The sequence below is a fragment of the Phacochoerus africanus genome, chromosome 2 (genome assembly GCF_016906955.1).
Source record: "Phacochoerus africanus isolate WHEZ1 chromosome 2, ROS_Pafr_v1, whole genome shotgun sequence".
NCBI lineage: Eukaryota > Metazoa > Chordata > Mammalia > Artiodactyla > Suidae > Phacochoerus > Phacochoerus africanus.
The window spans coordinates 242,554,530-242,612,655 of record NC_062545.1 but is presented as its reverse complement, the minus strand read 5'-3'; the positions used below and the strand labels follow the sequence as shown (position 1 = coordinate 242,612,655).

The window sequence follows — 58,126 nt, the reverse complement described above, 5'->3', positions numbered from 1 at the left end:
AGAATTTACCGTGGGTCATCTCTGTGTGTTCAGCCTGGGTCCCAGAACTAGTACACTTGGAGCTGACCTAGACCAAGAGCAACTGGTCTGAATCTGGAGCATTGCCCAGCTGAGCCTGGCCAGAATCAGCTTGGTAGACTGAGTTAGGGGATAGTTGTTACAGAGCACTGCTGTGGCAATAACTGACTAATACAGAAATGGGAAAGGCCTTCTGAGAAAGTTCTTTAATGAGAGACAGGCAGCTGGCAGCTCTTCTTCTCTTTACCCTTCTCCTTTAATAAAGCAGACTGAATGCTTGGAGGGTGGGCAGGCATCTTACAACTGTAGGGTGATAGGAACATGCTGAGCCTGGCTGTATGGAAAGACAGAAGGAGCCTCCATCCCTAGCAGCACCATGAAGTCATCATGTCAGCCCCCAAATGCCTTACTCTGGACATCTTATGTAAGAAAAATATAGCCTCACGATTCATTAAGCCACTGGTTTTCAGGTTTCTGATACTTGCAGCTGAATAGAGTTCCTAACTGACAGACACAGGTGACTATGGGCATTGAAGCCACACTTGCTTTTGAGATCTCCTGGGGAGAACATGAAGGATCACAAGAGATTCCCCTAGGGTCCCGGGGAATGTGGCTCCAGAATGTTGGAGAGGAAGCCTGCAGAAGTCTGGAGTGAGTGGAGAACTAAGAGATGCGGTGGTCAGGAGCCACAAGAGGAGAGAGCGCCAGGAGACACAGGTGGACCAGATCAAATGCGGTGCTAAGGTGCAGGAACATGAGGAAGAAAACTTATCAATGGATTTAGCAAACGAGAAGTCCCAGACCTTGGTAGGGGAGGTTCGGTGCAGAGTTGCAGACAGAAGCCAAACCACACAGTGCAAGAGAATCCCAGCCTTCCATGGCTCACTTGTGGGGGATGGACATGCAAGGGAGTATGATGCAATAGAAGGGGGCCTGCTCCTTGGGGAGGGCGAGCTGCAGCCTTGTCTACCTGCAAAAACCATTTCTCTTCCTCGCCTCCAGGATGATGTCAAAAGCCCTCAGCTTGGCACCAATGTCCCCCAAGATGCGGTCCCCATCAGGACCTGGCCACACCTCCCAGCCTCTCCTCTTCACATTCCAGTAACACCACCGCAGCCATTCATAGCCAGGCTGCTCTCCTTTGGACCGCCTTCCCCCCTACCTATCCACAGCCTGCTCAGCCTCTCAAGATGGCACAGATGTCACCCCTCTGTAAGGAAGATGAGCTCGTCCAACAGGCTCCTCCCATCCCTCTGTCCACCATGAATCATTATCTCCTGGGTCCAGGTAGGAACAGGGTCTATGCTGCCTGGCACCTGTTGGGAGCCAGTCGCCTTGGTGAGTTGTCAGGGGCCATGGAGTTCCCAGGTCAGGGAGACCCTGTGAGCATTTTCAGGTCTGCATCTGTCCCTCCCACTCCCACACAGCCCGCTTTTGAGAGCTCAGGAAGGAAGCGGAACAATTAGCAGGGAAGCATGAGGGTTTTCTTCCCTCTCCTGTCTGGAGCCTTCCCAGAGGACGGCTGCTTCCTCTCTCCCTTTTTAGAACAAGAAGACATGATTGTGACCAAATTTAGAAAACAACCAAAAATTAAAACAAAATTCAACCCATATTTTAAAATCCATTTCGACAGCTCCACCCTGCTAAAAGGAATGTCTCTTCTGAGGGAACAGCAGCAGAAGCAGCAGAAGCAGCAGCGAGGCAGGCTGCCATGTCAGGGGTTGAGAGGCGGGTGGGGGAAAGCAAGCAGGGGTGGGGTGATCTTCTCACCAAAGACACTGGGACCTGGCACACCAACCAATGGGTGGGATGACAAGACCGTTAAGGGAAGGGCAGCGCCAGGCGTGGGGCAGAGGTGCCCAAATTCAAGGGAGCATCTTCCTGGCTCCTTGTTTCTGCCAACAGCTGGAAAGGAAGGATGCTTCTGGAAGCCACCTCAGAGACCAACCACAGTGGCTGGGCCCCTCCTTAGCACGAAGCTACTTTGGGCACATTGTTCTGTGTTTTGTGGGAAACAAAGGGAAACCCAGGGAACCAAACAAACAGTGTCACCCACATTAAAATAATAGCAACCAGGTACTCTGTGCCAGGCACTGTGCTAGGAGGTTTTTTTTTTTTTTTTTTAATTGTTGCTAGGAATTCTATATGAGTCATGTTACATTAGAAAGATTATCACAAGAGGGGAAAAAAGATCTTTGTGGGCCAGAATGAAGGAGATGAATTTGTCAGGAACAAACAGAAAAGGTTGCTTTGCAAGTATGGCATTTGAGATGCAGTTTTAGTAAGGCTGCATTAATAAAGATAAAAAAGCCAGATTAAGGGAGGTGATAATCTCGCTGAACTCAATTCCCGTCAGCTCAAATGGGACCCATCCTCTCTGAGCCTCAGTTTCTTCCCCTTTAAATTGGAACTAGAAAAACACCTCTTTTGTAAGGTTGTTGTGAAGATTAAACAAGGTAGGTGTTCCCGTGTGGCTCAGTGGTTAACGAATCCGATTAGGAACCATGAGGTTGAAGGTTTGATCCCTGGCCTTGCTCAGTGGGTTAAAGATCCAGCATTGCTGTGAGCTGTGGTGTAGGTTGTAGACGCAGCTCGGATCCCACGTTGCTCAGGCTCTGGTGTAGGCCGGCAGCTACAGCTCCGATTCGACCCCTAGCCTGGGAACCTCCATATGCCAAGGGAGCAGCCTAAAAAATGGCAAAAAGACCAAAAAAAAAAAGAGATTAAACAAGGTAATCTAAGAAAATCAATTAATGCAGTGCCTGTTAAGTAGTGCACTCTTCATAAATGGCAATGATCCTAACTGTTAAAAAACCTTGGCATTTAAAATGGAGTTGTGGGAGTTTCCCTGTGGCCTAGCAGGATATGGATCCAGCTTGGGTCGCTGCTGTGGTGTGAGTTCAATCCCTGGCTGGGCAACTTCCACAAGCAGCCAAAAAGTTTTAATTAATTAATTTAATTAAACTAAATGGAGTTGTGGTTTTTCCCCCAGAAGAGGGAAGAATCTGGGGACGTATACTGTCTTCATGCATCTGAACCCCTGATGGGCAGAGGAAGGAGACTAGTTCTGCGTTTCTTCAATAGACAGGACCATGTTCATTTGCAAAAGCTCATGTTGAGCTAATTTCAGCCAAATATAAGGAATTGTAATGATGAAAAAAAAGACTAGAAGGAAATACTTTCAAATGGTGCTCTTTGGGTTGTGAGAACTTAAGCAATTTCTTTACGTCCTTGTGTAGTTTCCAGATTTTCAGCTAAGCATATATTTTTTAAAATAATCTTGAAAAAACTAAAATATTAAACAAAAGAAAAGATGATGCATGTCAGGAATGCTGTAGTAGGAGTGGGAGACCGGACTTGATCTGAGATTCCGCTAAACACGAATCTCATTTCCAAGCTTCACAAAACTGAAATCCCTTCCCAGTAGAAGGGCTGCCCTCACCTCAGAGGACAGAGGAAAGGCACCTGACAAAGCACCACCGAGTCCAGCTCCAGAAGCACTGGGACCAACTGCCCCAAAAGAAGGTGTCGCCCAGGGTCCTGAAGCCCATGAGGTGGGGGAGGGAGCTCCCCCCACCCCCCCAGCAGTAGGGTCGGCCCGGTCTCCTCTCTGGGGACATCATTATCAGAGTGTGGCAGAGTAATGCCGTCTCCCAAATTTAATTAGGAAACCAGCCTTGAGCTGGATTCTAAGCAGCAGGAGGGAGAGGCAGGGGCAGGTGATGAGACAGACACTGGAACCCACAGCAGCAGTTGTGGGTTCTTCCCCCAGCCTGGTCTCCCCTCGCTGTGTGATGCTGGGTACAGCCCTTCTCTCTCTGGGCCTCAGGGTCTCCATCTGTAGTTTCAAGAGGTTGAAGAGAATGAGTTCTAAGCTGTTCTCCAATTCGGAATCAGCAGCTGAGGCCACAGGCCCTTGGCCATACTTTCTTGAAGTTTCCATGGCCCAACAGACCGCAGAAGTCTTTCAAACCCATTGTTACACCCCTGCCTTTAATGAAGCCACATCTGGAGTGTATCTCCTCTGATCCCTGTTGTGTATAGTTTCTCACAGCTGGATCTCCATAAATCAATTTGTTTTGCAGACAAGTTCCCAGAACTATCCAGAATCCTACCCAGAAGAGTCAGTTTTATTTCCCTTCAGTTTCTGATTCCCTCCAGTTTCTGAGCCCAGTCCACCTGGGGACAAGCTCCCAGAGTCTTCAGAATCCCATGGCCAACCAGAGTGTTGCAGAGTGGCTAAGGCTCACACTCCCAGCCTCTACTTGCAGGCACAGAGGGTGAACTGGCCTGGACCCTCTTACTGGGCCCTCTCAAGAGCAGTGTCCCCACTCCAGGGTGAAAAGACTGGATGAAAGTGACCCCGGATACTCCCTGCAGCTCTTGGGTTCAAAGTTTTCCTGCAGATGAACTAGTTATGAGCAGCGAAGGGGTGAAGATTAATTTCCCTGCAGATGGAAAGGGAAGGAGAACTGGGAACTAGCAGGGGCGCTTGCTCATTAGTTCTGCCACAAAGCACCAAACAGGACAGAATCCAGGGCTTCTATGAAGAGCAAACATTCTACACGCAGGGGTTGGATATGTGCTGTTTCTGACAGCTGCTCTGGTCCTCAGGGTATCTCTGAGATCTAGCAATGAGGACACTTTGGTCAGGAAAAGGTCCCTGAGCCCCTACTCTGTTGAGTGCTCTGAGCCCACCTCATCTCATTCAATCCTCATAATCCCTGAGACTCAGGTCCTGGCACAGCCTCTATTTTACACTAAGGAATTGTGGCTCAGAGGTTAAGTAACTTGCCCAAAGTCACAAAACTGGCAAGCTCACCAACCGAATTTATAACCAAGTCTGTCTTTCTGCATATCCCAACCTCTTTTAAAGCTACTCTGCCAAATAAAGCCAAACCCCTGATCGTTTTCCTACCAACAAGAATCTGGGCTCAGACTCCATTTGGGAGAATTTTTAAAGATGATTTTCAACACATATACTTAGCTTAAGTACATGTACTTAGCTTAAAAGGCCTAAGAGCACTCAAGGTTTCTAATAAAACTGGCAGTCCCCTGTCCCACCCTCCCCCCACCACACGCAGATCTGGCTCTGCAGAGAGCCCCTCCTCTCCACATTTCCAGCGATTTCTTCCAGTATTTGCCTCCAAATTTCAAAGAACGCATTGGCCCTGCTTGCTCATGATTTCTCAGTTTGAGACCACTATTACTGACTTTCTATTATGGAAAATGAAGGATCTCTGACACCATTTTTCTCCCTCTTGCTGTCTCTCTCTCTCTCTCTCTCTCTCTCACACACACACACACACTGCTCCCCCCCCCTCCCCACCTATTCATGTCTTATTGCCCTCAGAGCATCTGGGGGAGCCTGAGCTAGACCAGACTTCTCTGCAGGGAAGGGGGATGGAGTTTTGACCTTTGGTTAAATGCAGCAGAGTTAATGCAAACATCTATCTTTACTCTCTCCCAGAACTCCAATGCAAAGCACCTCCCATAACGACGGTTTGAAGAGAGACACACATCCTCTCTCCTTGAATCTCTGAGGGGCAGAGGACAAACACACTGGGTGGCCTCCAAGCGGGGGTCCAGAGCAGTAAGGAAGTACAGGGAGACAGATTACAGCTTCATAAGAAGCTATCCAAGAATACAATGGACGGCCTGTGAAGGGGGAAGAGGTCCCCACCGGCAGGCAGTGCACAAGCTAGGGTCAGCTGGCCACTGCTGGGGACGAGGGGGGATTTCTGCTTGGGGGGAGCTGGACACGTGACTTCTAAAGTCCCTACAAATTCCATAACCCAGTAACTTGCTTCCTTTTATAACAGTTGGCAGTCAGAATCCAGTGGTGCTTTGCAATCACTCTTGAGTTAATAACCAGAGCTGCCCGGGAGACACACCCATTTGGCAATTTCTTTTTAGGACACTGAATTAACCATCTGAACAGCGATGAGCCATCGGTTCCCCTGACCTCTGCCTCATAAAAGAAGGTTCGAGATGATTCACAGAGCAATCATGACATGTCTGATGGGACAGAACCCTCAGTCCCACAGGTTTTAAGCCCTCTGAAGACAGGGAGGTGCTAGATGGGGCAACCGCAGTGGATCTGGCCGTGAACTTGGGCCTCCCTGGCTTTGCAGCAAAAGTCTCAAAGGAGAAACGGAAGAAACGCTCCCAAAACCTGCCTTCCCAGGCTTTTGTTTTAAGAGAAAGCGCACAGAGTGGGAAGGTGGGCAAAGTGGAGCCCTAACTGGACACCTGCACCTGGAGGAGCAGGTCTGCATCCCAGTGGTTCAGCACTGGTTCTGCCCCCGACCTGGCATTTTGAAGGGAACACGCTGCCCAGAAATGTGCCTCTGCCATGACCCCTGTACTCTCCAAGCAGAACAGATTCTCGTTAATTCCTGTGCCACGACTGGCAATGTGGTGTAACTGGACTAAGAATGAGGGGAGGGCCGTGGTCAGGGTGTATGAGCTGCCTGACCTGGGCAAGCTGCTTCCCCTCCCCTCCAGGATGCACCAGGTCACAGCAGTTACAACTGAGCTCTGGAGCAAGACTGTCTGGATTTAAATTCTAGCACTTTCACTGATTGGCTGTGTGACCTTAGACAAGTTCCCCACCTTCTCTGAGCCTTAGTGTCCTCACCTTTAAATTGAGGGTAGGGGGAGATGGGGGAGGGGAGGGTAGGACCAACACCTAACTCACTGGGTGTTTTCAGAATTAAGTTAGCTCATGTACATGAAGTGTTTAGAGGAGGACCCAACTCATGGTATTATTATCATCATTATCATCATCATTAATAGCTGCTGATAATACAAAGGAGACAGCAATCCTCAGTCAACCCTATAGCAGCCAACAAAATAATACTCTTGAAAACAAAACTCTGAAGCTGTGTGTAAGTGTGAGAAACTTGGTGTGTGGTGCATTAAATCTCACAAACATTAGGAGACTAAGAGGCCAGCATTTTCAACGCCACTTGCAAAATAAACATTGTGGCTCTGATACAACGAACCACGTGGCAAAGTCTTTGGAACTTTTTATCAAGATACGAAACCTTTTATACTTTATAACTTAATGCAATACAGCAAAGCCAATATTTGAAATAGGATTTTTTTTTTTTTTAAAAAGAGTACCAATGTAACACTTTAAGAAAAACATACCCAGGCCAAGTTTAGAACACTGATTACTACACAGAATGACAGGTATTGACAAAGAAAATGTGGTCCTTAACTTGCTGTGTGATCTTAGGCAAACCCTTTCACTCATGGGCCTCATTCCCCATCAGCTACCCTGGGCACCGAATGATTTCTGGGTGCCTTCCAGATCTGCAGCCCACAGATGTGAGTTTTGGAGGATTTTTTTTTAGACCAACAGACTTGGCCTCAACGAAAGCACTGTGGTATTTTCTGAGCTGACAACACCACCTAGTGTGTGTGTGAGTAGGCACCAGTGACCAGCCAACCAAGACCTGCCTTCTTATTTTCACTCAGATAAACTTCTACTCAAAATCTGGTCCGCAGACCAGCAGTGCTGGTACCATCTAGGTGCTTTCGAGAAAGGCAGAATCTCAAGGCCCATCCCAAACCTAAAGGATGGAACTTGAATCTTCCTTTGAACAAGACGCCAGCTGATTCCCATGCAAAAAAAATTGTGAAAAGTATTGTTTTAGTAGGAGGAGAAAAGGGAAGCTAGATAGTGCAAGAAACTTTTAACACACAGTTAGCCAGTGAGCCCATAAAGAAATCCAGAAACCCATGCAAATACATAAACCCCAAAAACAAATTTTTTCCCTACTCACATGGAGGGAGTCTGTCATGTAATGAAGGTTCAGGTTCTTAGGAGTTCTGACAAGTTTTCAAAAAGGAATCTTCTGGAATGGTAAGTAGGCATCTGATGAGATGGGCATGCCTGAACCAGAGTTCCAAAGGTACTGGTATTATCTACATTGTTATTAATGTAATAATCATATGGATGACCCTTTGTTTCCATAAATTCAACATGAACTTGGCCACTCTGAGCTCCCAGAGGCCACCTCAGGTTCTAGCTATGTGGCCCTTCACAAGATGGCAGTTGACTTCTTCAAAGCCAGCAGGAGATTCTCTACGCAGGCGACCTCTAGAGGCTGAGGTTCTCAATCCTACAGCCACAAGGACCTGAATTCTGCCAACAGTGGGCTTGGAAGAAGAGCCCAGGTCCCAAGTGAGACTGCAGCCCCTGCTGACACATTGATTTCAGCCAGTGAGACTGAGAACGGAGCAGAGAACCTACCTAAGCCTTGCCCAGACTTACGATCTATAAGAATGGGAAAACAATAAATGATGCTGTTTTAAGCCACTATGTGTCTGTGGCAATTTATTACACAGCAATAGAAAATTAACACAGATTTTGGTACCTGGAAGTGAGATGCCACCGTAACGAATACCCAAAATGTAGGATCAGCTTTAGAATTGGGCAGTAGGAAGAAGCTAGAGAAATTCTGCAAAACCTGATAGAGAACAGGTTTCCTTAAACAGACTCTTTAGTGGAAATATAAATGTTGAGGATGCTGCTGGTAAAGGTTTAGAAGGAAGTGAGGAATACGTTATTAGAAAGTGGAAAAAGGAGATCTTTATGATATAGCGACAGAAAGTTTAGCAAAATTGTCTCCTGAAGTTACAAAGAATTTATAAGGGATAAACCTGGTTATATAGCTAAGGAGATTTCCAAGCAGTGCTGAAGATGCTGCCTAGTTTCTCCTTGACGCCTATGGTAAAATGCAAGAGGAGAGAGATAAATGAAGGGAAAATTGTTACATAAAAATTAAGTAGGACTGAATTATTTCAAAATTTTCAGCCTCTCCAGATGGCAAAAGATGCTAAAAATCAGAACGACTGCTGAAAGCATGGCACAGGGAAAAGGCTGAGTGTACAACTGTACAGCCTTTTGCTAAAACCCAGAAAGATAAAGAGGTCAGAAGATTCAGTCACATAAAGGGTCCCTTTAGGAGTGTACATGTCATGGATCTTCTCAACTAAACCAGGGGCATCTAGGCAGCTGAAGGTCCTTATTACTCAGCCATCTAAACAGGAGGCCAAGAGAGAAAGGGGATTGTTTGAAAAAGATCTGTGGATGTGGCTTCGGTCTAGTGGAGTGAAAAGCAGGGAATTCATGCAAGACCCACAAAGTTCTTAAAAACGATCTCAGCAGAAATCCTTCTGGCTTCAACTGAAAGAGACAGAGAGAGAACAAAACAAAAAGAGGTGATCGGATCCCCCAAATTCTACTGGCAAGAAACAGATTCATAAAACTACTCAGCTGCAAACGTGTTACATTCATAAAATAGGAAGGATGACAAGAAGGTGGAACCACATGCCCAGAAGAAGAAGCCAAAAGCCCTGAGGATTATTCCCAGGTATGTAAAACTGAATCAAGAAAAGTTCAAACATTGACCTGATTTCAAGTCCATTATGGATCCGGGATTCCTTTTGACCTCCACTTCTCCCCTCTTGAGTCAGAACATCTATAAACAGTAACCTGTGCCTTCACTGCTTTGTGATGGAGTGTTCAGTATAACAAGTCTACGGGTGGAGAGCAAACGTGCCCCAGCAACTGCACCTGTTGAATGACATCCAGGAGCTGCATCTGCTGGACCTGATTAAGATTTTGGACTTTCAGCTGATGAGATTTAGATTTAGACGATGAAATTCTGGACTTTGGACTCATGCTGTAATGAGATGAGACCTTTGGGAACCTTGGGAGGGACTGAATGCATTTTGAATTACTGGGGACCAAGGAGGGATGGTGGTAGGCAGAATTCTAAGACGACCCCCCAGATTCCTGCCTCCCAAGCCCAGTATAATTCCCTCGCCTTGGGTGTGTGTAGGACCTGTGGATATGAGGGGATATCACTACAGAGAAGGAATTTTGTGGATGCAGTTAAGGTCACTACTCAGTTGACTTCTGAGTTAAGAGAAGGGAGACGATCCTGGGTCCACCTGACCTAATCAAGTGAAACCTTAAAAGAGATAAGAATCAGCAACAGTTTCCTGCTGGCCTTGAAGAAGAAAAATGTCATGTTGTGGAGAAGGCCATACGGCAGGGAATGGAAAGTGGCCTTTTGGAGCTGAGGTCCTCAGTTCTATTGCCTCAAGGAATTGAATTCAGCCAACAACCAGTGAGCTTGGAAGAGAACCCTGATTCCCATAAGAGATCACAACCATGACTGACACCTTGACTGCAGCCTTGAGAGACCTGAGCAGAGAATCCCACCAAGCCCTGCCAAAATTTTGGCCTACAGAAACTGTAAGGTAATATATATATTTTTTTCTTTTTTTTTTAGGGCCACAACCTTGGCATATGGAGGTTCCCAAGCTAGGGGTCAAATCGGAGCTGTAGCCGCTGGCCTGCGCCACAGCCACAGCAATGCCAGATCCAAGCCGTGTCTGTGACCTACATCACAGCTCATGGCAATGCTGGATCCTTAACCCACTGAGTGAGGCCAGGAATCGAACCTGCATCCTCATGGATGCTAGTCAGATTCATTTTTTCCACTGATCCATGATAGTAACTCCAATATATGTAATGTTTTAAGCTGCTAAGTTAAAAAGGCTTCAAAGCAGCCATGTAAAAATATGAAGGAAAACAGGCTAACAATGAATCAATACATAGAAAATATCAATAGAGAAACAGACACCACAAAAAAAGAACCAATTAGATATTTAGAGTTGAAAAATAACTGAAATAAAATGACTATGCAAGCTCAATAGCAGGTTTGAAATGGCAGGAGAAGTCAGTGAGTTTCAAAAGAAGTCATCAGAAATTATCCATTGAAGAATACAGGAAAAATCCTGAAAAAATGATGGCTAAAACTTTCCCAAATTTTAAAAACCTTAAATTATATTCCAAGCTCAATGAAACCCATGTACAGTAAACACAGACTATGTTTAGACATATCTTAAACTGCTGAAAGACAAAGAGAAAATTCTTAAAAGCAGCCAGAGAAAGATGACTCATCACATACAGGTAACAAAATGATTAATGGACAATCTTTCATTCAAAACAATGGTGACACTATGGTGTAATCCCAAATTCACAGTGCTGAAAGAAAAACTGATAAACTAGAATTCTGTATCTAGTTAAACTATCCTTCAAAAAAAATTGAAAGCAGAATAAAATCATTCCCAAATAAATAAAAACTGAAAGAACTTATTGCTAACAGACCTATCCTAGATGAAATATCAAAGAAAGGCCTTACACTGAAAGAAAATTACACCGGAGGGTTTTTCAGATTTATAGGAATTAATAAAGAGCATAGAAAATGGTACATATGTAGGTAAATATGAGACTGTGTTCATATTGTTTACATTCCTTTTCTTTTCTTCTCTTACTATTTTTTTTTTTTTTTGGTCTTTTTAGGGCCACACCCATAGCATATAGAGGTTCTCAGGCTGGGGGTCGAATCAGAGCTACAGCTGCCAGCCTACGACATAGCCACAGCAACGCAGGATCCAAGCCACATCTGTGACCTATACCACAGCTCACGGCAACACCAGATCCTTAACCCACTGAGCAAGGCCAGGGATTGAACCTGCATCCTCATGGGTACTAACTGGTTTTGTTAACCACTGAGACACATATGACCATAATAGCACAGAGGAAGAGACAGGAGTTATACTGATACAAATTTGCTAAATTTTATTGGAATTAACTGAATACTAAGAATGAAAAAAACTGCAGGAAGTTCAGGAAAGCATAATGTAACCCATAGAGCAACCACTCAAAAAGTAACTAAAAAATATGTTCGAGAACAGAGGACATTCTTAGCCCATTCTGCAGATGAGGAAATGAGTGCTAGCAGGTGAAACAACCTAACACAGTTGGGACTGGCCCCCAGGATTCCCGACTCCCCACATCAGGACTGGAGGCCAATCTATACCATCCAGTGGGGCAAGTGGAGACCTACCCAGGTGGACTCCTCATCGTTGAGTGAAGGGAAAAATATGGTAAATTGCCTCCAAGTCTGTGAAAATCTTTTCCTTGACAATCGGAATATTTTGCATGCGTTCTTCCACCCTAAAAATCACCACGTATAAGCTGCTGTTCAGAGTAAGACAGATGACTTCTCAAGCAAAGCTAATGAGCAGCAGTGCCCAGGGAACACCCACAAAGATGCTCTGTAGCCTCCCAGCACTCATGAATTTGATCGGCGATAATCCTGTCTGCTTGAACTGTCTTCCCTCACCCTTGCGAGGGGCTGACATGCCTCGGGTGGAGCTCAGGCTGACACTGTAGGAAGGGCGGGAGGAGGGGGCAGAGCAGGGCTTCTTACCTCTGTTACATGCCGAGGAGGAGGAGGAGGGCATCTCACCTGCTTTAAAAGTTACCACAATGGAGGAGGGAAGCCTTGACCCCACAGCACAATGTATTTATGGGAGAACTGAGCTGTGCTGGAAGGAGTTCATACTGTTTTCCTGCCTGCTGAGGAGCTATTTAATCCTGTAAAGATAAAACAACTGTATTAATTAATATTTATTTTTGAATAAACACCTGCTGAGGTTTATTGCACTTTACATTTTATAAAGTACATTTATGAACACAGAAATTTAATGAACCCATATTGTATGCCAGGGACGAAGCCGAATCCTCCCCAGCTCTGCGTTATTTAATCCTCACTACTACTCCACAGCCTTGGTTTCATTATACTCATTTCACAGATCAAGAAACTGAAGTTCAGAGTGGTTACGATGTATCCGATTGATCCCAGCCAGATCAACAGGATTTGCTTCTGATTAGTCCAGCTGGATCCCTTGGAGCAGAATGTGTAAAAAAAAAAAAAAGAGCCTGAGACAAAAGTTGATGTTTTTCAATCAGTTGCACATGTGTCTTCATCTCTCACATCTGATCCATTGCAAAAACAAAGATCGGCAATGTCCTTGCTTGCTTTTTTTTTTTTTTTTTTGAAAATCACTGACTTCATCAAGTTGACAAGATCTCAGAAGTCAATCTGGAATCATTCACAAATCAGAATTACCAAAAGAAACGGTAGCAGCTGCTGCAGCACAAAATCTAACGTGGATTTAAATGACCAAATCTTATTAATGAACAAATTTGAAAACTGAATTTCACAGAGCATTAAATCTCTCTCTGACACTGATGTCTGATAAAATTTTTAAATGATAACAGCATGTCTTAAAGTCTTCATGTTAATGACTAAAAGTAGCCTGCCATACCACAGCTAGGCATTGTCAGAAGTCCACGCTGTGTGGTGGAAGTTTATCTTAGTCCAGGACATCAAATTCCCTTGGAATTTCAGCTTTGGCTGGTCCTCTTTGGCTAACATAAACTTAACAGCAGTTTTGACTATGGCAGTAACACATAACCAAGGAGCATTCTTTATTAAATAAATCTAGATTATCTCAGAGTCCCTGTCATGGCTCAGTGGAAATAAATCTGACTAGCATCCATGAGGACACAGGTTCAAGTCCTGGCCTTGCTCAGTGGGTTAAGGATCCCGCATTGCCCTGAGCTGTGATGTAGGTCAAAGACGTGGCTTGGATCCAGCGTTGCTGTGGCTGTGGCACAGGCCAGTGGCTACAGATATGATTCAACCCTAGCCTGAGAACCTCTATATGCTATGGGTGCAGCCCCCCCCCCAAAAAAAAAATCTAGATTATTTCAGTGACCTGAAGGAATCGATATAATGTTGCCAGTGTCCACCTATCTACACTGAGAAAAATCTAACCCAGTGTTTGAGGTATTATCATTTTATGCAAAGCACATTACAGGGGTCTTAGCTTCCTTACATGCAAACATCCTCAGACCTGGAATCCTTGCAAATACCAAAATAAAATATTTACCCTTTTCCTAAGGGAAATAAAAACACAGGACAGTAGAATATACATCTTGATAGAAAAATAGTTAAAACTTTTAATTCTCTGAAAACCAAGAGTTAACATTTTATGGCTACCCTCTGAAAACTGGGTATTTGAGAACAACAATTTTAAACTTTTCCAAATCAGTACAAAGCTTATTCACATTTTTACTAAATCCAACACCACAAATCACAAAATGATTTCTTTACACGAGAAAAGCAGCCAAGTTTTTGGTGGGTCTGTCTCTATGCTTAGCTAAGTCGAGTCTCTGTTAAACAAAAAGTTCAGGCTCCACCACACTCCCCGCTCCTCCAGGCTCCTCCGATGGGCTCCGTGGTACAGTGACACTTCATACCATGTGCTCCTTGAAGAACCATTTCTGATTATCTGAGTGGGTGCAGTCACGCAAGAGTGGCTCAAAACTCTTGCCCAACTCTGCTCGCTCAGCCTGAACACACTTCTTGGACTGTACATGAAACAAAGAACCATCCTACGAAAGATAAAAGACACAGGATGTTCAAGAGAATGACAAGCAACGCCACAGAAAGTTATGTTTTCCTTAAAACGTCTTGCTAAATGCTCAGGGTGATTTTATCATTTCAGAAATGCTTATTGAGCAGTAAGTGTCTGCAGCTCATGACTCTCCTTGCATAGAGAGGGCCAGGCCGGTACAGACCTGTGTCACACTTGCCTTTTCTCAACTCCACTGACAGAGACCATAGCGCCACCTGCTGGCTGTTCTGAGGATCTGTCAGACTCTCTACCTCGCTGCTACTGATGTTCTTTCCCTTAAGGGAAATCAGGACTAAAAGGTCCTTTATTAATCTCTTCTACTTCAACTAATTTCATCCCTGGCAGTATCTTCTCCTGTGTATTTAAGTGCAGAATCAGGAAGCTTGGCTTTAGTCCCAGCTCAGCCACAGACCATCTGGGTGAGAGGGCAGGTCACCAGAGAGGAAGTGAGTGGGTTTGACAGACCATGCCAATTTCTAAACCTCAAAGGACAATGACCCTCTCTGATGCCTCCCTCATTTCGTCTTTTCCCCAATTATTGCTGAGTTAACTCAGCACGTCTCTCCCCAGGTTCTGGAGCTGATTTTTCTTCCCCTCCGCCTCTCTTTCTTCTATGCTGTACACTACACGCCCAAGGAACTTCATCTTGGCTGAGCAGCAGAAGGGAAGAACAAGTGGCACACTTGTTCCAGGGAAACAGAATCCTTAGAAATAAAATTAGATGAAGAATAATCTCAATATTATTAACCTGGAAAGCCCTTAAAAGTGCTCACAAGTTGCCCTTAGAATAATGTGATTAAATAAAGCATTCCTCCTCCCACCCTTCTAAAGAAATTTCCTTAAATGGTCAATGAATTTTAAGATTTTTAAGATAAAATTTTAATGACATTTCAAGCCAATGTCAGAATTTCTACCTTGCATTACTCCTCCTCGAGGGCTTACAATGGCTTTCAGTTGGAAGAAAGAAGGGAAGGGCGTACAAAGGATCACAAACTTGGGAGTTTACAGAAATATTTTTCCCTATTATTATAAATACTTATTTTGCTTTTTAGGGCTGTACCTATGGCATATGGAAGTTCCCAGGCTAGGGGATGAATTGGAGCTGCAGCTGCTGGCCTATGCCACAGCTTGTGGCAATGCTGGATCCTTAACCCACTGAGTGAGGCCAGGGACTAAACCCACATCTTCATGGATACTGGTCAGGTTCATAACCCTCTGAGCCACAACAACAGGAACTCCTATTTTTTTAATATCAAATAGATGGCACTATGGCTTGGTTTTTCCAGAGAGTCTGCAAATTTCATTGTTAATCATAAAACTTCCGACAGGAAAACACAGCCAGCCTCTACTCATCCTTAGAGTTAATCCATTTATAAGTAGTATAGATGAAGCTTTCTGTCACTGTAGCCAGAGTGGGGATGAAAGCTTCCATTCCCAGATAAAATGAACTAATTCTGTTTTTTCTTTTTCTTTTTATGGCTGTACCTGCAGCATATGGAAGTTTCCAGGCCAGGGGTTAAATTGGAGCTGCATCTGGGGCCTATGCCAAAGCCACGACAACACTCATTCTGCAGATCCAAGGGGCATCTGCCACCTATGCTTCAGCTTGGGGCAACACAGGATCCTTAACCCACTGCATGAGGCCTGGAATCAAACCTGTATCCTCACAGACACACCATCAGGTCCTTAACTCACTGAGCCACAACGGGAACTCCTAATTCTTTCTTTTGAATTATTTTCTTTGGATTTACTCCTTCAAGTGTTTTTTAGTGAGTCATTGGCTTACTGCAAGAGGTTTGGGCTAGTCAGTGGCTTTCCAGCCAGAAATAACACTCAGTTCCAAATCAACAGTGACTCTTCTGCTGGCGAACCAACTCCATCAGAGAGGTTTACTCAGTTATTGCACCACAAATGACAACGAATGTCTACAGAGCTTTACAGTTTCCCAAGACTATGGCCATCGATCTACTCTTCACTAGCGGAAGACAAGGCTGCGATTACTGTCCCCACTTTAGAGCTGGGGAAAATGAGGCTTAGACAACAGGAGTGGCTTATCTTTGGATTTGACCTCGAGGCCTTACACTTGGCCATTTGTTTGGCTCATTTGAACCCCGTGTGATCACTGAATGCACCAGGGACAGCTCCTCTTCCCACTCTAGCCAGTCGCAGCTCAAAGTGTGAGGGGGACAGGAGGACTCAAAGGGAGGAGACAGTGAGCCAAGAAGGAAAGTGCCATCCATGCTGGATGCTGTGAGACAAGCATGGGATAGGCCCATCCCCCGTCAGGTTCACTGTGAAGTTCCTGGTCCCCAAGGCACCTGAGACTCACTAGGGATGTGCTTCACATCCACACTCCCCTCTGCGGCCTGTGGGGCCAGGACCGACCGCAAGGAAGGCACAAGGTCGTTCACTCACCTCCTGCAAGATGAACTTCTGATCCTCTGGGGTGACTTCCTCACAGAGATGCATGATGAGTTTGTCCGTTCCTGCCTCCACGGCCACACAGCCCTCTGGCTGGTGGGTGTTATAGCGGATTTCATTCCGGGACGTGTACTCGAAAAACTAGAAATGGAGCAGCCAGCATGCGCCAGTTACCCTCTGATGTGTAAAGAGGGAAGGCTTCAGAAAGAGGAATGAGAACCTGGGGTCACCAGGCATGGGTGCTATGGTTCAGCCTGTTCCCCCACAGCACCTGGTGCCCCTCTGGTGGGGTGCTTAGCAAGTGCGCACAGAGGGTCCTTTCTTATGCCCTTTGCTAGATCGCGAGGGCAGCCCGGTGCCTGGGTCACGCTGCGCCGGCTGTGCCTAATTCTGGGCTGGTGCAGAACGGCAGGAAAGAAGATGGCCTGATCCCAGTGCCAGCACGTAGGGACTCTCCGTGACCCTGACCAGCCACTTCCACTCCTTTGCTTTAAGTCGTTTCCTCTTCCACCCCTCCCAGACATAATGGATGCAACCAGGCCTTGGAGACGCTCAGGAGCTGTGCGCAAGCTGGCAACAGGACTGCTAGTGGAAGGACTTGTTCTCCAGAGCAATAGTTTTCCTACCCTGGTGTGCCTGGGGAAAATGCTGATTCCAGGCCCAACTCCTAGAGAGGGAATGAGGATTTCTTCAGTCTGAGGTGGGGCTTAGGAAGCTGTACTTTTACACTTCTGACAAGACACGCAGGCACCCATCCACCCTACTCCACACCCTCTTGCTTCCAGGAGATTCTGACACAGGTGACTGGGTTTTTTTTTTTTTTTCTTTCTTTCTTTTTTTTTTTTTTGGTTTTTTTGTTTGTTTTTTACTTTTTCAAAATATTAAAGTACAGTTGATTTGCAGTGTTGTGCCAATTTCTGCTGTACAGCAAAGTGACCCCATCATACATATATATTCATTCTTTTTCCTCATAGTATCTTCTGTTCAATCACCAGAGACTGGATATAGCTCCCTGTGCTGGACAGTAGGACCTCACTGCTCATCCATTCTACATGTAATAGTTTGCATCTTCAAACCCCAAACTCTTCGTCCATCCCACCCTCTCCTTCCTCCCCCTTGGCAACCACAAGTCTGTTCTCCACGTGGGGCAGTGCTTTTCAAATGAATCTCCCTGAAAGCCAGTCAAGAAAGAGACGAGTCTTGGAGGGCTGGGGTGGGTCTAAGAATCTGCATTTCTAAGCTCTCAGGTGATGCTGATGGTATCTGAGAGTTGGGGACACCTTGAGGAGTGTTATTCTAACAGGGGAACCTGCAAAACGTTAGGTTGTATGGGTCCAAATTATGAAAGTTTACTGTTGGCCATAATGGGGCATAATATTCAAAGGGGATTGGGGTGACTCCAGGTTGGAGGAAAACCTGAATCTGCACCCCTCGTCTCCAGTGTCGGACAGCTCTTAGGACAGTAAGGCTTTGAAGATCCAGAACCAACGCTTCACTCTCTCCTGCATCCTGCATCCTCCATCAGCCCCACCCTGGTGGTTTATCTGTTTCCCTGGGTCAGGGTCCTATTCTGGTCCTCACACTCTCCAGGTCCCTGCTCTCCTGTCCACCCTGAAGTTCAGCACTTGACCCACATAGATCCACCTGGGCCCTGATGGAGGCAACTGCCCTAAATACCGCTTTGCAGTGTAGCACTACACATCAAATCCTTTAAGTCCATTTAAGAGTTAATTCTGGAGTTCCCGTCGTGGCACAGTGGTTAACGAATCCGACTAGGAACCATGAGGTTGCGGGTTCGGTCCCTACCCTTGCTCAGTGGGTTAACGATCTGGTGTTGCCATGAGCTGTGGTGTAGGTTGCAGACGCAGCTCGGATCCCGCGTTGCTGTGGCTCTGGCGTAGGCCGGTGGCTACAGCTCTGATTCGACCCCTAGCCTGGGAACCTCCATATGCCGTGGCAGCGGACCAAGAAATAAAAATAAATAAATAAATAAAAAAGTTTAAAAAAAAAAGTTAATTCTGAGAAAGTCACCCAAAATGCAGATCTGTTGAGGTTTTTTTTTTTTCTCTGACTGAAGGCATTAGTAGCAAGATTATTTGTTTTTGTTGTTTTTGTTTCAGGGTTTTTTGGCGTTTTTGGCTTTTTTGTTTTTGTTTTTGTTTTGGCTTTTTAGGGCCACACTCGTTGCATACAGAACCTCTGAGGTTAGGAGTCAAACCGGAGCTATAGCTGCAGGCTTACGCCACAGCAACATGGAATCTGAGCCACATCTGTGACCTATACCACAGCTCATGGCATCACCAGATCCTTTACTCACTGAGAGAGGCCAGGGACCAAACTCACATCCTCATGGATACTAGTTGGAATCATTTTCGCTGAGCCACAAGGGGAACTCTCGTGGCAGGACTGTTTGTCATCACAAAACAGGAGGGAATTCATTACCTCAACAGTAATTAATATAGCCACACAAAGGAATATTAAGAAGCCATTAAGGATAATATTCTAGGGATTTCCATTGTGGCTCAATGGTTAATGAGCCTGACTAGTGCCCAGGATACGAGTTTGATCCCTGGCCTTGCTCAGTCAGTAAAGGATCCAGTGTTGCCGTGAGCTGTGGTGTAGGTCACAGATGCAGCTCAGATCCCTTGCTGTAAGCCGCGGTGTAGGCTGGCAGCTACAGCTCCAATTCAACCCCTAGACTGGGAACCTCCATGTGCCTCTGGTGTGGCCCTAAAAAGATAGAAAACAAACAAACAAAAGAATAATATTCTCAAAGGACATCTATAACACAAGAACAGTATGACTAAATGATGAAAATAATGGAATATAAAACATATAGATATCAACTATTTATAAACCCATAGTCATGCATAAAAAACATGGGAAGTAAATACATCTTAATTATAACGGTGGTCACCCTGCATCCAGTCATTTACTACTTGCTTCTGCTTTTTATATTTCCCAAATGCTCTGTGATGAGTATATATTACTTTTATAACTTGATAAGGTCACATATTGGAGTTCCCACTGTGGCACAACAGGTTAAGAATCCAACTGCAGCTGTGGTATAGGCCTGCAACTGTGGCTCAAATTCAATTCCTGGCCCAGGAACCTCCATATGTCACAGGTATGGCCATTAAATTAATTAATTAATTAAAATTAAAAAGTCACATAATAAATGTTTTAAAAACCTCCTAAGTTTCCCCTCCTCTCCCTCTTTAGAGGCTGACACTGATGATCCCATGAACGCAGAACCTCCCACTGTCCACGGTCCCCCAGCCTGAAAATGTCAAGCTGTTAAAGAAGCAGCACCTACCTGGTTCTGACCCATCCCGTGACAGCGATACAGAATGACCTGGTGTCCCGTGACCTGGTGTTCACTGGGAGGGTTATAGTCAAAGCAGTAATCCTGTAGTCCTTTGTTCTGAAGCTAAACAAAACAAAGGTGGCATTTTGGTCCAGATTTACACACAACAACAGATTCCACCCAAGGCTGTGAGGGCAGCTAAATGGAGCCTCAAGAACTAGACTCAGTGCTAAGAGCTCCTTCCGTCTCTCATTCTAAAAGTGTCTTCCTGGAATTCCCATGGTGGTGGAGTGGTAACAAAATCAACTAGTAACCATGAAGATGTGGGTTTGATCCCTGGCCTTGCTCAGTGGGTTAAGTATCTGTGGTTGCTGTGAGGGGTGGTGTAGGTCACAGGCGCAGCTCGGATCCCAAGTTGCTGTGGCTGTGGCGTAAGCCAGCAGCTATAGCTCTGATTTGACCCTTAGCCTGGGAATTTCCATATGCCATGGGTGCAGCCCTAAAAAAGACAGAAAGGACGGAAGGTGGGGAGGGAGGGAGGGGAAGGGAAGGAGGGAGGGAGGAAAGAAGAAGAGTGATTTCCCATTCTACACCACAGGCAGGAATCATAACTCCAATTTTACAATGATAAACCTGAGGAGCAGAGACATGAATTCTTTATGGCCTGAGAGCTCATATCACTTCATGTTTCATTTGTGCAGCCTTACTGCTGCACTAGTCCAAAGGTAGCTGGGTTGTCACCTTGAGTACCAAGGAGCTCCTGCCGTTACACATCTGCAAGGGACACTCCAATTGAGAGATGGCATTCCTTAGGTCAGAAGTCTACCCTATAAATTATAGGAACTGCATAATACAGAGCCAATGATCTGCACACAAGGTCACACAATAGCTAAGTGGAGATACCTGAGCCTTGAATCCAGGACCTCTGACTCCGAGTTCAATGCTCTTTCCATCACTCAACATTGTCTAACCTAATGTCCTCTCTAAGGTACTTTTGGATCCAAATCCCTTTAATTATTCTAAGAGCGAAAAACCCTGGGAGGTTCCATCCTCTCTCCTTCCTCTCAGGAGCCTTCAGAGAAAGACTCAAGAATCTTCCAAATCCCTTTCTGGAGAGTTTAAAGAACGCTCAATAGCTCCTCCTGAACCCCCCTCCTGCCATGGCCCTTTCCACCTCTGATTAGCCTAGTTCTGAGGATAAGACTCAGCCACACCGAAAGAAGGAATCCACCATTCACTAGCTCATAAAACACAGACCTTCATGTTCTTGAGGCCCCTTTGCTTTGCAAAGGAACTTGAGGACCAGGAGATGTGAATAAACAGAGCATTTAGATTTAGAAGAACTTAAATGTCATGCAAAGTGGTCCCCACTTTTGACTACGAGAGGACCTCAACCTCAAATGAGCTCTCTATGTTCCAAAGATGTGGTCTATCAAAGAAACTGCAAGAATTCAAAAAAAAAAAAAAATGATAAGGTAGAAATCCCTAAAGATTAAATATGGAATTAAGCTAACTGTATCAAGTTGGTGACAGACATAGATAAAAGAATGATTTTGAATGACTTTCGAGTATGGTACGTTTGAGTACACGTCCTTTGTGAAATATATTTTATAAAAAATAGAGCTGCAAAGAAATCTTAAACCAGAGTTCCTGTCGTGGCTCAGTGGGAATGAACCCAAGTAGTACACATGATGACACGGGTTTGATCCCTAGCTTCAATCAGTGGGTTAAGGATCCAGCGTTGCCATGAGCTGTGGTGTAGGTCGCAGACGTGGCTCAGATCTGGCATTGTTGTGGCTGTGGTATAGGCTGGCAGCTGCAGCTCCAATTTGACCCTTAGCCTGGGAACTTCCATGTGCCGCTGATATTTCTTATTTGCTACTGAAAAAGTACAGAGCTGTGTGGTCCCAGACAGTAGCCCCTAAAATGGGACTATACCCAACCTGAGATTTCAGGACTTAGTATGAAACAAATAATGCAAAACATTTCAAAAAATAAATTTTTATATCAACTACTTGTTGAAATGATATTATATGAAATATATTGGGCTAAATAAAATACATTATTAACTTCACTTGTTTCTTTTTAAATGTGGATACTAAAATTTTTTAAATCATGTATGTGGCTAGCATATTATTTCTGTTGGACAGCATGATGCAGAGACAAAGATCACCACTGGTATCCAGATGGTGGACTCTGAACACATTTCCCACTAAAAGGACTGGGACTCCTGGGAGGAAGTGCATCCGATGAACACAGCCAGAATCAAGGAAGCTACCAAAGCCACTGTAATGGCCAAGATCACAGAAGCCAAAATAAAGAGATTCCTGCTAGTCAAAGATGGGACAATATGAACAATTAAAAAAAGAAAAAGACCAAATTGATGAAGGCACATTGGCAAGTTAAGAAACCACTGATATATAATGATACTCAAGAAAAGAGGAGGACAGGAGTTCCCATCGTGGCTCAGTGGTTAATGAACCCAACTAGCATTCATGAGGATGTGGGTTTGATTCCTGGCCTTACTCAGTGGGTTAGAGATCCGGCGTTGCCATGAGCTGTGGTGTAGGTCGCAGATGTGGCTTGGATCTTGCATTGCATAGCTCTGGTGTAGGCCGGCAGCTGCAGCTCCTATTCAACCCTCTAGGGAACCTCCATATGCCTTGAGGGTGGCTCTAAAAAGACAAAAAGATCACCCCCCCCCCCAAAAAAAAGAAAAAGAAAAAAAAGAAAAGAGGAAGACAAAAAGTGGAGTTCCTGTTGGGACTCAGAGGGTTAAAAACTCCACATAGTCTCTGTGAGGATATGGGTTAGATCCCCGGCCTTGCTCAGTTGGTTGAGGATCCAGGTTGCCCCAAAGTGTGGCATACGTAACAGATGCGGCTCAGATCTGGCATTGCCTTGGCTGTGGCATAGGCCGGCAGCTGCAGCTCAGACTTGACCCGTAGCCAAGGAACGTCCATATGCCACAGGTGTGGCCATAAAAAGAAAAGAAACAAAAAGCCAAAAAGCAAATGAGCCAACAAATAAAAATACAACCCTCTGGATAAAACTGGAGGAAACTAAAGTACCAACTCTTGCTCAGAAAATAGACAAACGAAAGAAAGACTTCAGAATTTGTTATGCTTTTACTGAATGAACTATAAATTTCATGGATACTAAACTGTGCTAGTTAAACAAGGGAAGGTTCTAATATATAGAAAAATCCTAACTAATAAATGCAGAAGAAATGAAAGAACTAGAAAAACCACCACTTGGCAATGCCATTAGAAGTAAGGGATCCAGCCAATGATTACCAATGGTTACTTAAAACTCACTAGAAGGCTGAGGTGGTACCTGCTGATGGCCAGTCCAGGTGATGCTTCCGCATCCACTGATCAACCTCATCACTCCAAGCAGGATGACCAGAGGTTACGCATTCCCACTACAATACAGTGTGAGTATAAAGCACAAAAAGTTGTTCTTGCCAAAAAGATTGATACTGACTCCAATCAAACCTTCAGACCTCACTTTTATTTTAAAGAAATATGGGAAGAGAGGCACAATTTAAAAGACCCCATGAGGAGACAACTGCCAAGGCCAAAGGCAAGGTGCTCTGCAGAACAACTGATGCTGTCTTTCAACAAGGTAAAGGCAGTAACAAAATGGGGGGCAGGGGAGGTGGATGACTTGAATTGACCTAGGAGAAAAGGCACAGCAGCCAAAAGCAATGTATAGACCTTGTCTGCATCCAAACTGGAGCTAGCTGGATACACCAAGAGAAACTGGGGGGATCTGAATAAGGGCTGGATGCTAAATACCAAGAAACTGTTGTTCATTTGATTAGGTGTGATAATGGCCTGTGGTTGTGTAAGAATGTCCATATAGAGATGCAGGCCAAGTGAACAGGAGTGAAACAACATGATGCCTGGAGTTTGCTGTAAAAAAGAAAAATGTGAGAGGGTGGAGCAGAGGAGAGGGAAGGCAAGAGAAGCAAAATCTTGGTTAATCTAGAACCTCAGGGAAAGGGTACATTATCCCACTCTCTCCGCATCCCTGAACGTTTTCATAATGAAAACTGAAATTAACACATTAACATTCTGCTTTGTATTTATCAAGATTTCCAGAAAGGAACACCAGCTCTTCTGATGAATATGACACGGCGGAGGAGGCCCCCCACCCCAGGTGGGTGGAGTTCCAGGCAAAAGCCAGAGGCAACTGACATTTTAGTTGGCCTCATCCCAGCGACATTTCTTCTATGTTCTTTGAGGGTTTTTTTTTTTTTTTAATTTATTTAATTATTTATTTTGCTTTTTAGGGCCACACCCGCAGCACATGGAGGTTCCCAAGCTAAGGGTCAAATCAGAGCTATAGCTTCCGGCCTACACCACAGCCACAACGATGCAGGATCCGAGCCACATCTGTAACCTACACCAGAGCTCACGGCAATGCCAGATCCTTAATCCACTGAGCGAGACCAGGGATCAAACCACAACGTCATGGTTCCTAGTCAGATTTGTTTCCACTGCACCATAACGGGAACTCCTCTTCTAGGTTCTCTGAAATAAAGAAATGACCATCCTTCCCCACTACTGCTTTTGTGGATCCCTGGGTTGGGAATTAGTAACTGGTCCAGCCATTGAGACTTGAAGTCATGTGAGTTAAAAAAAAAAAAAAGACACGGGAACACCAAGTGAGCCTGTTTCCATCTGAGACATTTCCAGAGCTGACATTCTGGACTTAAGGCCCAGACACTCAAGGGGAGAAGGAAGGACAGTGGATGAAAAGTGGGGAGGGGTATGGGAGAGGCTAGCTGTCCCCGGGAAGGGGCCTTTCTTGCCCAGGGTTCATCACTCAGACCTGGAGGCCAGGAGCACCTTGCTTAGGATGGGCCTGCCTCACTCACCATCCCGAAGAAGCCAGGCCTGTCCTCAGGCACGTGCAGTTCTGGATACACGATCTCCAAGAACCACTTGAAGTCCTTACACTGGAGCTTTGCACGGAGCTGCTTCCTCTCTGTCACGTCCCCAAAGGGTTCCTGAGAAAACAACAAAGCAGTGAGGCCCTTCAGGCCACGGTGCTTCCCATCAAAGTTCCTCTCTCTTCCTAAGACTTTATTGAGCACCTACTGTGTGCAGGGCCCTGCACAGGGCCCAGAGGATGAAAAAAAAAAAAAGCCTGAGACACAGCTGTGGTGCCCTAGAAGGAAAGACTGTTGCACAAACAATGACACTCCCAGGTGCTCTCGCCACAGGGAGGGGCAGCCAGGTGCAGGAGGGAAGGACACAAAGAACCCACTGATGGAACAGGGAGCTGAATCCTGGGGCCACGCTAGCAGCCCTGGCCTGGTGCGACATTGACGAGCATGTGATCACAGAGCACCAACACGTCGACAGCACATGCAAGCCATGATGTCCTGATTTATCACTGATACCTGAACACTCACGTTCAAACACAGCTAAGTGTTTAGAGGTAATTATGAATGAAAACCTTATTATGTGCCCAATCTATTGAAGTCTAAATATATACTTCTGAGAGTAAGAGAAAAATGTTGCAATGATAAATACTTCTTGTGAAAGTGTAGTTCTATGGACAAAACCAATGATTAAGAACTTTCGAATAATAAAGCCAGCATTGATTTAGCATGGCAAATGTGCAGCTACAAGAGCAATGCTGACATAAAGAGATACGAGTGCCCCTGCATCAGGACGTTAAACTATTAAAATGTGACATGTCAAATATTTAACAAAATGGCAATGATAAGAAAAACCATTTTGAGTAAAGTTGCAGATGTCTGCTTATTCCCCTGAAGTTCATTCTTTGATGAGAGTCATCGTGTCTTCATCTTCAACCAAATATCCTCTCTAGCGCTCAGCCCCTGGACCTTCGGACAAAGGGTGCCCCTCTCTGCAACATTATTCTTTGGGACCCCTCATTATTCTTTGGGATCCCTCAGAAAGAGGGATCTATGGGCTCCAGACTGGGTAAAAGAAAGAGCAGATGTTTCTACCCTGCAGCCTTGGGCAAGACAGAGGAAGCAATGACCCTGGAGCCCATAGGGTAGAGAGCGGCTGGGGGGGGGGGGGGGTCAGGGGGAGGGTCCACAGTGATGTGCAGAGCAGAGCAAGGTCTGTGGGAGATCCAGTTCTACCTGCATCAGCTACGAGGCCTTGGACAAGCTCCTTAAATCGCCCTCGCTCTAAGGCTCAGTTTTCTCATCTATAAAATGAAAAGTTCAGAGCTACCCTGAAGGGCTGCTGTGAGGATTCATAGGAAGAGACGTTCAAGTGGCTGGCAAAGAGGTCCCAAAAGAGAACTTATCTTTTTTTTTTTTTTTTTTTTTTTTCTGCTGTACAGCATGGGGACCAAGTTACACAAACATGTATACACACTCTTTCCTCCCATTGTTGTGTTGCGATGTATCTAGACACAGTTCTCAATGCTACACAGCAGGATCTCATTGTTAATCCATCCCAAGAGCAGTAGATTGCATGCATTAACCCCAAGCTCCCGATCCCTCCCACTCCCTCCCTCTCCCCCCGGGGCAGCCACAAGTCTATTCTCCAAGTCTATGATTTTCTTTTCTGTGGAAAGGTTCATTTGTGCTGTATATTAGATACCAGTTATAAGTGATATCATATGGTATTTGTCTTTCTCTTTCTGACTTATTTCACGAACTTGTCTTGACGAGCAGCCCCTTGGTTATGTTAACACAGGTTAAGTGAGAGCCCTGTTTTGGGGCGTGTGGAGCTGACCTGTGCAGAAGCGGTGGGCCTGTCTGCCGAAACTTATTTGTAACCCTAACATCAATACTGTGGTGTCTTCAGGTTTTCACAGTCATTCTCAGACACGCACATGGTGACCCACAAGTTTGAGTCACCCAACGTGCACATTCTCAGCTCAGCTCTTGTCCTGAAAACAACTATCCTGTTAGCAGCCTATTTAGCACCACGATTTTCAGACTGTTCTCTTCTGTGTTGGTGATTTTGCTGTTTCAAGTGGTCCCCAAGGGTTATGCTGAAACACTATCTGGTGTCCTGAGTACAAGGAGGCTGTGATGTGTCTCGTGGAGACAATAGTTGTGTTACACGAGCTTCACTTGGGTGTGAGTGACAGTGTTGGTGGCCCTACGTTTGATGTAATCAGCAATATGTATTAAAGAAACAGAAACATACACAAAACCAGGTCACGTATTGATCGGCTGACAAAAATGTCCACCTGCAAGAGGTTTGCAGCAATCCAAGCGTGTATGTCCCCAGGAGCCATCATGGCTCAGTGGTCAGTCCCGAATTCAGTGTCTGCAGTGACCGTATAGGGCGCAGCTACTGTGAATAGTGAGAATCACCTGTCAGTTGTTATTGTAAGTGAAGAAAGATTCCCCACACTTGTGTCAGGAGCACTCAATTTCCTCTCTATTTTATTTTTTGTTTTTTTGTCTTTTTAGGGCTGTACCCGCAGCATATGGAGGGTCCCAGGCTAGGGGTCTAATCAGAGCTGTTGCTGCTGGCCTACGCCACAGCCACAGCAACTTGGGATCCGAGCCGCATCTGCGACCTACACCACAGCTCACGGCAATGCCGGATCCTTAACCCACTGAGTGAGGCCAGGGATCAAACCTGCAACCTCATGGTTCCTAGTCAGATTCATTAACCACTGAGCCACGACGGGAACTCCAATTTCCTCTCTCTGTCTACAATGAGACCTACTATGGTAGACGTCCAGAATTAGCTACTTTTGTTTGGGTGTGGCCAGATGGAGCATAGGTGGGGTGGAGAACTCACCAAGCGGGCATGGGGATTGCGATGGTAGTAGAGCTCTTTAAATTCATCCATCCACACCTCGGCTGCGCGGACACTGTTGGCCAGAGCTTTGCTACGGGAGTAAGGAGCTTGCTTGGGGAAAACATGCCCAACATGGGAACACGGGTGTATCTCCAGGGTCCCCCCGCATTGCCAGATCTGTAGACAGAGAGGCAGATGGGAGAGAGTGAGTGGCGAGCGAGCTTCTGGTCCACAGCACCTGCAGCAAGGAGGCTGGGTGCAGAGGTCAGGGTGATCCCTGCCAAGACCTCCCCCTCCATGAGGCAGGCCACTTCCCCAGGACACTCAGGACACAGGAAGCAGTCAAAGAGCAAGAAAGCCACCCCAAAGACAAAAGATCCATAGGAACCCAGACCCTGAAGTCCATGCAGTAAGGCTCATGCACTTGACTCCTAGGAGTACCCATAATGGAGCTCGCTGGGAGCTCACTTACTCATCGGGTGAAGAACAGGCTGATTACCTGGTCTCCTAGCCACAGAAGATAGGAAAGCAGCAAGTAAGAAGAGAGGTTTGGAAGGGAGAAAGGAAGAGCTTCTAGAGGCAGGCAGAGCAGCCTGACACCTAGGGAAGAGGCAGAAAGACCATTAAAAGCCACACCCCAAAACTCAGCAGGCAGAGTCATCTGGAGCCTTTCCATGCTAGGGTCCCCCAGATGTATGAACAAGGATAGCACTGGGAACTTATAATGGGGGATGTGAGTCCTCAGTGGAGGGCCAAAGTCTTGGCTTTTTTTGGGGGGGGGGGTTGTTTTGTTTTTTGCTTTTTAGGGCCGCACCCACGGCATATGGAAGTTCCCAGGCTAGGGGTTGAATCGGAGCTATAGCTGCTGGCCTACGCCAGAGCCACAACAACAGCAACATGGGATCCGAGCCGAATCTGCAACCTACACCACAGCTCACAGCAACACTGGATCCTTAACCCACTGAGTGAGACGAGGGATCAAACCCGCATCCTCATGGATTCTAGTGGGGTTTGTTAACTGCTGAGCCACGAAAGGAACTCCCAAAGTCTTGTTTATTAACACTTTTTTTTTTTGGCCAAGTCTGCGACACGTGAAGTTCTTAGACCAGGGCTCAAACCTGCTCCACAGAAGTGACCCAAGCCACAGCAGTGACAATGCCAGGTAGGTAACTACTAGGCCACCAGGGACCTCCCTGTTCTTTTTAAACAGGAAAACCTAAAACATTCTTAAATTTTTATATTTCCTTTTTTTTTTTTTCATTTTTGTCTTTTTAGGGCCACACCGCAGCATATGGAGGTTCCCAGGCTAGGGAACTAATTGGAGCTGTAGCCACCCATCTATACCACAGCTACAGCAATGCCCGATCCAAGCCGAGTCTCCAACCTACATCACAGCTCATGGCAACACTGGATCCTTAACCCACTGAGCGAGGCCAGATATTGAACCTGCAACCTCATGATTCCTACTCAGATTTGTTCCCACTGTGCCATGACAGGAACTCCCTAAATTTTCTATTTAAAAGCAGGAACATCGACATAAGTTTTTGATACTTAAAATGCAAATCCAGTTAACTAGAAAATCCACCAAAATGCTAAGGACTTTTCAAAGGGGCATCTGTGGATCCCATAGAGCAGAATCAATAGATGGACTTGCTACAAAAGGCAAATTCCCCGCCCCTACTATCTATTAAATCTATCAAATCTGATTATCCAGAGACCATGCCTATAAATCTGCCTTTTTAACAAATTTCCCTAACAATTTTTACATGTGTGAAAGTTTGAAAGTCACAGTGCCAAATAAAGAGGCTACTCTATTGAACAGTCAAGCAAATCAAGGCTCTATACCATGGGATCACAAGGCAGGGACCTGCAATCAAAAAGTCCAATCTCTGCCATGCACCATTTGAGTGACCTCTCAGCCTCTGTCCCTCCCCTCTGTGGAGTGAGAAGAAAGAACTAGGTGACTTGCAAAACCTTTTCCAGCCCTAATTCAGTTAAAAGTATTTTTTGGTTTTTTGGTTTTTGGGTTTTTTTAATCTTTTTGTCTTTTTAGGGCCGTTCCCGCGGCATATGGAGGGTCCCAGGCTAGGGGTCTAATCAGAGCTGTAGCTGCTGGCCTGCGCCACAGCCACAGCAAAGTGGGATCTGAGCCGAGTCTGGGATCTACACCACAGCTCACGGCGACACCGGATCCCTAACCCATTGAGCAAGGCCAGGGATCGAACCCGCAACCTCATGGTTCATAGTCGGATTCACTAAACATTGCGCCACGACGGGAACTCCTAAAAGTGTATTTTTTTAAAAGGTCACACAGGAAGGCAAGCATGTTTACAGGATGCGTGTACCACTTTTGAGATCGCTGGATAAACTGTCCGTGTGGAGGACAAGTCTGCCAGGCTCTCCTAGCAAATCCATATTCCCAGAGAGAGAGAGAGAACAGGATAAGAATGAGTCCAAACAGAAGCCTGAAATACTTACCCTAAAGGAAAACTCGAGGTTCTCTCCTCCCCAAACTTCCATTCCTGTATCATAAGCCCCCAGGTATTCAAAATATTTCTTACTCACGGCAAACAGCCCACCAGCCATGGTTGGAGACCTAGAAGTGTGTGAATCATAATTCAATGTAAGCAGCAGGAAACCATCACAGGGAGTTGAATCCCTTCCCACCATCTCCCCAGAAAAGCGTACGCTGAGTTCACACTCTGTGCCGAGTGCTAAGCTGGGCTGGAGTCACCGACATGCCCCACAGCCCTACCCTGGGGAGGCTTACGCACATCTCACCAGGCAGACACAGAACTCTGTGGGGTGACTAAGGGTGACCTGGGGCCCAGTGGGAACACAAAGGAGGCCAGGAGATGGGGGCAGGCAGCTTCTAAGTTTCTGCAGAACGAAGAAGAGTTAGCCAAGAAGAGGAATGGAATGGATTTCCGAGAAGACGTGAGCACAGGCAAAGGCCTATGGGTGAGAGAAACCCTTCTATTTCTAGGAGCACAGATACAAGAAGAAATGCGAAGAGAGACCAGGAATCTGAGAGGATGGCAGGTACCCGGCTGGCAGGTACCCGGCTGAAGTGGCCCTGGTCAGAGTCACTGGGCAGCCCTCACTGATGCCCTCTGGAGGCCGAAAAAGACAATTCCGGCATCTTAAAGCTTCCCCAAGGGCCTGAGCCTCTCCTGCTGGAGTGGCCCCACCTCTAGGACCCACATGGCCAGCTCCAGCCTGTCCCTCCGCTGGCCCTGTTTTCTCCCTGTCAGGTTCATTTAGGAAAAGGCACTTTCAAAAGTGGCCCAAGGCTTCCATCCAACCATAGCAGAAAGCAGCAGGGTCCACCCACCACAGAGATGCAGATGCAAAGGAAGAAATTCAGAAATGGGGAAATATGTAACATGAAGAGCCTAACGGTTTGAAATGTTAAGATCTTCCAGCAGTGCTTCTGGGCTCTGACCAAGTATTGGCTTTCCCTGCTCTCCAAGCTCTGAGCCAGTGAGAACAGGACCGCAAGACCGTGGAAGGGAAGGTAGGGAGGGTTCTGGACTACAAAGCACTTTCATGTGTGTTCATTCTAAAAGTCTAGGAAACAGACAGGGTGGATATAATTAATTCAATGTAAGCAGCAGGAAACCTATTTCACGGATAAGAAAACTGAGGCCTAGGGATATGACAGGAGGGGAAGGACAGCTGGCCACAATGTGCCTATGTGTGTGTGTGTGCCTGTGTGTGTGTGTGTGTGTGTGTGTAGAGTGGGGACAAGTGGGGGTGTGGAGTTCATATCAGCATCACAAGCTGCATATTTGACCTGGGTAAGATCCTTCCTACTCAGCGCCTCAGGTTCCAAACCTGCTGAGTAAGGGGCTGGGTAGGATGCTCTGCTCAGGGCTCCCACAGAAGCCCACATGCCATCCTTGAGTCCTCCTCCCCTTCCCATTCTGTTCCTCCCAATTCTCCCACCTCAACATCTCTGGCGTCTACCATGTCCCTCCATCTTCTCCTGCACCATCACCTCTGACCTGGAAGACTGCAATGCCTCCCAGTGGTGCCCCTGTCTGCAGCCCTGACCCCTCTGGGCCCCCCACCCTCTAGACTCCCCCAAGAAGAGTCTTTAAAGAATATAATAGCCTGAGGTCATTTCCAGCTCAAATGCCTTCAGTGGCTTCTAACCATTCAGGCTAAGTCCAAACCCCTTTCCTTGGCCTCCGACGCTGGATGTGAGTTGGCCTCATTCACTTCTCCAGCCCCTCTCTCAGCACTATCTCCACACTCGTTCCACCCCAGCCAGCAGCGGGTCTTCCCAAGGTCAGGACTCAGGTGGAAAGATTCAGAAGGCCAGGTGCCAGACGTGGGTGCAGATCTGTAACACCATTTCCGGTTCAATACCCCAGCAATAAAGCTGAAGTCTGATCTCCATCTGTGGTTCAACTCAGAAGGAGAGGAAAGCCAAACTATTACTCCAACACCTCAAGCACAAGGGCAGCCCAGCCCCACGTGAACCCACTTACTCAGACTCAGGCTTAGCCGCTGGCCAAAGCTGGCCCCTGCACCCCCAGGATCAGTCACCCCAGTCCAAAAGGTGCCTGACAGTGTGTCCTCAAAATATTAGCCATGGAATTATCACATGACCCAGCAATTCCACTCCTAGGTATATATCCCAGAGAACTGAAAACAGTGATTCAAAAGGATAGTAGTACACTGTGTTCACGGGAGCATTATTTATAACAACCAGACTGAAGAAATAACCCAACTGTTCATCAACAGGTCTCCAGATAAATCAAAAGTGGATGTGCATGCAGTGGAATATTATTCAGCCATAAAAAGGAATGAAGTTCTGGAAGAACGTTGAAAACACCGTGTTAAGGAAAAGAAGTTAGACACAAAAAGGTAAATACTGTGCGATTCCATTTATGTGTGGCATACAGAACAGGAAAATCCAGAGAGACAGAGAGTAAAACAGAAGTTACCAGAGGTTAGAAGAGGGGAGGAAAGGGAGTTATTGATGAATGGGTATAGAGTTTCTACAGAGGTTGATGCAAAAGTTCTGGAAATATGTAGAGGTTCACAATATTGTGAATGTGCTTGACGCCACTGAACTGTTAATTTAAAAATGGTTAAAATGGTCAAAATGAGGAGTTCCCTCATCATTAAAGATCAAGTTTGGTCACTGCTATGACACAGATTCGATCCCTGGCCTGGGAACTCCTGCACGCCACAGGCACGGCCAAAAAAAAAAAAAAAAAAGGTTAAAATGGTAAATTTCATGTTATCCATATATTACCACAATTTTTTTTTGTCTTTTGTCTTTTTAGGGCTGCACCCACGGTATATGGAGGTTCCCAGGCTAGGGGTCTAATCGGAGTCATAGGGAGCTATAGTTGCCAGCCTATGCCACAGCCCATGGCAATGCCAGATCCTTAACCCACTGAGTGAGGCCAGGGATCGAATCTGCAACCTCAAGGTTCCTAGTCGGGTTTGTTTCCACTGTGCCACGACAGGAAGTCCATATCTTACCACAATTTTTAAAATAGAAACATATATACCAATATAAAATCTATATGTGTAGGAAAGTTTTCATAAATATAAACAAATACTCTGGAAAAAGCAAGGAGAGGCAGCAGCTAACCATCCCTCCTAAGGGCCTTGGTTGACAAGTCGGCCAGACGCAATGAGCCATGCTCAGAGAGGCTGACCCCTGACCTGATGACATCGATGGGGGACTGCATGCGGAGCCTCTCCCTCTCGGGAACCACGTGCCATGTGAACACAAGCCTCCAGTCAAACCCGCCGATCTGGGGCTCCCTGGGGTTCCCCAGGTACTCGAAGGTATTCCAGTCGATCACGTCAATCACAGGGCACACCACTGCCGACTCTTTTTCGTGAATCCTGAAATAAACACCCAGAACACCCCTTCAGTCCAATGTGTGCAGGCAGCAGGAGGACAATTAGGACATCTGAGAATTCATTCTGCTCAGCCGTCTACTAGAAAGAGGAACACCTAAATGAGAAAGACCTGCTTCTCTTGTTCCAGGTGTCTGCAATCGAGTCAGCCCTGGCAGGTGAGCATCACGGGGGACACGGGGTGGGGGGCAGGGGAGGAGGGAAGCAAGGATTCTGGCCTTGACATGAATAGTCATATTTTCATAGACTGCACGAGTAGTCAGCACAGCCTTAATATTCTGATTCCATCTAGGATTATTCTGGCTAAGCCTGAATCCCTGTCTAAAAGTCATGATGTAAAAACCAAAGCTAATGAAAAACAGAGCAGATTTTCACTTTCTCAAGACTGCAAGAGATTTCTTCATTTAATTACAATGAAACATTTTAAAGTCAAGAAATAATTCTGTCCCTATGAACAGAGGTGTACCCAGATCAAAGGGTTTGCTTTGGAGTTCCAAGCTAAATTTTAGCCCTGCCCCTAATTCACTGTGTGATGTAAGTGGAGTCACCTAACCTCTCAGAGCCTGTTGTCTCCTGTGTGACACTGAGCAATAGTTCCTACTCATAGAGTTAATGTGGACTCCCTAAAGGAATGTTTATAAGAGGCTGGCAAAGAACCTAGAACTACTGCTATTCTTTTCTTTTAATATTTATAATTATTAAATGTTACCTAGAGTATAAAATGAGATAATTTCCTGTTGCAGGGATCAGCCTGTGCACATGCTTAAGCAGTTCCCTCCACCATCATTCCTACAAGTGCAATCAACCTTCAGCATGCTTCCAGACTGTGCTTCTTTGCATCGACAGTACATCAGGAAACATGACTTGAGACTGGACCATGTGTGAACACTCTATTCTCTGAGTTACATTTCAGAAGCATTTCTTTAGAATTCGAGACCTATAAATCATAAACATGCAGTCAAGCTGATTAGAACCAGGAGTAGCCTAATTTTTATAAGAAAAGGAAAACCAGGGGGAGCCAGCACTTGAAATAAAGAATTCTGAATCATGGTTAAAGAACATGCAGGTCCAGAAGCAGTGGTAACTGGGTAGGGCTTCTGGCATCTTATGAGTCAGGGGCCATGCCAGGGCCCACCTCAGAGATTCGGATCCAAATAATCTGCCATAAGACTGGGGGTTTTAAAAGTTACCTAGTTGTTTCTAACGGGTAACTAGGAGAGAATCCCTTTGTCTCCAGGTTTGGAGCAAGGATGTGATGGGGGGGGGGGGGTGGTACTGCCTCGCTTTCTCCAAAGGGTGGGCTGGAGTGAAGCAAAATTCTAGGTGGGATTGATAACTCAGCTAAAGGGGAAAAGTGCCCCCACCATGACTTCAGACAGGCCTAGAGGCCGCCCTCCGTATGTATACTGCGGGAAGGGGGAAAGGCTAACCCACTAGTCCAGGTCCCAGAGGGAACACCCAGCTGTCACTATGTCCTAAATAATCTCATACTCCATCACTGGCCTGACAAACCCTGAGTCCTTGCTGCTGGCGAAGCTCATCAGAGCTGAGGGGGAGAATGAGGCAGCGAGAGGCAGGGCAGCAGGAGATGGCAGAGCAGAGCTTGGTCTCACGCAGGAAGGGAGGCGAAGGGGTCCCCAGCTCTTCCAGACAGACCCTGGCAACCAAACCAAGCTGTAGGCCCATAGAAAGCAATTTGCCAAATGCACAGACCCTGATCCTCCAGCCCTTCACCCACTCCACACGGTGGGCTGGGCGGGGACCAAACAGAGACCTCAGACCCTCCTCTCCCACCTGGAGGAGCTCTGGGCTTACCGGCCCAGCTCCTGATGCAGAATCAGTAGAATGGTAAGGAAGAGAGGGAAGAGAAGAGAACAAGTGTCAGCCCAGAGGCAGGTGGGAGGGTGAGCCTAAGAGGCTGTGGCACAGCAGGTGAAATGGCCTTGAAGACATGGCCACTATACTTTCATGACTCAAAAAATATATATATTAAAAATTGTATGCCTATATTGATATAAACACAATTCAGGCTAGATTCATTATTACATATTCGTTATTATATTCATTTTCTCTTCTGATTTGAAAAGAAATTAACATAAAGTTGTTTCAAGTTTCACGGGTAGGCCCTAGGCATTGCAGGTACTGAATGCCATGGATAACTCAGCCCAGCTTGAATGCAATACACCAAAATGTATATTCCCAGGAGTGTGATTCTCTATGATTGATGATATTTTTTTCTTGGTTGATCATACTATTTTCTACAATAAGTGTGGATAATAAGCAGTCATAAAAGCAAACACGCATCTAGGACCTCCTGTGTGCCGGCACGTTCTAAACACCATCCATGTATTAAATCATTTACCAGCCTCCATAGCGCCTGGAGGTAGGGACTGTTCTAAGCCCAGGGACAGAGGCTTCGTCCATGGAGCACCTGATTCCAGTTTGTTCAGTTTGCTTAGGGACCCACCCCCCCAACCTCCCATGCACGGCTCACGCACCTCTGCAGCAGCGGCTCCAGCCAGCCCTCGTGGCACTCGCAGTGGCAGTCCAGGAAGGTCAGCACATCACCCTTGGCCACGGAAGCCCCCAGCAGCCGTGCTCGCACCAGGCCCTCCCTCTTGTTGGCACGGATCAGGCGGACCTTGGGCAGCTTGGCAAGCTCAATAGCCAGGCGCTCCTTCAGGTGCTCTGGAGAGGCAAGAGGGACACTGAAGGTCACGGCCACACATCTCTGGCCAGGGTCTCCCTGTCCCGTAAAGAAGAATAAGTAGACATTGCCCTGTACCAGGGACATTGTCACCGCACCCAGAACCAAAGGTGGAAGCCCCAAAGGTCCCAAAGGGGAGGCTGGGATGGAAGATTCTAGAACCACAAAGACGCTCTCTCAAAAGATACGCACATTGAATTGTCACTCTGAAATGGGTGAATGTGGCATGTGGATATATCTCAGTAAAGCTATTACCACCCCCCCCAATACCTTGACTTTATTTAAATAAAAAGCACAAGAACCATCTAACCATAATTTCCCTGAAAAATTGTTAATAAAATTTTGTTCATTTATGTTAATTATGTAATACATCATAAAATGTTACTTTATATAGAATTATAGTAACATAAATCTTATTCCTAAAAATTACATTAATGCAAATTTTCTCAGAAGCATATTTCACTTGACACTGTAATATAATAATGGCAGCCAACATTAGAAGGCCTAACATGCTAACTACTGCCCAAGTGATTCATATAACTCACATGAGTCTTACAGCAAACATAGGAGATAAGTACTACTACTGTCCCCATTTTATAGATGTGAATATTGAGGCCAGAGAGGCTGATGTGCCAAGGTCCCAGAGCAAGTAGGCTGAGGTACCATGATTTAGACCCAGGGACTCTGGCTTGAGTCCACAGGCTTAACACTGCCTCTAGCTAGAGTTTTGGGGTTTTTTTTCACTTAGAGTTTTTTAAAATTATAGTTGATTTACAATGTTTTGTCAATTTTTGCTGTACAGCAAAATGACCCAGTCATACATATATATATACATTCTTTTTCTCACATTATCCTCCAACATGTTCCATCACAAGTGACTACATAGAGTTCCCTGCGTTATACAGCAGGATCTCACTGCTTAGCCACTTCAAATGCTATTGTTTGCATCTTCTGACCCCAAACTCCTAGTCCATCCCACTCTATCCCTCTCCCGCTTGGCAACCACAAGTCTATTCCCCATGTCCATAAGTTCGTCTCTTTTCTATAAATAGGTTCATTTGTGCCTTATATTAGATTCCAGATACAGAGCTTTCTCCTACAGCTTCTCATCCTTATTAAATCCAAAACTTGTCAGGAGAACGTGCTTATTCTATTTTTTGCAGAAGAGCAAAGGAGCCCTTAAGAGTTGAAAAGGCCTACACATAGGGCTGGCCCCGGGACTCCTGACTCCCCATACAGGCTCTGGGACACGAGGCCAGGATTCACACCCTTCAATGGGTCAGGTGGAGGCAAGGGAGAACCACTCAGGCAAAATAAAAATGAGGGATTTTCCCATATCAGTATGGGCTTCATCTCACAGTCCTCCTCAATCATCAGTGAAGAGGAATACTTTGGAAAATGTTCTAAGTTGCTTCGTTGTTTGTGAATGTTTCCTTAAATATTCTATTTTTTTCTTTTCTTTTTTTCTTTTTAGGGCCACACTCATGGCATATGGAGGTTCCCAGGCTAGGGGTGGAATCAGAGCCGCAGCTGCCAGCCTACGCCACAGCCACAGCAACACCAGATCCAAGCCATGTCTGTGACCAACACCACAGCTCACAGCAACACCAGATCTTTAACCCACTGAGCAAGGCCAGGGATCAAACTTGGGTCCTCATGGATGCTAGTCAGATACATTTCTGCTGAGCCACAATGGGAACTCCCCCCTTAAATATTCTTGCTACTTAAAAAACAAAGAAACACTCATTGGTTTATTTTTTTCAACCCTAAATATAACTGCACATAAGCTGATGGCTAGAATAAGCGGGGTGACTTCCCCAGCGAGGCTAATTAGTGGCAGGGCCGAGTGAACACACGGGAAAATGCTGGCGCAGCCTCCCAGCACTCATTATGGGTTTGGTCTGCATCAATCTTCTGTCTGCCTGAACTGCTTTCCCCCACCCTGGAAGGGCTGACACCCCCTCATCAGCTCAGACTGACACTGCAGGAAGGGGAAGAAGGGGAGGGCAGGACGTTCACCTCCAGTACAGGCTGAGGGAGGCATCCTGCCGGCTTTACGAATGACCACGATGGGGAAGGGAGGCCTTGGCCCCACAGAGACTGACATTTACAGGGAACTAGGCTGTGCTGGAAGGGGTTCAGACCCTATTCCTGTCTGCTGAGAAGCTGCGTAATGCCACGAAGAGAAAATAATCTGATATGTGCTCCTGAACGAATACATTTCTGAAATGTTTTCGGCACATTACAGGCTTTTTTAACTATTTCATAACAACGGAAGTTATCACTGAACAACTGCTAGCAATGTGCCAGGCCCTGACCTAGCAAGCTACTGCTTTCATCTCATTTCATCCTCACAATGACCCTGCGAGGTGGGAACCACTAAGATGCCGTTTTACAGGGCTGGAAGCCAAGGCTGGAACTGGTTAAGCTCCTTGCTCAAGGCTGTATGGCTGCAAAGTGTCGGGGCTGGGATTTTAGGCCATGCAGTGACCCAGAAGCAGTATCCACACAGAAAGATTTAAAGCAACCCTGGGAGGCAAGGAAACGAAGACGCTGGCCCACCACATGCTTCCACGTGAGGCTCTGTCCTACCCAGGATCGCATTTATTCCTCACCCCAAGTCTCTGACATGAGTGTAAATAAACCCATTCACAGACAAGAAACCAAGGCTCAGGAGACACGTGACTTGCCTGAGGTGCTGGGACAAGTTATACTAATGTGCGCCTCAAACCCCTGACCCCAGAACTCAGGACCTTGCAGGCTACACTCAGCCTCAACCCCCGGCCTGGCTTGCGTGCTGCCTTAGGGGTTAATACTCACTCTTCCCACGTTTTTCAGCTGAGCACACAGCCAGCCACCACGGTGACAGGTCCAGCCTCCCTTGCAGCCTGGTGTGCAGGTGACCCTGTCTGCTCAATGGGATGTGAGGGCAACTTGCAGGTGTGGCTCCCGGTCCCCTTGAAATCCTTCCACTGAAGTCTCTATGAGAAGGTAGAGACTCGGGGCAGGAGGAACTAGCCTGAGCACCATGGAGCTGCCACCTGGCCCCTGTCTGTTTCCCAGATTTGAAGTATGTAAATGTAAATCACTGTTATTTGGCGAGAGCAGCCCAGCACACCCACCAATTAGGACACAGGCACCAGGCTCTGAGGTCAGACAGACCCGCCTCAGAGCCTGAAGCAGCAGTGGCTCTACCCTCATGGGTGGCCCAGGGATGGTGATTCTGTTTGAAACAGGCTCTAGCAAGCAAGCCAGAGCTCTGCCTGTTGCTAGGGCCTTGACACTTTCCCTCACTTAAGCTTAGCTGCCCTCATGTCAGTTACTCGCCTAAGATTTACTGGCTGGCTATGGCTGCAGCATCGACACTATGAACCCCAGCCAGCGAGGACTACAGCAGCACCTACACCCCTCCCCCTTCCATCCTCACCTGCTCCCCACTCCCATGTCCCCCAACATCAGCCTCGCTCCACAGGGCAGCACAGTGAGCCCCCTTGATGGAGCAAGCTTCCTGCTCTCCTGACAATTCTTGGCCCCCAAAAGGCACCTATAAGCCAAACCTCTGATACTGGCGTTCAAGGCCGCACCTGCTCTGGTCCTGCACACCCTGCAGCCTCACTCTGGGTCTCCCCAGCAGCTGGTGGTTGGACCCAGAGAACAGCCGCTCATTCCAGCTTCTGCACCTGCTGCTCCCAGCCCACCCCTCTCCCCTAGACCTTCAGTGGGCTGCCCCCTTCTCCACACTCTAGCTCTCAGCTAAAAGGTTGCCTCCTCAGAGAGGCCTGCCTGACCTCCACCAGCGAGAGTGGGCCTGGTCCCCAAGCTCCACCTGCTCCCATTATTCTTTCAGAGCAATTTCTGCGCCTGCTATACTACCATGTTCTATTATGGTATCCTATCTTATACTGTGTTGCGATATGTGATGTACGTGTGATATTGTGTCCTGTTCTATTATGTGATACACATGTCAAATTGTGTTGTTATTATGTGATGTATGTATTATGCTCTTTATATGTTTACACACCATCTCTACCCACCTCACTAGAATGTGAATTTTATGAGAGCAGGGTCTTGTCTTATTTCTCATAGACCCCCAAAGCCCAGCAAACATTCCAAAGCTGAATAATAAAGAGCCAGCCTGGGACTGCGTGTGAATTGCTGGATCCCAGGTCCATAGGGATGCCGACCACCCTCTCAATAGAATGACTCCCCCCTGGCTTCAGTTCTTCCATCTGGGCCCCTTTTTGATCTCATCTCCAACTCAACATGTCCAAAGCCAAACATCCTGCCTTCCTCACCCACATGTGAGTGGCTTTTGGGCACCACCATTCACCTGGAGACCCAAGCCAGAAGCCGGAGGGCCCTCCTCCCACCTCATCCAGGCTCTGGGCCTGTTGATGCTACCTCCTGGGCATCCCTCGGCCTGCCTGCCTCCCCCACCCTGCCCTCCCACCTGGGCCCCCTGCATGCTCCACACTCTAGCCCAGAGGGAGCCCCCAAAGGGCAAAACTGGTCTCCTGCTTGAAATCCTGCATTGGCGCTCCTGGCCCTCAGGACAAAGCCTGGGGTCCAACACCTGTGCCCTCTCTCCCTCTCCCCATCTCCTCTGCTCCCCTAGGCAGGGGCCCTCCATCCTTCCTGAACGATGTGCAGATCCTATACAATCCACCCAGCACTGCACCTCCAAGCCTTTCCACATTCTGTGCTCTCCTCTCGAGATGCCCTCCCTTCACATTTGCTGCCCACGAACCGCCCAACTTTCAAGACGAAGATCAACACCCTCCCCCCCGCCCCCAAGCACCCAGGCAGGGTGAGTCCCTCCTGTGGTAGAGACCTTCTGTCATCATGTCTGCACCCCCTCACACACACACACACACACACACACACACACACACACACACACACACACACACACACACACGGCTCTGAGCTCCCTGAGGGCAGGGCTCGGCACAGGGGGACGCAGGAAGCTCATCCTCCCAGGCATGCACTGTGTGTCCCATGCCACACTCTCACCTCCCAGGCACAGCCACAGAAGGAGAGGCTCCCCCGAGACTCTGTGTCAGAGGCTTACCTCGATCACTGTAGTCATCTACAAGGATAACTTCTTCCAGCAGGATGTCAGGGGACGTCTCAAGGACACTGTAAACTGTCCGAAGGAGTGTTGACCAGGCTTCATTATAAAATGCAATGACGACCGATGTTGTGGGCAAATGGTCATAATCGTATTTCTTCTCTTTGCACCTGCAAATATGACACAACTTGAGGAATCAAGACCCACTGTTGACTGTGCACCAGGCCCAGGCTGGTGCTGAGGATGGAGAGATGACAGAGACACAGGTCATGGTCCCCTGGGGAATGGCGAATAATCTGCTGGGATCTTCCAGAGCACCTCATATTCCACTAGGAGCCCCAGCGGATTCTCTAAAAAGGTTCTAAAATCAGAGTTCCCTGGTGGTACAGTGGGTTAAGGATCTGGAATTGTCACTGCTGTGGCTTGGGTCACTGTGGTAGAGCAGATTCTATCTCTGGCCCATGAACTTCCACATACTCCCAAAATGGGAGGAAGGGGAGGAGGGAGGGAGGGAGGGAGGAAGGAAGAAGGAAGGAAGAAAGAAGGGGAGGGAGGCAGGAATTAATTCTAAAATGACACACAGCAAGCTGAAACTGTGTGACGCTGTTTTTAAGCTTTAAAGCAATTTTCAGATGGGCATCAACCTATAAAGGCAGCAGAATCAGAAGGGAGGACTGTCATTGCTCCCCGCCCAATAGCTCTTCCTTGTGTCCACGCCTTCCTTTGCAATCCCACCTCCAGGCCTGGGCTCAGGCTGCACCCTCTGCCTGGAATGCTCTTTCTCCCTTCCCTGCCTGGCACACTCACTGTCCTTTTTTAAGAATAACTCACTCCGGAGTTCCCGTCGTGGCACAGTGGTTAACGAATCTGACTAGGAACCATGAGGTTGCAGGTTCAGTCCCTGGCCTTGCTCAGTGGGTTAACAATCCGGCGTTGCCGTGAGCTGTGGTGTAGGTCGCAGACGTGGCTCAGATCCCGTGTTGCTGTGGCTCTGGTGTAGGCTGGCGGCTACAGCTCCGATTCAACCCCTAGCCTGGGAACCTCCATATGCCACGGGAGCGGCCCTAGAAAAGGCAAAAAGACAAAAAAAAGAATCACTCACTCCACCTCCTCTGGGAAAGCCCTAGACCAGCAGTGTGCTCACCCCTCCTTGCTCTGCCAGCACATTGCCCATGCCTCTGTTTCAGCAGGGCTCACCCTCAGCCCCTCAGAACTCACCATCGCTTAAGTCTCCCCCTAGCTTCTCTCAGCAACTTCCCTGCTCTGCATCCCAGCAGCAGCCGTGCTTTCAAAGGTGGCGCACTGGATGCATAAACTGGAGCATGTCTAGGACGCGTGAACATTCCAGGAAAGGCTCTGGAGAGGATGCTGACTGCCTGCCCCCAGTCCCTCTACCACCACCCTCCCAATTTCATCCTGTGGCAGCCTCTGGTGAGGGAGACACTGAGCTCCCTTCATCTTTCTGGGGCTAGGGCTTGACTAGCAGTGATAGCTCCCTCTTTCTTTAGAAGGATTTTCTGTCACTTTGCAAGGAAGGTTCCTCACTGGCACAGAATTCTCTCCCAAGGACTAGGCAGTACCTGGAAATCAGGACACGGCTGAGAGCAAGATAGGGAAGGAGGAGAAACCCACGAGGGCCACCAGGGTTTGAATGCTGAGCTGGCTAAAGGCGAGACCAAGGGGTGGGCTGGAAATGCGTGAAGATAAGTGCTGCAGACTGGCCAGGCTCCTGGGGCAGAAAGGGAAGGTCTTACAGAGAGTGACAGAACAAGGCAATGGGGAACCGAGCTGGGTGAGGGTGAAACTAACATCTATTGATTATCTACCACGTGCCAGGCACTGTACCAGTGGGCCCTGTATCAGTCAGTCACCAATCATTTCCTGATCGTCTACTATGTGGCAGAGAGGCCAAGCCCCTGCTCCCACAGAGCTTCCAAGTGGGATAATAATCAAGTAAGCAAACATATCAATAATTATTGAATGTTAGGGTGCTTAGAGAGCAACTACAGAGGTGGGGAGGGAGGGAGGGGGCAGCCACAGAACAGGAAATCAGGGAGGGCCTCTCCAGGAGGTGACAGGATGAGATTTGAATAACAAGGGACCCAGTCCCACGAAAAGCAGAAAAGCCCTTTGTGTCAATTTATTTCTTTGTGTGTGTGTGTGTTTTTTTTTTTCCTTTTATTTTAGTAAGTGGAGAGAATAGTGTAAGAAGTTTCTGTGCAGCTTTCACCTAACTTCAAGAGTCCTTAAGGCATGGTCTTGATTTCATCTAGGTCCTCATCCAGTCCCCCATCCCAAACTATTTTTAAGCAAATTCAGCCTATCGAAGTATCCATAAATATTTCAACAGGTACCTCTAAAAGACAAAGATTCTTCTTCATAATGAACACAGCAGAGTTTCCTTCATGGCTCAGCAGTTAACAAACCCGATTAGGATCCATGAGGATGTGGGTTCGATCCTTGGCCTCGCTCAGTGGGTTAAGGATCAGGGGTTGCCATGAGCTGTGGTGTAGGTCACAGACACCACTCAGATCCTGCTTTGTTGTGGCTATGATGCAGGCCGGCAGCTGTAGCTCGGATTTGACCCCTAGCCCGGGAACTTCCACATGCCGCAGGCCCTGCTCTGAAGAAAAAAAAAAAAAATGAACACAGCATCATTGCAACATTTTTAAAAATTAGCAGCTCCTCAATGTTATCACATCTCCAGTCTATTAGGTGTTCATCAAAATTCTTTTATGAACTAATAAGAAAGATACGTGCTACCAGCCACAATTGCAGGATGCTCTTGAGACATTCTAATTTCAAAAACGTCTAAATATTTTTTTAAATGCCTTAGAATGGAGGAAATGCAGTACTTTGTTTCATTCTCAAAACTTCTTCCTATGTTAGTATTTATTTTTCCCATTTTATAAACAAGGCTCAGAGAGGCAGGAGTAATCTGGGCACTTCACAGAGTGCCTACAAGTCTGTATGTACTTGGCTGAGCTCCTTGTGTCCAGAGGTCTCATCACGGATTCTGGCTCAAGCCTCTGACCCTGCAGAAAGCTCAGGTGAGCCACCAGAGTCTAAATAAAGATCCCTACATCCCATCTCCCCAACCAGCCCTCTCTCTTACCAAGACATGGGCAATTCCTCCTTTCCTCCCTCTTAAGGTCTTCTAAGGAGCTCCAGCTCCCTCTACCCATATGCCAGGGTAGCTTCTGCAGAGGGGCTGCAAGGGCCCTGCTGCCACTGGGGTAGCCTATGCACATGAACAGGCTTATCCGAGAGTCTCTGATAGGGGCTCGTGCTCCCCAGCCCCCTGTAAGCTCTCACGCCTGCTACATCTGGAGGCCCAGCCCTGGGCACTGAAAGAAAAGTCAGGCGAGGGTGGAGGCAGGACCACTCTGGTGTCTAAAGCGATAGGGCAAACCCAGCAGCCCTAGCCAGCAGGACATGAGTCCCTGGACACTCTGGGATTCCACAGCCGTGGAAGTGGTTCCTTAACACTGTGCTCCACAGAGGGGAGTCCAGCCTACACTCAAGGGGAGGAGAATTAGGCTCCTTGTTTTGAAGGGAAGATTATCAAAGAATTTATAGGTATATTTTAAAACCACCACACATAAACAGAAGGCAGCAGAAGCGGCAGCATGTGATTTCCAAGACCAGGTCATAAGACACACAAGTCCCTTCTTTGTTCCCTTCCATGGACCACCCATTCTGGAGAAATGCAACTGCTATATAGTGAGGACTCTCCTGTCCCATGGAGAGGTCCATGTGGCAGGAACAGAGGCAGGACAGCAGTACAAACTTCCTAGCATGTGATGCACCGTCCTCAAAGCAGATCCTCCAGTTCCAATTAAGCCTTGAGATGACGGAAAACCTATGTAGCATTTTGACTTCAACCTCATGAAAGACCCCCCAAGGCAGAGGCACCTAACTATGCCCCAATTCCTGACCTGCAGAATTATGTGAAATAATAGATGTTTACTGCTTTAAGTCACTAGGTTTTGTGGTCATACATACACTGAAATAAATTACAAGGAAATTATCAGGAAGGCCCAAATCGAGACACATTTTATAAACCAACAGGCCTGTACTCTTTTTAAAAACATGAATGTCCTAACAGACAACAATGAAAGTCTGAGGTACCATTTCAGATTTTCAGAAGAAGACTAAAGAGGCAGGACAACTAAATGTTCCTACTTAATTCTCCATTAGATACCAGGTCAGGAAGAAAAAAGTTGCTGTAAAAGTCAGGATACTTGGGAGTTCCCACTGTGGTTCAGAGGCTTAAGAACCCAGCACAGTGTCTGTGAGGATGCAGGTTCAATCCTGGGCCTCCACAGTGGGTTAAGGATCCGGTGTTGCTGTAAGCTTCGAGGTAAGGGCACAGATGGGGCTTGGATCTGGTGTTGCTGTGGCTGTGGCGTAGACCATAGCTGCAGCTCTGATTTGGCCCCTAGCTCAGGAACGTCCATATGCTGCAGCAGTGGCCAGAAAAATAAAAAAATAATAAATAAATACATAAATGTTAGAATAGTTGGAAACATCCAATATTGTATCAATTTCCTAAATTTGAAACCCACATCAATATATCATAAAGGTCTTTGTTTTTAGAAAATACGCACGGAAGTAACAAAGGATAAAGGATTACCATCTCTAGCTTATTCTCGAATATGTACAATATTATAGGATACATATAGAAAGAGAAAAATTAAGTAAATGAGCCAAAATAATGAGTGAGTCTAGGTGAAGGATATAGAGAATTGTGGCTATTCTAGCAAATTTTCTCTGGGTTTGAATTTTTCAAAATGAAAAGTTTAATACAAAAAATTTTAAAGTTGTAAACACCAAGCCAATTCTGACCTAATGTATCTCAGTCTTGGTGACCCTAACCATGGCCCTCTCCTTTCTTGTTCATTCCCACTTCTACCAAAATGGGTGCCCTCTGAGGATGTGGAGAAAAGGGAACCCCTGTCCACTGCTGGTAGGAATGTAAATTGGTGCAGCCACTATGAAAAACTGTAGGAGGTTCCTGAAAAAACTAAAAATACAACTACCATAGGACCCAGCAATTCCACGGCTGGGTATATATCTGCAAAAAACAAAACACTTAATTCGAAGATATATGTACCCCCAATGTTCACAGCAGCATAATTTACAATTGCAAGATATGGAAGCAACCTGAGGGTCCACCAACAGATGAATGGAAGATGTGGCATATATATACAGTGGATATACAATGGAAAACTACTTAGCCATAAAAGAATAAAATTTTGACATTTGCAGCAGCATGGATGGACTTGGAGGGCATTATGCTAAGTGAAATAAATCAGACAAGTAAAGATAGATACCACATGGCATTGCTTATATGTGGAATCTAAAAAATAAAACAGGGAGTTCCTGCTATGGCGCAGCAGAAACAAATCTGATGAGTATCCATGAGGATGCAGTTCCATCCTTGGCCTCGCTCAGTGAGTCATGGATCTGGTGTTGCCATGAGCTGTGGTGTAGGTCGCAGGTGCGGCTCGGATCCCATGTTGCTATGGCTGTGGTGTAGGCTGGCAGGTATAGTTTCAATTCGACCCCTAGTCTGGGAACTTCCATATGCCCCAAGTGCAGCCCTAAAAAGCAATAAATAAATAAACAAATAATTTAAAATACAACAAATTAATGAACATAACAGAAAAGAAGCAGACTCACAGAGAGAACAAACCAGTGGGTACCAGTGATGGGGGGGCAATATAAGGGTAAGGGAGTGGAAGGCACAAACTATTGGGTGCAGGATAGGCTCAGGGTTTATTGTATAACATGAGGACTATAGTCAATATTTTGTAATAACTGTAAATGAAGGGTAACCCTTAAAATTGTATAAAGTTTTTTTTCAATTTTTAAAAAGAATGGAACAAAATAAAATTTAACAAAAAATCAGAGACAAAAAATTCTTTTAATAAAAAATAAATAAATGTTGATGAAACAGAATACAAAAACAAAAACCAAAACCAGCTGTCCTCCTCCAACATATGTTATAGCAAATGGAAAGCACACACATATGTATAAAACATTAATAATTACATCTGGATTTTGGATTTAATACATCTCTGAGTACCAGACAGGCTACACAGAAAAGTTACCACAGCCTACTAGAAGCATCAGAAAGAATTAATTGCTTATACGACATGTAAAAAAATGTTTTGTGAAAACATAAAGATTTTTTGTCTTTAAAAAAAGAAAAAAGGGGAGTTGCCATTGTGGCTCAGTGGTTAACGAATCCGATTAGGAACCATGAGGTTGTGGGTTCCATCCCTGGCCTTGCTCAGTGGGTTAAGGATCTGGCGTTGCCGTGAGCTGTGGTGTAGGTCACAGATGTGGTTCAGATCCCGAGTTGCTATGGCTGTGGTGTAGACCAGCGACTACAGCTCCGATGAGGCCCCTAGCCTGGGAACCTCCACATGCCATGAGAGCAGCCCTAAAAAAGGCATGAAGACAAAAAAAAAAGAAGAAGAAGAAAGAAAGAAAAAAGGTAAAGCTGAAATTTAGTTTCACATATACACAGGTCCAAAAAGAAATGAGTGGAAATTAGGTCAGGGAGGCTTTCAAAAATGAAGTTTATTCAATTTAAAAGACTGTCCTTTAGTCTGAAATCACATCCTCACTGTTTGGATTAAAATTTATCTCTTCTTATGATGGGAAAAATAGGCGAGCAGGATAAGCTCTGCTTGACCAAACAGACTTGGGACCATACGTCAGTCCTTCCTTCAGTGGTTTTATGTGTCTTCACTGCTCTGCAAAACCCAAAAACTCAAGACCACTCTTCTCAAATGTCCAGGTGAGCTATTTGTGTGCCCTTTGATGACAGGAACCCTGGGTACCACCCAGAGCTTTGAAATGTTCCTCTTCTCATGTATCTCATATCAATTTCTAAGAATTCCTCATCCAGGTGAATAATCAGAGATATCCTGAAGGAGGTTTGTCATAAAAATTTTTCTTTGTGACAGTACTTATAATAGCAAAAATATGTCAACAATTTCAATGTCCAAGAAAAAGTATTAAAATACAGCACTATTGTATGAAGAAACACTACATGGCCATCCAAAGCCACATTTTCAGAGAATATTCAACAATTTTAAAAAAGGGCGACTCCACTCTACTGTTAAATGAAAAAAAGCAGGGTACAGATCTATAAACAGCATCATGCCAGTTCTATAAACAATAAAGTGTGTGTACACACACTCACACATCAACAATAAACAATGGAGAAATATGCCAAAAATTCAACAATGGTGATCTCTGAGCAGTGGGGTTACCACCGATGATTTAATTCTTTAAATTTTTCTGCATTTGAAATTGTTCCATAATGAACATGCATCACTTTTATAAGCACAAGAAAGATTTTTTTTAAAAGCTGTATTTTTCTTTAGCTTCCCATAACAAATGTCTTCATTGAGCAATAATGTAATATTCTGCCCTCCCTTTTTGGTTGGCCTGGTCTAGTTTCTCCTTTGTTCTTTTATTTTAAAGTTTATTTCTTTATTTAAAAAGTTTCAAGTTTAAATTTTTATTTTATATTAAAGTGTACTTGATTTACGATGTTGTATTAGTTTCAGATTATAGCAGCAATTCAGTTATATATATACATATATCCATTCTTTTTCAGATTCTTTTCCCATATAGGTTATTTTAGAATACTGAGTACAGTTTCCTGTGCTATACAGTAGGCCCTTGTTGATTATCTATTTTACATCTAGTAATGTGTATATGTCACAGATACAAAACTCCTAACATAAATCCAAACTCCTAATTTATCCCTCCCTTCCCCGCCTTTCCCCTTTGGTAACCATAAATTTATTTTCCTTCATTCTTTAAATCATCCCTTTACAACAGCCAAGACATGGAAGCAACTGAACGTTCATTGACAGCGGAATGGATAAAGCTATGGTATATATACACAATGGAATAGATAGATTAGCCACAAAAAAGAATGAAATAATGCCATTTGCAGCCATACGGATTGACCTAGAGACTATCATACTAAATGAAGTAAGCTAGAGAAAGACAAATACCCTACGATATCACTCACATGTGGCATCTAAAATATGACACAATGAACTTCTTTACGAAACAGAAACATACTCATAGACATAGTAAATGTATAGTCACCAAAGGGGAAAGGGGGTGGGGGAAGATACATTAGGAGTGTGGAATTAGCAGATTCAAACTACTATATATAAAACAGACAAGCAAGGTCCTACTCTATAGCATAGGAACTATATTCAGTATCCTGTAATAAACCATATTGGAAAAGGATATGAAAAAGAATATGTATACATGTATAACGGAATTACTTTGTTGAATACCAGAAACACAACACTGTAAATCAATTATACTTCTTCTTTTTTCTTTTTTTCTGTCTTTTGTCTTTTCAGGACTGTACCTGCAGCATATGGAGGGTCCCAGGCTAGGGGTCAAGTTGGAGCTGTAGCTGCTGCCCTAAGCCATGTTTGCGACCTACACCACAGCTCAAGGCAACGCCAGATCCCTAAGCCACTGAGTGAGAGCAGGGTTCAAACCCACGTCCTCAAGGATGCTAGTCAGGTTCATTAACCACTGAGCCATGACGGGAACTCCAATTATACTTCAATTTTTTTTGCCAATATATTAATCTTTATTCTTATCCTTTCCATTGGTCTTTCTTCAGTCCTGATAATTATACTTTGATTTTTAATAAAAAAGATAAAACACCCCTTAAAGACATTCTCCTTCATGAAGTTCAATATATCTTCTCTGAAAACACTTGCCCCTTTTTCCTGAGTGATAAAAAGATGTACATCTTTCCATTAGACAAGGGTAGCTAGACATCACTCATGGTTCCACTTCTGCATAGAAGACAAGAGAGAGCTCAGAACCAAATTCACCAAAATCACAGTGAACCATTTTTTCCTTAATGTTCTGATATAATCCATGTGCTTTGTAAGGATGGGGGCTGAACTGTGTTTTTCTCTGTATTTTCAGCATGCTTTGTCCTGTACCTGGTAATAACAGTGACATTTACTGAGTGCTTAGTACAGGATAGGCAATGTGGCAATAAGGCATTTTATATGCCTCATTCCATGTAACCTTTACAACAACCCAACTGGGTGGGGACTACCATAATCTCCACTAGTAGAACATATGTCTATGTATTAAATGGTTATGAATGAGTGGGTGTGGTAAATGCCTTTTGATCTTTTATGTTTATATTCAAGCCATCATGCAAATGTCTCTAAGAACATGAAAATTCACATCCTTTGTTGAATAGGCTAGGGAGGTCATAATGTACATTGCCCAGAATGCTTTCTCCTTTCTTCACCTTACTGCACTGTGATTTCTCTTTCAGGTACCAGGCCTCCTGGACTCTCAGTCTGTGTGGTGTGTACAGGCCTGGACACACACACACACACACGTATATGCATACACACAATGTGTATACATACACACAACCCTCGGGAAAGTCACATGCCCCGGGCCAGACCAATCAACATTTTCCTGATGACATTAGTAGAGTCCCTGAACCCAGTTCTAATCCCAGACTTTTCTGTGATAGAAGTCAATATATTTTCTTTTATATTTAAGTCAATTTACATTGAGTTTTCAGTCACTTTCAGCCAAAAGAACCCTAACTAGCAGAAAAAAATAAGTCTTTTTTTTTTTTCCAGTCTTTTTGCCTTTTCTAGGGCCGCTTCCTGCGGCATATGGAGGTTCCCAAGCTAGGGGTCTAATGGGAGCTGTAGCCGCTAGCCTGCACCACAGCCACAGCAATGCAGGGTCGGATCCCCATCTGCGACCTACAGCACAGCTCATGGCAATGCCTGATCCTTAACCCACTGAGCAAGGCCAGGGACTGAACCCGCAACCTCATGGTTCCTAGTCAGATTCGTTAACCACTGCACCACAACAGGAACTCCAAAATAAGTCTTTTTGTAAAGTAAATATAGGACTTCCACTCCTGGTAACACGAAAGATTAAAATGCCTGAAGAAACTCACCAGATATAGGACACCCAAAAAAATTCTGGATAAAATACTTTTTAAAAATCTTCTCAAAAAAAAGGAGTTCCCATCGTGGTGCAGCAGAAACAAATCCAACTAGGAACCATGAGGTTGCGGGTTCCAAAACGACAAAAAGTAAAAGCAGTCCTCAGAGCCCAAGAACAACAAGAAAACCTATGAACCTGGGTATGAGAGGTATTAGACACAGAGCATAAAATAAGAATGCTAACTATGCTTAAATAAATCAAAGAGGACCTCAAATGAAGGAGAAAGAAACAAGAATGACAGACAAATTTAACTCAGTGTATACATCACACAGCAATGGTGTAAGCCAGGGGGAAATGGAATACTGTCTTCAAATGCCAAACTATCAACCTGGATTTATATATTCAATCAAACAACATTTGAAGAACAAGAGCCAAATAAAAACATTTACAGATAAACAAAACTGGGAGTTTACAACAATAACCTTGTCTACAGCAACTAATACATGATATATTTCAGGAAGACAGAAAAGAACCTTAGAAAGGTCTCTGAGATCCAAACACCACCATTCAGAAAAGAATGATGGGCAGAGAAAATGGCAAACTTGTGGATATATATAAACAAAATACCGCATTTAAAAAAAAAATTTTTTTTTATAGCTGCACCTATGGCATAGGTAAGTTCTTGGGCCAGGGACTAAATCTGAGCTTCAGCTGCAACCTACACTGCAGCTGTGACAACGCAGGATCCTTTAACTCACTGTGCCAACTCATGTCTCACAGCAATCAGAGCTGTTGCAATTGGATTCTTAACCCACCACACCACAGTGGGAACTCCAAATACCACATTTTTAAAATGTCTAATGTGTTTGTTTAAAAAGCAAGACAAATGGGGTTCACACTGTGGCTCATCAGTTTAAGAAATGGACTAGTATCCATGAGGATGCAGGTTTGATCCCTGGCCTCTCTCAGTGGGTTAAGGGTCCGATGTTGTCACAAGCTGTGGCATAGGTTCCCGGATGTGGCTTGGATCCAGAGTTACTGTGGCTGTGGTGTATGCCAGCAGCTACAGCTCTGATTTGACTCCTGGTCTGGGAACTTCCATATGCTGCAGGTGTGGCCATAAAACGAAAGGAAAAAAAAGCAAGACAATTCAAATACTGGAGTAAAATGACATACAAATTGGGAAAGAAGGTGATCAAAGTTAAAGCACCCTAAGATCCATAGTTATTGTTAACTTTAGACCTTTTAGAGTTAAATATGTACTTTTCATTTTACCACAAAAGATTGGAAATAGATAATATAACTGCCAAATGAGTAGAGAGAGAGAGAAATAGAAGAAGGGGAAAAACTCTGTCAACTCAAAAAGCACTGCAAAAAGAAGGGAAAAAACACATAGAAAAGGCCTAACAAATAGAAAGCATAAAATAAGATGGCATATTCAAACACTAAAGTATCAGGAAGCACGATAAGCATAAATGGATATAACTATCTAGTTAAAGCCAAAGACTATCAGTCTGGATTTTTTTTTAATGACAACACAAAATCCAGTCGCATGCTAATTAGAGACGCGCCTAAAACCTAAGGACAGAAAAGGGGTGCAAGTAAAAGGGTGGAAGAAGGTAACAGGAAAATTCTCACCAAAACGAACACATTTTGTAGACTCTAATTATTGATTCAAAGAAAGAATGCCACTCTGATAACAAGATGGGTCTAATAAGAACTAATAAAATAGCCTCAGTGTACAACCTTGTTGGGGAAGCAAATTAAACATCAGTCTAATCTCCACACCATATATGTGTTTTTTCCAAAGGTAATGTTGTCAAGAGACTAGACAAGCAGGCCGCCTCTCTGCAAAAAGAGAAATCCTAACTCATTTCCTCCCGCCCACCCCAGAGAGACACACTTCCTTTTGCTGAATTACCTATTTAGAGCTATTTTGAGCCTCTTTGCTATCCCAGCACCCACATCCTAGGCCCTGAACTCAGATACACAGCTGTCACTATAGTATGAATAAGTCTAACACCAGAGCAAGGAGTCAAGAATTGCAAACACCTGTGTGCATTATTTACACTTCTAACCAGAAGTTCACAACTCCTCAGTGACAGCGGAGAACAGCTGATGTCCGCATGCAGCGCATCCCCATGACATGCTTGGTGGCAAAGCACTGCTCCAAGGGTGCTGTCACTCCACTTTTCTCTCCTGCTAAACAGGTCAAAATGCAAATGAGAACGACCCTACAGGATTATCCCAAGGCTTCCCTGATCTAGGAAAACTAAAACTTTCTGCAAGTATTGGTATGTTATTAGCCATCATCTACGTGTGCCACAACTTACAACTGTGATGTCACCACTAGTTTCAACTGCACTTGACCTGTTATTAATCCCCACTTTGTCTAATGCTGGTATTCTCCCACACGCTCAAAGGCACCCAGCCTTAATCTTCAGACTGAGAAATCCACAGGCTCTAAGCCAGTAGCTTTCTACCCTAGTTGCACGTCAGCCTCCACCTAGGCCCTACCCACTAAAATTCTAATTTATTGTTCTGGGTAAGGACCCTTGCATAATTTTTAAAAGCTCCCCAAGGCCACAAACCCAGTTATCTGGCTCCCCACGTTGGCCTGCTGCCATCTCAGAGTGAAAGTTCCCTCTCTTTGCCAGGCTCAAATGAGACAGTATTTAGGAAAGAGTTCTGCAAAGCCCATGCTTACTATACTACCACACAACGATTCCTTGTCATCCTCTTCCTTCTCCTTGATTCAGTAACTAATAGATAAAAGCTGTAACTAACAGAAACAACAACAACATGCACCAATTCACTGGCATGTGAATTACTAGCCTCAAAGGAGGGCCTGGGTCTATACAAAGGAGGGCCTGGGTCTATACAGAGTCTCCGGGAATGAGAGTCCACACTTGGAATACCTCTCTTGGTCTGGCACAGTCTAAGAGAGCAGACCTGATACCAAGGTCTGCAGATGCTAGGAGGAGCCAAGCTCCCAACTCCTTGCTTACCATAACAGGTTTTTCCAACTGTAAAGACATTCATTAAAAATGTGTGTGGGCCTCGTAATACTCATGGTTGAGTATGTTCTCACTCATGTGTATCTTTTCCAAAATCTATTTCTTTATCTGGAAAAGTTTAGAAGGATACATAGCAAAATGTTAACAGTGGTTCTCCCCAGGGCGGTAGGTTTATGGGTGATTTTTCTTTTTTTGCTTCTCTATATATGCTAATTTTTATACTTTGAACATGTATTGCTTTTATAATTAAATAAATAACTGCCTCCACTTCTAAAGGGAGGCGGGGGAGGGAGGTCCCGTCGTGGCTCAACAGTAATGAACCCAAATAGTACCCATGAGGACTCAGGTTCGACCCCTGGCCTCCCTCAGTGGGTTGGGGATTCAGCATACTGTTAGCTGTGGTGTAGGTTGCAGATGGGACTCAGATCTGGTGTTACTGTGGCTGTGGTGTAGGGTGGCAGCTACAGCTCTGATTCAGCCCCTAGCCTGGGAACTTTCAAATGCCGCAGGTGCAGCCCTAAAAAAGCTACAAAAAGGGTAGGAGGAGAGAAAAGAAATGGGTTCTAGGGCAGCTCTGCCCAATATCTGCGTATCGCCTCGAGGGCACAACTTTTCCTCTCTAGTTAAACAGGATGCTCCCTTGGGGACTTTCTTCCCATGACATTCACGGGTCCTAAGCACCCTCTGCTTATTAATCAAACTTCCAAACTCAGCCCCCCCAACCCTGACTGTGAACTCATAATCTGCCATTCTGGCTTCTCAGGCTAAATCTTAAGACCGTATTAGGTCCTCGCCCTCATATGAACTATAATAAAAGTGAGTCTTTATGAAAGTCCCTGACCCTACTGGCTACACCTAAGTTTTCGTTCAAGGACTGGCTGGGCTGAGACCAACAGAGATGGAGCTCACCTTTCTCTCCGGCTAGGACCCAACAGGCCTTGCTGCGGGGAAAGAAAGGCAGAAGGCATTCACACTCCTTATCACGCTGGGTTTGGATTAACTTCCCAGGGTCAATGCAACAGCAGGATCTACAAGCAAATCCTGACAGGACACAGGGCAGCTGTGTCACCATGGAGATGGGATACCATAAGCCCCACAGGTCACTCACAGTGTTTCAAAGAGATTTCACAACCTGGAACAATAAAGGAAGTTGGAACCCAGAAAAGAAAAACTTTATGACCAATCCCTGGATGACTCTCAAAAGCAACCTCCTGAGTGTATTGTTGGCAACAGGGAAGGCAGGAAAAACTAATGCGCTGAGTACACAGCGCATTTCCAGGTGTCAGACGTTTTATTAATTCCTGGGTTGTGTTGCTTCTATTCATTTTCCCTATTTTGCAGATAGGGAGGCTCAAAGAGGCTAGAGAATTTGTCCAACATCACAGAGCTGATGAGCAAAAGAGCCAGGATTCCATCTCACACAAGCCGGATCTGAACCCGAGTCTGACCTGAAAGCTTCCCCTAGACCTTACCTCAGTTAGCACCCTTGGAGTCTCAAGGAGATAAACATGTATTCAGCCATTTGGCTAAAGTAGAGGAACTGCTACCAATGCCAACAAACAAGGCTCTATTCAAAAAGATTAATAGCAAAAATGCCTATGGTAAAAGCATAAGATAAGCATGAGCAGATCCTGAAAAATAGCAGAGACAGTGAGGTGCAAATCCATCCAAACTTTACGGATAGGAGCAGAGGCGGGGCCTCCTCCTACAGGTATTCATGCTCTCTCTGGTCAAGGATCCAGACAGCAGGTTCCTAAAATCCTAAAATCAGCATGGTGCCAAGGAGGCCAGGAGGGTCACAGTTCCCCAAAGCCAGATCCACCACCTTCCAGCTGCGGGGCCTTGAATGAGTCACTGGGCCTCTCTGAGCTATTTCCACGCCTGTAAAGCAGGAATGACAAGGAACTGGGAGGGGCAGCAGGTGTCTGGTACACACAGGACGCTGTTGCACTGGCTCCTCCCAGAACCCCCTCTCTGAACCCTCTTTTCCTCAAATTCTTTAAGGAGGGGGAATCCAAGAGGGACCTGGAAAATCCGTATCAAAAGAGGAAAGGAGAGAAAAGGCCAGGAGAACCATCCTCTACCTGCCAGCTTGCTCCCTTCTCACCTAAGCAGTGGGAACCACACACACCCCCACCACCCCACCACCACTGGGGGCCAGCAGCTCCAACATGAATTAGGCCTCTGACCACACAGGTTCTGGGACTGTGTCACCCACAGGAGTGAGCTGGGCTGGACCACAGCCATGAAGGAGCCCCCCTTCCCTCCCCCCCACTGCCTCCAACAGACTCCTTCTTGCCTTCTGCCAACTTAAAGCTCAGGAATCCAACTCCCAGAGAAAGGGAAGTTGCTGTTTCTGACTGGCCCCTCCAGGCACCTTTCACCTCACCTTTCCGGCACACCCTCACCTCCTGATTCATTCATGGGCCCTGGCACACTCAGGTGGGCACAGGTAAGTGAATGAAGCCTGTCTTGAACCCCACAGATCCCTACCTTCACCAAGGCAAGGCTGTTATGGGTGAAACTGGACTGGGGTGCCTTAGTACCCCGAAAGAGCACCCAAAGGGTCTCATCTTAAAACTGTCTAGCCTCGGAGGCTCACACTTTTCAGGGCCGAATGACAGACCTTCTGGGGTGGGGAGCCAAGGGACCACCTAGTGACGGGTTGGTCAATGTCCGAGATTTTTCTACTTTCATTTTTTAAAACTTTTTGCGTCCCCTCCCCTCATATGAACCCCTTCACTGCCAACTTCCGAGAAACTCAGTAAGACGCCTGATCCTCAGGTTTTTCCCGGGTTCCACCCCACCAATTCACAGCTGCAGAAACCAAGGCCCGGGGACTCCTCGGACGATGCTCCTCCCGCCACCTGCGAACTCACAGCGGGTTCCAGCGCTCTGGCAGGCGACGGTGCAGCGAGATGCGGTCGCTGAGGTAGATGTTGATCTGGTGCAGCCGCAGGCTCTCCTCCTGCAGCCGCAGTTCCTCGCCCTGCAGCTGCAGCCACACCGCCTCACCATGCGCGCCCAGAGAGTCCTCGGACACCGGCGGCCGCGGCAGGACAGGGTCGCGCCGCCCGGAGCGCCGACTGCGCTGGGGTCCTGGCTCGGGCGCCCCGGCCCCGCGCCGCGCCCGCAGCACCGAGCCCAGTGCGGCCAGCGCCAACAGCATCAACAGCGCCAGCAGCGCCTCCCGGCCGCGCCGCAGCCCTCGCGGGCAGCGCCTCCATGCCGCGCGCCCCCACATGCGCCCGCCAGCTGCGCCCAGCGCCCGGCGCGCCCTGAGGCGGCGGCACAGCCCGCGACCCGGATCCCGGAACCTCCGCGCCGCCCCGCCCCCGGCCCGCCCCACCTGCGCACCGCCCCCTTTCCGCCCCTCCCGCCTGCTGCCGAGGGGGCTAACTTTTAAGGGGTCCCAGACAAGTTTGATGAGACATGCTACTTCCTCGCTGGGCTGTGTGCTTTATTAAAAACGTAGTGGGGAGTTCCTGCTGTGACGCAAGGGCGATCGGCAGCGTCTTGGGAGCGCTGGGACGCAAGTTCGGTCCCCAGCCCCGGCACAGTGGGTTTAGGGATCCGGCATGG

At 46.1% G+C, this 58,126-nt stretch overlaps 1 protein-coding gene across 1 annotated transcript; it reads right to left on the bottom strand.

Annotated features, from left to right (window-relative positions):
- Positions 1 to 13,888: 13,888 nt before the first annotated feature.
- Positions 13,889 to 57,795, bottom strand: GALNT12 (polypeptide N-acetylgalactosaminyltransferase 12). Its single transcript, XM_047768022.1, has 10 exons — positions 57,424 to 57,795; positions 41,532 to 41,701; positions 36,252 to 36,441; positions 33,553 to 33,738; positions 30,343 to 30,460; positions 27,865 to 28,041; positions 24,990 to 25,121; positions 20,114 to 20,227; positions 16,792 to 16,938; positions 13,889 to 14,353 (listed from the first exon to the last, which is right to left on the bottom strand). Exons 1-10 carry the CDS (start codon positions 57,786 to 57,788, stop codon positions 14,213 to 14,215), a joined length of 1,740 nt encoding a protein of 579 aa, XP_047623978.1. The 5' UTR covers positions 57,789 to 57,795; the 3' UTR covers positions 13,889 to 14,212.
- Positions 57,796 to 58,126: the final 331 nt, after the last annotated feature.

Bases quoted from the DNA above. Each gene is read 5' to 3' on its own strand.
- GALNT12 (XM_047768022.1), bottom strand. From the start codon at position 57,788: ATGTGGGGGCGCGCGGCATGGAGGCGCTGCCCGCGAGGGCTGCGGCGC. The intron at 25,122-27,864 runs GTGAGTTCTCCA...TTGTTTTCTCAG, and splicing joins GCAATCCCCATGCCCGCTTG to GAACCCTTTGGGGACGTGAC. The intron at 14,354-16,791 runs GTGAGTGAACGA...TATCTTTCGTAG, and splicing joins AGAAGTTCATCTTGCAGGAG to GATGGTTCTTTGTTTCATGT.